The sequence below is a fragment of the Malaclemys terrapin genome, chromosome 2 (genome assembly GCF_027887155.1).
Source record: "Malaclemys terrapin pileata isolate rMalTer1 chromosome 2, rMalTer1.hap1, whole genome shotgun sequence".
Classification (NCBI taxonomy): Eukaryota; Metazoa; Chordata; order Testudines; family Emydidae; genus Malaclemys; species Malaclemys terrapin.
In genome coordinates, this window is record NC_071506.1 from 222,343,064 (window position 1) to 222,415,152 (window position 72,089).

Sequence of the window (72,089 nt, forward strand, 5' to 3'; positions counted from 1 at the left end):
CATATCCTGCAGCAGCAAAGAGAGAACAGCTTGTGGCACAGGCAGGTCAGGAGGATATGCTGGTATATGGGTTCTTCCTTTCTTGGAGCCTGCAAAAGGGCTTGGGGAAACTATTCCAGTTTGTGAGGGGAAGATTCCTCTCTCCAGCACAACTAGTCGTGCTAGGCACTGGGCACAGGATTTGCTCCTTAATTAGTAAAGCCTAGTGAGCAGTTTAGTGTACTGTGCTGCACACCTACCCATATACGGAAGGAGCATAGATGTGTAATCTATTGATTGTCTATGCATGATACCTTAATCCTTCATTAGAAATATGTGGGTGATTTCCTCATGTTCAGCCTTGTCTGGAAAGCTGTTATTCCATCTGTTCAGGGTTGAAAATAAGAAATGCCATACGTATAGATACACACAGACATTTTATTTTGGTTGATACAGAAGATTACCTTGTTAGAATAATTTAATATGTTTCCCTACAAAACACTCCTTGAGCCTTTTAAGTCCTTTTTGTTTGTTTTCCTGTTAATTTTTCAAGTCTGGGAGTTTCCTAGCTAAAGGACAATTCAAAGAAATCAGCAGTTGGAGAAAACATGAAGAACCTAGTCTGACTCAATGTTTTAAACTAACAGGCCCACTTTCATGATATTCTACATAACAGGATTTGATAGCGCTTTCTCAGCCAGAGAAATTCTGGCAGTACATTTGCCAAATGAAAGCTCTTACAAAGGGAGGATTTGATAGCATACTAGGTTACACCAAGCTTTTCATTCAGAGGCAATGACTGCCAGTCCCACACAGATTGCAGCAAGGCCACCCAAATGTAGAATTTCCACTTAGTAAGGCCAAATTCCCCATACTCTTTTGATTTTTTGCAACTGTGTCCTTGATTTCTTTCCATGCCAAATAAAGCGTCTGCACATTTTGTCTAGTTTGTTCTTCTACTATTTAGGCAGTTATATCAGGAGCACCTGCAAAAATAAAGTGTTCTGGAGAAAGGCTCAGGTTTGATGGATTAATCATCTCAAGGAACCATGAAATTATCATGCCAGAATTGTAAACAGGTTTCTAGATTGCATTGCAAAGGCAGTTTATTAAGATTAAACAGGCTGGGGCTATTCTGCTCTCTAGGCATGTAAAGTCCTCTGAGGAACAGTTGATATAAAGTACCTTATAAATGATGCTTTGGGCCAAGCTCTGCAGTTACATTTGTATAAATCCTTGATAACTAAATCTGGAGTAAGTCAAGCTACTTTTATTACATTACTCCAGATTTACACCCATGAAAATAAAAGCATCTTAGTCTGTATTTGAAACTGGCATAGTTTCACACCAAAAACGAATCCTAAAAACTGTAAAATTAGCTGATCCCTCATCATTGCTCTTAGATGTTTACAAACAGATGAACTACCCAAGATCAGAGAATAAAGGACATCAGCAGCAAATAGGGAGATTCTGAGCTCCATGCCTATAACAACTATTCCTAATCTGAATGCGAATTCCCATGTGTCAGCTGAAAGAGCAGGTTGGACATGTGGGATAGAAGGGCTCAGATTACGAGTCACTTTTGCAGAAAGAAGTCTGTGCTTTATAACACGACATTGTTCTGACTGATGTCTCATCTACATTTAGAGCTCTCCGAAGGCCCTCAGTATTATTGCTTAATAGTCAGTGCAATGAGTCATTATAGAGTGATACATCCCACAATTGTTGTGACTGACAATAACCTCCAAATGTCTCAGTTCTTTTGGCTAGAATCACCATTACTTGTAATAACTTGCCATAATGCATCAGACTTTTGGCCCCTTCTGATGCTTCAGAAGAAAGTGACAACTCCTACTCCACAAACACACCCCAATTCACCTGGCCAATTGTGCGATGCTATATGGAGAGGAAAATGTCGTATGGAGCATTGTAGGAAACACCTTTATGCCCTGAAGCATGATGTTGAAGGTTCCCTTTGTTAACTTGCTCTTGGAAATCCCACCATTTTTTCATTACCTAACAGTCCAATGCAAGCCAACCCAAAACTAAGAGAGCAGGGTTTCTTAGCTGCGGCAGAAATCTGTATTGCTCTTGGATATCAATTAATGAACAGTTCTGGGCTCCTCCACTCTTAGCTTTGTGGAACAGAAAAAGGAGCTCTAATAGGAGAGGTTCTCTAGCTCACTGAAACAAATCACTACATGCACATCCTGAAGATTGCAGAATGAAAATTGGTAGATGTGCAGGTGAACGAGCCCCTGATGGTATGGCTGATGTGATTAGGTCCTATGATGATGTCACTTGAATAGATATGTGGACAGAGTTGGCATCGGGGTTTGTTACCAATGTGATATATGCCATCATGTGCCAGCAGTGCCCCTCTGCCATGTACATTGGCCAAACCGGACAGTCTCTACACAAAAGAATTAATGGACACAAATCTGACATCAGGAATCAAAATACTCAAAAACCAGTGGGAGAACACTTTAACCTGTCTGGTCATTCAGTGACAGACCTGCGGGTGGCTATATTACAACAGAAAAACTTCAAAAACAGACTCCAACGAGAGACTGCTGAGCTAGAATTGATATGCAAACTAGACACAATCGACTCCGGTTTGAATAAGGACTGGGAATGGCTGAGCCATTACAAACATTGAATCTATCTCCCCTTGTAAGTATTCTCACACTTCTTATCAAACTGTCTGTACTGGGCTAGCTTGATTATCACTTCAAAAGTTTTTTTTCTCTTAATTAATTGGCCTCTCAGAGTTGGTAAGACAACTCCCACCTCTTTATGCTCTCTGTATGTGTGTATATATATCTCCTCAATATATGTTCCATTCTATATGCATCCGAAGAAGTGGGCTGTAGTCCACGAAAGCTTATGCTCTAATAAATTTGTTAGTCTCTAAGGTGCCACAAGTACTCCTGTTCTTCTTTTTGCGGATACAGACTAACACGGCTGCTACGTAGAAAGTCTATCTTCTCCTCTTTGTATTTATAGCAATAACTTATCTTTTGTGTAAACATCATGAGAGTAAACACCAAAGTCCATGCAGAGAAATATTGCAGCTGTTTAGAAAGAGATTCACTTATTCAGCCTTCATATTGCACTGTACACTACCCAGGCTCACTCCAGAATAGAACAGAATATCAATGCTGACCTCTCACATCTGTTCTGTATCATCAAAGTTCCTGATTACCTTTCTACCTCATCCAGAAGCCTGGCATAATACAGCTTTCTGGTGACTAATATAAATTATAGATCACTTTTTAAAAATGTTGGAGATTATATTTTTGAAAATATATATTGTTATGACGGGTCACTAGATGGTGCTGTTACATATCATCTTACAAGAACTTTTTCTTAATTTGTGAGGAAATTTTAAACTTGAAAGAAAATGCTAGCCAGGGGATGTTGGTTTTGGGGCCTGGATTTCTTTTGGGGAGATGTGGTAGGCAGCAAATGAGTTTTCTCTTGGCTTTAATCTCTAACTACAGTCCATTCTTGAGGCAGAGTTGTTTCCTGGAAACTGGGCATTGGTGTGTGGGCTGAGAACCCTGGAAGAGGGTATTGCCTGCAGGCTGTCTGTGAGAACCTCTGTTCCAGGACTGGTGTATGTTTGTGTACTCATACACCACACCTCTGATTTCTCCTCCAAAGGCAAGCTGACCTGCAAGGCCTGACATCTACTGCTTGGCAGAGAGGTAACAATATTATATGCAATATCTGTATCCACCTACTCCAGGGGTCGGCAACGTTCGGCACGCGGCTCGCCAGGGTAAGCACCCTGGCGGGCCGGGCCAGTTTTATTTACCTGCTGATGTGGCAGGTTTGGCCGATCGCGGCCCCCACTGGCCGCGGTTCGCCGTCCCGGGCCAATGGGGGCGGCGAGAAGCCGCAGCTAGCACATCGCTACTATAAGTGTCCAAGATGTGTGGTCATTCAGCAAGGTAAAAGTCCCTGAGGTGGCCTTTGAGGTGTTTCACAGGTTGTGGTCTCTAGAGGTTAGTTGCTGGAGAGGTGTCACAGACCTGTCAAACTCCACCTTGCTGGATATATGCTGCTGTATTTGGATCCATACCCTGAATCTGTGTGCTTTTAAGTTCTCCTGGGTCTGGATAGATTCCAGGCCTTTCTTTGGCCACTAGGCTCACTCCCTGGGCATAGACTCTGCCTGCTACCTCTTCTTATACATGGGACCCAACAGTCCAGCTGCCCTAGCCCCAAGACCAGTATCGAACCCATCCCAATACACTCCAGCAACTTAAGCATATCCTCCCCCAGAGCTCCACCCTCATGGGTACATTAATTATAGTTTAACCCTTGAGGAACACGTAATATTTGAAGCAAACAGACACAATCTTTGCAGATGGATTTCTAAAACAAAGCACACTTTACTCATAGACAGCACAAAAGATATACAGATTTAGGTAAAATAGTAAATCATCTGTAAACCATTCTAGGGGTGCTTTTTTTTTTACCACTTTTGAATGTTCCTTGGGAATTGGTCAGTGTCCTTTCAAAATTCCAAGTCCCATCTCCTGGACTTCACTCCTCCAGCCCAGGCTTCTCCTCCAGATCATGGAGTCTCCTCACTGACTCCTGCATCAACTTTGGCTGGTGTGCCAATCAAAAGGTTCCCTCGTGCCCAGAAAGCCAAGCCCCTTTCTCTCCACCCTTGATTTTCTCAGCCTCTGTGTTTTTGAAGGCCTGCCATAACACACAGATCTCCTTGTTCCCTTTGGGGAATTTTCCATTCTCTTGTCCTCCATAGATAATCTGGAGAGGACTGATTTTACCTAGGTTGCTGCGACACCATTGCTCTGCTTGGGCAAGGTCTGTTCGGTTGTCGATGGTCGCTAGTGACTATTACATTCAGAGGTAGTCGGCCAGGTCCCACTCCCTCTCTCAATAGCACAAGAAATGTGATGGAAGAATATGGAAAAGACCACCATACATGCCTAATGCAGTATTGCCAACGTTTGTGAGTTTTGTGCAAGTGACAGGATTTCAGAGATGTCTGGAGCTCATCTTGTAATGATGCAAGAAGCTCCAGTCCCCTCACAAAGCTCAGCCTCACCAGAAGCCAGCAGAGTCTCTCCTCTCCGCTTGCCGTGCTCACAGGGGAAGGAGGGAGCAAAGAGCTCCACAGCTCAGTGCAACCCTGCTTCCTCGTCCCCCCTCTCGTACTGTGAGAAAAATGGACAGGGCATCATTTCTGCTCCTCCTTCTCCCCTTGTAGCACCTGGCCCAGGACGGGACAGAAGGGGGTGAAGAGCCCCTGGAGCTTACCCCTCATAGCATGACAGGAACTGGGACCTGGCATGGGAGAGAGAGTGAAGAACCCCAGGAGGAGTAGAGCACACTGTGGGAGACTGAACATGAGGGATGAGGCGGAATTGATGGGGACTGGGTGGGGACAGAACTGATAAAATGGCTGGGGACAAGATTAACTGCTAGCCAGGGGATGACCAGATGTTGCGGTGAGAGCTCCTGACCAGAGGGTCCACATCACCTTACCTAATACATTTGGGATTGTGGGCAACACTAATTGTCGCACCCAGACTCAGAATGGGCCGGGGCAGTTCAATAGTCAAAAGGCACACTGAAAAAACACATCATCATCTTTTTTAAACATCTCATGATTTTTTGGGCCAATCTCAAGATTTTTTTGGAGTCTGAATCATGATTCTGGGTTTGAATCACTGAGGTTGGCAATGCTGATAACCATACACAGAGTTCATAATATCAAATAGCATTCATAAGCTGTACATAGATTGCCATATCATCACAGGTGCCTACTCAGACAAAACTCCTATTGACTTCAATGGAAGCTATGTTGAAGGACTATGGGATTTCACTGTGCACTGATATATTTCATTCAGGGCAGAATCTGAGGGCTGCAGACTTTCCAGATTTAATTTAAGAACACGAGCCAGTAAATTACCATTGCAAAACACACTGTTTGTTCTACTTTCCCATGTGACAATCTTGAACACATTTGTTATTTTAATCAAATTGGCAGAGATAAAATGGGGTATAAAGGACAGAGTGCAGAAACTAGTGCTGTGGCTCACACTACTTCATCCAGCTGTTATAAAATGCAAGCCATTCCTATTCTCCTTTTGGTTGGCTTAACCTATGTCTCCGCAGTCTTTGGTAAAAGAGAAATCAGCGCTAATGGCACTTTCTCAAACAGAAAGTATTACAGCTCAATAAATGTCAGTAATGGAGGACCTTGGGGCACTTGGACATGGATTGATTTGTGCCCAGAACATTTCTATGCTACGGGATATAGTGTAAAGGTAACTGAACCTGATTACTTTATCCATACCCTTGTCAGAGCAATAGGTTCCTATCCTGTTAATGATCTTACTGTATTTCTGTATATTTTAGATGGAGGAGTATGGAGGAGCTAGTGATGACACTGCACTAAATGGGATCCGTTTATTTTGCATAAAAAACAACAATACGAGTAGTGCTGTCTATACCGTTGAATCTGATTCTGGAAAGTAAGTTTAATGGTATTTCAACCTTTTATATTTTGTTTGATCTATAGTAAACCAGATGAGGAGGAACCTGAGAACTTGTAACACTGTCAACCAGAGAGCAGCCTGTTATTGCCTCCAGGTTGTTCTTTTTAAGTTTTTATGCTGGGAATATAATTGTTTACCACCACCGAGGAAGCGGCCAAGTTATCGTCTATGTAACACCAGTATAGCCCAATGAATTTGGCTCAATGTATTCATTATGCATGATTTGCAAAATTTAGAGAAAAAAGGCTACAATTTAAATAGCAGACATTGCTTGTATTGTGTTTGAATTTCTTACCTTTTGCCCCAGGCGCAGTTTGGATGGTCTTTAAAGTTAAAACTGTCACTTCATCCTCACTTGAATATTTGGCCTTTACGATTTTCTTATAACAACTTGTGTTATAGGGACACAGTCAATCTGGAATCTAGTCACTTTAAAAATAACAACTTAAAAGTAATTCCAGGTACTTTACCTGCTCCTGAGGCCAAAATGTTGGCAATCACATTTCCCTGATTTTATATATATATATTTTCCCCCCACTTTGTTGTGTAGAAGTTCTGCCCAGGCAAGGGAAACTAAGTAACTAAGCCCTGACACTGCAATCAGATCTACTAGTGTAGACCCTTCCACCCCATTGGGGCACTGCATAAGTGGAGGGGTCCAGCGAATAGATCTGATTACAGGATCAGGACCTGGCTGACTTCAGAGGGGAAACAGTGAATGTGACTATACACAGAGTTCTGCCAAATACACAAAGGAAAAGAAACAGGAAAAAAAAAAAAGAGAGAAAAATTTCCCCTTCATTTTTCAGTTACAATAGTCTTTGACATTACTTGTAAAGGTAATAGGGAAATGCTCAGACAGAAATGTGATTATTTTTAAGTTGATGATGTCCCCTTAAGGGCCAAGTTATCAGTTTCAACTTTGAATGCCTCAGTTTGTATCAATGTCTTTATGTAATGTAAAGAGTTTGTTTTTTAAATGTAATTTGTGTATGAAAGGATCTGTGGGTTACTGATACATAATGCTCAGCCATTTATTGGGTTTATATTACCTGATTTTAGGAACTGCCAAGGTCCATCTAGTGTGCAGTATCTTCTCCCGTACGGTGACCAGCACTAGGTGCTTCAGAAGACATGCAGTGATCCTTCAGTAGGCAGATGGGAGAATGCCCCCTGCATAGGTCTAATCCTGGTTTCTGACCATTAGAGATTGGCCTGAGTCTTGAAGCACAAGGTTTAATATCCCTTCCAAAATGTTTGTTGACATTAATTATGAACACTCTAGATATTCTTAATATTCATGTAAATATCAAAGTTTTAAAGTGTGGACATAACATAAATCCAGATTTTGAAGTATGGATATAATTTTTTTCCAGGCACACGCTTACAATTATTGCAGGCAACAAAGAGTAAACTCCAAGCTATTTTTAATGGATATTAAGAAACATATTCTCCTCTTACTTCCATTGATGTGAATGGATTTACTTTAAGGCTTTTTTCTGGTGTGCATATATCTACAGTGAATCTTGCTTTCTCAGGTTTTCTTGAGTTTGACACATACACTGTGAACAGGACATTCACATTTCTTCAGTTTTGTTCCAACTTTTTCCTGCCCTCAAACAGGAAAAGCTCCTTGCTGCTTTGTGATAAGTTCAACCTGCCGTCATTGTGCTGTCACTTTATTTTTGGAATGTAAGCTCTGGGTTGAAGGAATGGTATCCGCTGTGTATTCTGCAGAGTCCAAACACAGCTGGTGTTCAACACATAATAAATAATACATTCAAAATAATTCAGAAAAATCTGGCATACTTCCCATTTGAAAAATGGATCAGACTTGATTAAAATAACATTTCACTGGCTTTTATGCAACAAGTAGAGAAAAATTATATTTAAATTGTATTTCTCCCCGTAGGTTTGGGCAATGGTCAGGAATCACTTGGTGTCCAACAGGGTTCCTAACAGCCTTTCAGCTGAAAGTTGAAGTTCCACAAGGAATTTTAGACGATACAGCCGCTAACAGTATCAAATTCCGCTGTAGCAGTGGTGCTATCATAGAAGGAACAGGCGGTAGCTTTGGTGATTATGGTGGATGGAGTAATGCCTGCACAAGAGGTGGAATTTGTGGCATTGAAACCAAACAGGAACCATACCATAATGCTTTTATTGATGACACAGCGCTCAATGATGTTCGTTTCTTCTGTTGTGACTGATTTCTATTGTTGAATGTTATTTTCTGGGATTTCCCAAAGGCTGACACCTGGCTTGTTCTGAGCAGAACATTCTGTTATTTTCAGCCTTGTGCCAAGCCCCACTGCAAAGTCAATTTGCTCTAAATCTTAGTAAAAGTAACATTCTCCGTCTCTTTTTAAAAAGTCAGCAATAAATTAGGTTTCAATAGTGATGCGCTGCTCCCTTAATGACTGTATGAAAGCTGCGATTGATTGATATGGAAATGAATTGTGAGCCAATCTAAAGGAAAGCCAGGTAGTTAGGAAAAGGCTCCATCCTGCAATCACCTCTCTGTCTTGCCAAGCTTCTCCCCCTCCTATTTTGGAAGCACTTGAAGGTGTCAGCCCTATTTGATTTCATTCCTAATTTAAGGACTCCAGGTAAAGTGTTCATGCAAGTCAGACTGTCTGACACAGGCAGACTGACACTATATTCCTCATATTATAATAATTGCCGTTAACTTCAGTGGGAGACTTGAGGTCAGAAGGGATGCACGATCACGTTCCCAGTAAAAGAACCTTGATGAGTTACTTTTGAGGATCATCTACGAGACCCATGGTGAGTAAGGGGCTATAGGAATCCTCTGGTGTAGAGTCAACAGTGTCAACACTCTTATTCTTTAAAGTAGCTAGCAGCAGATGCAGGAAAAGGAAGCAGACACCAATATGCTCTTCTTACGTAGCTATAAAGTCTTGTGCAGCTGAAGTCCTTTCATTTTCTGCTTTCAAGTTTTACAACTTGAGTGATACTTTGCTTTAGTACATTAATTCATCTCAATGTTTTATTAGCCAAAATTGAATGCCTCCAATAAATTCCATGTCAAAATACATGTTGTTTGTGAGGTTTTTTTCCTCCTAAATCTTTTGTACTCTGCTCTTGTTGGGTGTGCTGAAGCCTACAATGGAAAGTTTGCTGACAAGGAGTTATTAAAACCCAAAGGAAACTAAAGCACGGACATTGTACATCTATCCATTTCTTTGGAGTCATTGTCCCATCCAATTTAGATTGTGGATTAAGGCAGAGAGAGACAATGGGCCAAAGACAGAGTCTGATTGTACTCCCATTGACATCAATGAGAATTTTTAACAAGAACAAGATGTAACCCAATTCTGTGCTAATTCACACACACTGTGCAATCTTACTGAGTGGGGTATTTGGCTCAGTATATTTGGAAAGGAATATATTAACTATTTCTTACAAAAGTAATTATGTTCTACTTTGATACATACAAAACCTACTTTGTTTTATATGGGTCAAGTGCACTGTACAGCTTGGCTAAACTCTCATCCTAACAAGGCGGACTTCCTTTGAGAGAGTTTCTAAAGTTTCACAAAGATTCATCTTGCTGTTTTCTTAGAAGTTTTAGAAGAGAGACCCTTTGGCAATTTGTCTTCCAAGTTTCCTTAAAAGGGCAAACTTCTTGTCTTCTGCAGCAGTAGAGCTGCAGAGTCATTACTGATACTCACAGTGCTTTTATTCTCTGGTTGAAGAGAACAAATAGTAATTTTTAGCTTGAGTTGGTTAAACCAGGAGCCTGCTGCAATTCCTTGAGCAAGACTTTCCAAGCAAGATCTTTCTATCTTCTCCTGAAGACCGTGGCAGACACACACAACTTTCTTCTGCATGCAGGAATCTGTGTGTCTTGAATCCCAAATGAAAGTGACCGTGAGGTTTGAAGACAGTCAGACCTGTCAGTCATCTCTCATCTAGCACATGCGAGTGATCAAATCGCCACAGCTGATTCTCATTCTTGTTACATACATGTAAGGACAAGTCCTTCTCAGCTTCACTCTTCACTGCCTCTAGACATTTACCAGAAAGGATGTGGACAATCATTCCACCCTACAAAAAGACAAAAAAGGGGCAGAAGGAATGGAGAAAAAGTAAAGGACTTTCAATAAAGATCAGAATGTGTATTTTAAACTTCTAACAAAGAAATGCGATCAGTAGGGATCGGTGATTGTTTATTTGGAGTAGTACTTTAAATTTAATGATTACTGTAAAAGCCTTAGGTTCGATCCTGAAAGGTGGTGAGTACCCATAATTCCTATTGAGCCAATGGGAGTTGTACATACTCAGCACCTATTAAGATTAGCCCCTCCCCCAGTGCCTTCTGCTTTTTAGAGGGTAAATGTTGTCCCCAGCATAAATTGCTGGGCTATGTCATGCCAAGATTAACCTAGTCCAATGCTGGGGAAAATGAATCCTCCCCTTGGAAAGTAGAGTGGTAGCAGGACTGCCCCATGACTGCAACTATAATAGACTCAGAGCTGTAGTACCCGTGTGACTGCCGTGCACCTGTTCTGTGTGTGGAATAACTGGAAGTTCATCGAGTCAGAGTTTAAGGCCAGGAGGGACCACCAGATTATCTAGTCTGACCTTGTATATATCCCAGGCCACCAACGTCACCCAGCATCTGCACTGTAAACCCAACAACTGAAATTAGATCAAAGTATTACAGTCCACAGAGGACTAGACTATGATGTGCCACTGGTAGGGTTACCATATTTAAAAAAAACAAAAAGAGGACACTCCACGGGGCCCTGCCCCCCAACACCGCCCCTTCCCTGCGTGCCAGCCCCACCCCAACTCCGCCCCTTCCCGGCCCAGCCCCACCCCAACTCTGCCTCTTCCCCAAAGTCCCCTCCCCTGAACGCTCCGCTCCCCTGCTCTTCCCCCTCCCCTGCTTCCCACGAGTCAAATGTGGGAAGCAGGGAGGGGCTGGGGCTGGGGGGGTGCGAGGAGGCACGGCCCAGTCCGGCCCCCCAGGCCGAGCGGCTCTGGCCCTGGCATCTCCGGCCCGGCTCGGCTCGGGCCCTGGGGCGCCAGCCTCAGTTCCAGCCAAGTGGCTCCGGCCCGCCCCAGCCCCGGCGGCTCTGGCCCCGGCGACTCCAGCTCGGCTTGGGCCCCGGAGCACCGGCCCAGGCCGAGCGGTGCCGGCCGGTGGCTAAGCACCCACAACCCCTGTCCGAGCGGCTCCGGCCCGGCTCGGCTTGGGCCTTGGTTCCGGCAAAGCGGCTCCGGGCTGGCCCCGGCCGAGCACCCCCAGCCCCGGGCCTAGCGGCTCCAGCCTGGCTCCGCTCAGGCCCCAGTTCTGGCCAAGTGGCTCCGTCCCGTCCCGGCCCCGTCCCCGGCCCTGGGCGAGCAGCGCCGGCCGAGCGCCCCTGGTCCCAGCGGCTCCGGCCCGGCTCCACTTGGGCCCCGGTTCCGGCCGAGCGGCTCCGGCCCAGCCTGGCCCTGGCCGAGCAGCGCCAGCCCGGATCCAAGCCCCACGACCCCTCCCTATTTTCCCGGACATGCCCGGCTTTTTGGAATTTCCTCCCGGACGGGGATTTGAGGACCAAACAGCTGGACATGTCTGGGAAAATCCGGACATATGGTAACCCTAGCCACTGGGAGAGAACAGGCGGGAACGACATGCACCAGTGCCCGAGGCTCCTCTAATGGTAGGGAAATGATTAGGTGATATACACCCAGATAATCCTGGTAAGTGACTCTCATCCACATGCTGCAGAAGAAGGTGAAAAACCCCCAAGGTCACCACCAATCTGATCTGGGGGGAAATTCCTTCCCAACTCCACACATGGTGATCAGTTAGACCTTGAGCACATGAGCAAGAAGCAGCCAGCCAAGCACCCGAGACAGAGAATGCTTGATGCCACCTCAGAGCCCTCTCCCATCCTGTCCAGTGTTCAATCTCCAGCCATGGGCATCTCTGATGTTTCACAGGAAGGAGACAAAAAAACAAAAACAGAATACATTGGCAGCGGTGGGGGAATCGCTTCCTGACCCCTGCAGGTAGCTGTCTGAAGCCTAGACGCATGAGCTTCTAAGAACATAAGACATAAACCAGTGAGTCCCAGGGCTGCTGAGCCCTGCCCCCTACCATGACAAGCAACCCATTTTACAATCCCACTCATAAATCTGTCCAGATCTCTTTTAACACTTTGTTCTATATATTGTCCTGGAACCTTACAATTTCCCATGCTGCAGATAATTTCCTACCTCGCTGGGTGAATTCCACTGAATAATATTGAATTCTTATAGAAGGAGATACTCCTATACAGCAGTAGAGGGGGAATTTTAAGGCCCCACCCTACTCCCAAAAGAGATCCAATTCAAGACAAGCAAGGGGCTAACCCCTTCTTCATGTGCTCCCAGAATCTGGGTCCTCTCGCACCTCTCCCAGCCTGCGTAGCAGGACTTGTACGTGTTCCTTTGCTGTAAGGGTCCTTTGTGCCTACAGAAGTGGGGTGGGGTTTGCCCTTAGGTTAATTTCATAATCACTGGTTCATATATTCCAGGATCCCCTATAAAATAAATAGATTAGTCTAGTACAGCAAAAATCTAGAGCATGAGGTTCTACAGAATGGTTGCTTTAACTCTTTTTCTTAACGAAATTTGTATAAGGAAGTTGGTGTGAATAAGACAAATAGCTTCACAATACCTTGGATGCAAACTGTGATGCAGTGAAACCACATTCTAAAACTTCTGGTAACCCCTTCCCAACAACTTTTGGACTGTTTTCAGTTAGCCTAGCTTCATGACAAAATCACTACACACCTCCTGGACATCCCATTGTTGCTGGTTATTTTCTGTCTCTTGTGTACAGTTTTGAAGGATAACCTTCTCATGTCTGACATCAAAGCAAAACTGCAGAGCGGAACCAAACCGGATTTCCTTCATACTGTTATATTCAAAATGCTAGAAAAGGAAGGGTTTGTTTGCATTAATAAAGTTGAAGAACATTCCAATTCATTTTTAGTTGCTAGTATCCAAAATCATTTCCTGTCTGTTAACATAAAACTCCAAGATGAATGAAGGAGACACAATAGGCCTGATTCTGCAAAGCTATCCTCTTACAAGTAGTCCTTGCACGACTACTTTCCTGGGACTATTTCCATGAGTAAAGGTTTTTAGGATTGGATAATATGTATAAAATAGATGCAGAATATAACATTTGTAGGCAATATTTTTTTTTAAATGTACTCTGGCAGATGGGACATTCCCAGACATCCGAATATGGGAAAAATCCATCTCAGTTATTCTAGAGTTGATAGATTTCTGCCCTAAACTTCCTAGTCTTCCATTCCATGCTACTGAAAATAATAAATAATCACTTTGTACTCATAGGCCCAATCCGCATGTGCTGGACAGTTTCAACTACCACTGAGTTCATTCTCAGCATTCAAAAAGAGAAATGAATTTAAAAGTTCAGGGGGAAAACATCTATCTTTGAGTCAATCAGGAAGTAGAACTTTTGCAAACCAATCAGGACGCAAATATTTGCATATACAATCTAAGGTCCTGGTCTTATATTTCTTGAGCTTCCAAAACTTCCCCTATCTTTAATGGGAGTTTTGGATGTACACCTCTACCCCGATATAACACGAATTCAGAGATAACGCGGTAAAGCAGCGCTCGGGGGAGGGAGGGCTGCGCACTCCGGCGGATCAAAGCAAGTTCGATATAATGCAATTTCACCTATAACGCGGTAAGATTTTTTGGCTCCCGAGGACAGAGTTCTATCGGGGTAGAGGTGTATAAGGATCAGAGCATAGAGTTCTAATTGTTTAATATTATTCCAGAACTCAGTGTTGTTGACTGACCTCTATGGAGATAAAAAGTAAAAACCTCATTTTTAGCTTGATGTAAACCAGGCTTTCGTTTTTGCATCCACAAATCTCTGGACTGAAACACTTTAGTTAATGTAGATGTCTGTGTGTGCCTGCAGATCAAATACTTAAATATCTAAATGACCTAAAAAGTACAAACAATTTCAGGTGAAAAACAGTAGCCAGCTTTAAATATCTGTCATGGAAAACGAACAGACATATCCTAGGTGTGTTGCTGGTTAAATTACACTTTGCATATTAGATGGTTGAAGGAGAAATCATTTTTAAAAGAGGGGCAGAATACAGTAAAGCTGTCACAATGCTGGTTGGATTTTCATTAGACAAAGACTGCTTACTGAGATTTCATTTGAATGAATGAATGTTTTTACTGTATTGTAAATCATTGCTTTAAATTATTGTACTGTCAAGCGGGGTGCTAAGTAACCATTCTATTATATTAACTAAAATATGATTTTTCCCTTTCTTAAGTTTCCAAAAAACTGATTGAAAAAATAACAGTCAAGATCATGAAAATCTTGACATTTGCAATAATTCAGTATACTGCAGTATTTGTTGTGTGTCAGCCCAGTCATATACATTTCTAATTTTTAGTATAGGGAATACTGAAAATATCATGGGGTAAATAGTGTGTTGAATCTCAATATTTTAATAGCGTCCAGTGCAGATGAACTAATTCCCAAATGGAAAAAAAATATATATTTTTTGGATGGGACAAAATCAGCAAGACATATTGTTGCAGTAATTTAGCTGCTCATCATTTAGCCTCTGATTCAAGAAAGTACATAAGCATGTGTTTAACTTGAAAGCACATGAGTACTCTTATTGAAGGCAATGCTTAAAGTTCGTTAGAGACCAGCTTAAATACCTTCCTGTATCTGGGCCTTAAATTTGATGCCAGTACACATAAGCTTGAAATATACAATACCTGGTTAATATTGTCACCACAAGGAGACAGCTCAATAAGACCTTCTGCAGCATCCCAGGCAGATCTGTAATTTGCACAGAAGCCAACACCAGTGTTGTACAGCTGCAAATAAATATTTATACTGAAATAAAGTACAATCCGTTAAAAAGGAAATGTTTTTTAATTAACTTTTAATGTTGCTTGGGTTGTATCCTTTTTATTGTACATGCTTTGGCTAATTATTCAGTAGGTAGAATCCTTTCACTCATAGGCAAGATCAAATGGACTCTCATATTGAGCGAAACTGAGCCTTGTCAGTAGAGTGACATGAGATCATGCTATTTGGCAAAGTTAAAGTTAAACCTTCAGTTTATAATTAGTTGAACTGGTTGAACCTTTCCCAACCATTTTTTATGGAAAATTGGGATTTTGAGAAAATGGAAATTTTTGCAGAAACTTTCTGTATTCTGTATTCCAAATGTTTGATGTTCTTGTCAGAAAAACTGAACACCCAAAACTCTCCAAATGTTTGGTTTTGAGTGTTCAGTTTTCAACAGAAGGTCACAATTTTCCACACAAAAACCTATTTTCTGATGAGCTCTAATAATTGCCCTGGTTGTGTATACGGTGCTGAATTTAATACAATAGTCACAAGAATGTTTTCAGTATAATGACCATTACTACATATGCTGGTATGTTATGACAACGTGGAATTATATATCATGCTATACAATATCAGGATAACTAGTAGTATATTACATTACAGTTTCTGAATCTATCAAGCGGAATGCTAGGGCTACGTCTACGCTCTGAGCTCAGGATGAGATCCCCTGCTCATGTACCATACTCGCTCTCACTCTCGTTGAGGTACAGCTAAGCCTTTTCACATTGGGTCAAATTCTGAGATCCTTACACAGTGCTTACTCTTTTCTTGGGCAAATTCTCCTTAATGTCAATAGGAACTTTCCTGAGAAAGAACTGAATAGAAACTAAGAGTCTCAGGATTTGGCTCATAAAACAGTTTTATTAAATGTGTGTTTTAATAAGTTATAATTATTAAATGTGAAATCCTATAATTTTTGGGGAGGCAGCATGAGCTAGGGAATAGGGCACTGGACTGGGAGTCAGGAGAAGTGGGTTCAGTTCCTGAGTTGGTACTTGTTGTGTGATATTGGGCAAGTCACTTTACTTCTCTGTGCCTTTGTTTTCCCTCCAATTCTTTATCTGCCTTGTCTATTTAGATTGTAAACTGTCCAGGGCAGGGACTGTCTCTTACTATATGTTTGTACAGCACCTAGCACAACGGGATTCTGATCTCGGTTGGGGGTCTATAGGTACTCCAGTAATACAAATAATAATAATTTCCCTCTTACCTTGCCAGAGAATCTTGGTTTGTACTCTGGTGGGTGGAGTTCGGGGTATACGTTTGATATAAACCAATGAAATTTTCTACAGCCCAGTCGCTTTTGCAGCTGAAGGCGCTCGTTGCAATCTGGCTTCTCAGCCTTATATGAGAAAGCATAGGGCAATTGAATGGATAGTAAACAAGTACTAATATATTTGTTTTTGAGAAGCTGGAAAAGAAATATACTGCCCAGGGAGGGCTCAGTTCTGCCACCCCTTATGTACAGCAAGTTACAATTAGTGTCGTGTCTCTTGTTTGCGTTACTACTAAAATAACATTTAGTCTGGGGCAGGAAGGGGATTGAGTGTCTCAAAGATGAGACATCGGGTGGGAATAAGGATTTTCATCATCCATAACAAGTGTCATTATCTTGCAAAATCAATAATTCTTTACCCTCTTTTTAACAAAAAAACAAATTCTGCACTAACTGCACTGAAACCAATGGGGCTGTAAGAATTTGTCTTATTGATTGCCATTTAATGCCCTGGCTTTAACAGACCAAAATCTGCTCTTATTTACATCCCCTTTGCAGTGCGGATAAATGAGCCTAGAAGTTGGTCTAACATATGCAGTAATGCTGATCAAATTATATATATAAACAATTGATTTGATTATTTTCCCCATCAATTGCTCATCATATTATGTGAATAATTTGTTTCTGCAGATGCTGTATGGGGCAGGAACCATCATTTTGTTTGTGTGTTTGTACAGGGCCCAGCACAATGGCGTCCTGGTCTAAATACTTTTCAAAGTCTGACGACCCCCCCCCCCCCGCAGTTCTTAGCAATCTATTGCACTCTTCTGGTCAGTGATTTACTTATTTCTTCAGATTTTTAAAATTCAGCTCTTGGCACCCACCTGTTGCTTTGAGTGCTTATGCCATACATTAAAATTGCAACATAAACAAAGGACTGCCCATAAATATATCCCCCTCAGGCCACCCACTCCTCAATTGCCTTCGGGAAGAGAGAAAGATACGGGCTTTGCAGCCTGTCCAGAAAGCTTTCAAGACTGGGTTCTGGCAGACCAAGTGAAGGAGTAAGTTCCAAAACCAAGGACCTCTCATGGAGAATATGCTGCTAGCAGCTCCCTGTCATTTATACTGAGGGAGCGCCAACCTGAATACCTCTGCTAATCCCATCTCTAGCAGTAAATTACAGGGGATTTGTCTCATTAATACCAGTCCAGCAACTCAAATCACTAACTCAAAAGTATCAGGGTCACTCAGATCCATCACTCAAGAGATGTCCAGTGAATCACAGAAATCAACGAGGAGTAAAATTTGTCTGTGGATTCCTTAAAATGGGACAGTACACATGAGAATTACTGGGGTCTAGGAAGCAGATGTCAGCTGGTGTCATTTTGTCATATTAATTACAGTTTAGATTTGGTGCTGGAGGCAGGACTCTGGAGAATATTGTGAAGCAGGTCAGTCTCTAGCCAAAACAATCTGAGATGAAATTGTGGTTATAAGTTTAACCTGGTTTAAAGAAACAAAATAAGCTAAAAAATTGAAAGTGAAAAGATTTATTCATCAATATTAATGTTCATGCCATAGATATCCTGGGCAGAATACAGTTCAGACCCAGAAAAAATAAATTCTGAATGGAAAAAAATGTATAAAGCAATCTAAATTGGGGTTACATTTTTTAAAAATTACCTAGTAGGAGTCAATGTTCAGCTAATATTGCCTGGATTTTTCGAGGGCCAGTAGATGGCCCTATTTACCATATCAATTCAACAAATCACTCAGGGACGAGACTATTATGATGATTGCAAGTAAATGCACTGCAAATTATTTCATTCATTGCCTGTATGGATTAAAACACCATGCTATACTGGCACAAAAATACTGTGTGTGGAAGAAGGTAATAGATTACCTTACAAGCTGTTAGGCTGAAAAATCTACCATTGTTCCTTATCCAGCCTCCCTTGCACCTTCATTGTCACTGTTACATATATTGAACTTGCACTTCTGTACTTTGGCACAAACATATCACCATGTTGCCCTCTGATTTTATTTCAGAGACCGTTTCTCAGGCCTTTTCCTCATCAATTCTCTCTCTCCCCTCCCCCCCATTTTAACTGGTTATTTATGTTAGCTGACCATGAATATCATTTGAGAGTATTTCATATTTGTGAGGTAATAACAGTAACCTGGACAAAATAAATGCTGAGGCCAAAGGCAAAGGTTTTGATAGCAAATAAACTTCAACACTGAAGGCTGAAGGGTTTACTAGCTCAGGATAAAGTTATTACCTAGTTAACAAGAAGCGCCTTCAGTTAATTATTAAATAAAATAAGAAACCAGTCATTGATCTCTGCCAGCCTGGGCTCACATTCTCCTCTCAGTTACACTGCTAGCTCATCGACTCAAAGAAACTGCAGGGATATAAATTAGATGCCAATTTGGCCAATGGGGTTCAAGTCCTGCAATTTAAGTAACAAGAGAAAAATCAGATGAAAAAAATTAGTTTGATACAGTCTCAAACTTGTCATAAAATTTAGCACAATTGGGCAACTCAGGACTGCAGCAACTGGGGTTTGGCAGGTCAGGATTGAAATGCAGTGCCAGAATTGTTTGAGGAAACCCATACAGTGCTAAGTGCCAACCCACGCACTGCCTAGCTGTAGCATTCTCATCAGTCTTCGGTTTTGTAAGCACAGCATTTTTAAATTAATGACATCTCTCCTTTACTGAGTCTACTTTTTCACCTGCTTGCTAAAACTGCTCAAACTTCTGACCTACCAGTGAGTGGGAGAGGTTGCTGGTATAATGAAATGTACCAAAGCCAAAGAAATAGGGCAAGCAGCAGCATTGTCAACAACTCTGCTGTTTAGATTTGAAGGCATATTTCAGTCACAGTGCTGAATCCAAACAGCCACCAGCTACGCTATGGTTGTGGAGCATGCTGAGTCACTCCAGGAGGATTTGTGAGTAGTGATGCTTTGCCATTCTGGTTCCACACCCTAACTACAAGACAGAATGGCAGCTGGTATCCAATCCTCTTTTCAACGCATCCTTATGACTCCTCAAATGAAAATCTAATTGGTGTATAGTGGTTGGGGTGTCTGTTGCTCTTAGAACTTTTCTATGTGCTTCACTCCAGTTTTGTGAGAATACAGCCAATTTCTTCTGGACAACCATGAGCTAAACAAGACGTCACCTTTTCAGTGGGTGTTATACCTTAATAAACACTTTCCTAAATCTAGTGCACTGGGTGTCTGTTTCTCTACAGACAAAATTATTTACTCTGGAAGTGGCTAAACAATAGGTGGGACGTTAACAGACAGCATTAATCAGCTACGAAAAGAAAAACTCTCTCTCCTCCCCTTCCCCAAATGGTAAGGATTTACTTTACTCCTTCCTGAGATGGACCATCACTTATGTCTTTACTTTACTAATTAGGAATGCTGCTGTGTCATGCTTGTAGAAAATCTCTTTAAAAGAATCCAGCCAGGTCTCTGCTATTCGGATTTTGTTCCTCACTGCAGCCTCTTCGTTGGGAAAAGTGTGCGGGATACGATTTCGATAAATGTGCCCCACCCGTGAGCATGGAAGGATTTCAACAGAACCACCACAGAGCCATGCCTGTAACACAGATGAAGACAAAAAGGGTTCTAACATGGTGTATCCGCTATGCAGGCAGTACATTGCTATCAACACCATTTAGCAAATGGTAAGTAACCTAGGTGTGCAAAACAAGGTGAAGTAGACACTGACACAAGTAAAAAATCTGTTCTGGACAGTAGCCTTGTGGGTTCATTTTATCTGATAGCAATACTGATGGGGTCAAATTATGGGTGCCCCAAGGAGGAGGCCATCAGAAGGAGGAGGAAGTCCATTCTCCCAGTACATCCATGAAGGAGGCTGCTTGTGTTCTGAGGCCTTATGTAGACTAGGATTTGGAAGGTGTTGGCTAACATGTATTAACTTCCTAGTGTAGACAAGGCAGCGTGTCTTTAACATGTGTTTAACTTGTTGATTTACTCAAGCCTTTAACATTAAACGTTAAATGTGTTAAAGACACACTGCTTTGTCCATTCCGGTTGTTAAGATTCTGCAACTAACACTTTCCAAATACTACATATATGATAGGGTTCATTTGCAAAATGCAGCTTTCAGAAGATGCTAAAAATATTATCCTTTCATGAGGTGAGGGTCAGCCGGTGAGACTTTGTTTTGATGACATACTGCTTCTAACTTAGTGGTTCTGTGTGTTGTCACTTGACATCTTGCTGGAGAACTCTAGGAGTAGATTTCTGTGAGAAAACAGAAATTTCTCTCCACCTGATGCAGTTTTATACTCAGTTTTTATTTTCTAAGTTGCCTCTGGGCTCTTAAATATTGTTCTCTTCAACACACAATAGTTACTTGACGTTTCTATTCAGATTCTTACCCTTATGGATAATTCTAGGTTTTCTGCCCCCCATAGAGTCATGTCGGAATCATAAGCGCCAATATTTTGGAAGTAATGTCGGTCCACTGCCACTACTCCACCAGGCACCACAGGACTTCTAGACAAAGCACAGTTTAAAAGTGAATCTTGCTGCAGTTTAGGATGGAGAGTTAAACAGAGAATGAGATTTACTCTGATCATGGAGAGGTCTCTATAAAACAATGTATGATCCTGTGGTGGGCCTTACGATCACTGAGAGGGTGGCAGGGGAATTTTAAAGTGTGAACTGTGTTTCTAGTTTAAAAGGTGTGTGTGTGTGTTGCTTTCCACTTGATTTTGGGACTTTGCAGTGAGCCACTTTGCTGTTGGGAGAGAGATGGGGCTCAGGCTATTTCTCAGTGTAATTTATTTATTTTACAAATGTACACAACTGCTGTTTACTTTAAATGGAGATGGCCAAAACTACACTTGCAGACAAGACACTATTGTGTAAAGCTCTGCAGACAAGAAGCTGCTTCCTTCCCTCTGACCCTCTTGCTCTTAGCACCCTCTCTGTTTTTGAGTCCTGCCCTCAGTCTTCCCACCAAGGATACCCTTTACCCTAGATTTTAGGGCTTACCTACAATTTTCCCATGTTTGAACATGGTTATGAAGACCTGAGTTAGCTGACCTGATGTTGGCTATAAGTTTGCGGTCAGCGTGGACCGGCCAAGTGATGTGCCTGGCATCGAGTCAACCAAACTGTGGAATCACTACAGGCTGCTGCTCCTTTGATCTCTCAATAGCTGAGTTCTGTCTCTCATGTTATCTCTTCCAACATTCCCCAGCCCTCTGTGACCTCCAGTCCATTCATGTCCATGACTGCTCTTCTACACTCATTCCCTCCCCCTCACCATTCTCCCTGCTCACTCCTCTTTCTCCACTGACTCTGTTGCTGAATCCCTTCTCTCCTCCACCGTTGACTCTTTTCTCCTTCTTGACCCCTATTGTAAACCTTTGTCCTACTAACCCCCAACCCTGGCTCACCTCAACCTCCAATTTGTCTGGTCTTGATCCGTGCCACTGAATGCCCCAGGAATCATTCTCATTGTTGCACAGACTTCTTCCACTACATATTTGTTCTCTCTCCCTTCATTTTGCCATTTTTCTTGCCAAACCAGCACTACACTGCCACCTTCACTGCATGACTCTGTCCTCCCCCAATTCTCTGTCACTACTGAACAGACCACCATCCTCCCTGTCACTCAATAAACTAGGTCTGAACTTCAACTCCTCCCAGTTCGGACACTTCTAGGTGATATCCAAATCTTGCAGCCTTTTTTCTCCTGCACAATATTTCCAGGTTCTAATCTTTTTTCTCTGTTCACCCAGCTAAAACCTCCCCCAGATTCTCATCTCAATTACTTCAGACATTCTCATCACCTACTCCAGGCCATAAAAATAGAACAGATAAGATGACCCTCCCATGTTGATCTGATCACATCTCCCCATTTGAAGCCCTCCTCTGGCTCCCCATTGTCTACCTCCATTAAGCTCAAACTTTTTGTGGACGCCTTTACGGCTCTGCATAACTCTGCCACACTTTATTTCTCCCTGCCTGTCCCCCCTGCTCCACCTCAGTCATCTGCTTCTCTTACCGCAATTTCCACACTTTCTTCTACTCCATATGAAATCCTTTTGCTTTCAATTTGGAGTTAAGTGTCTAAGTATCCTTGAGGATCTGGGCCTAATTGAGGCCATCAACTATTAATCTATTTCATTTATCGCATGACTGACTTGTTCATCTCTATGGAGGGAGGGAAATAAGGAACTGAAGCTGGAAATTGGTACAGGAGAAAGAGGCAAGAGAGGAATTGTTGAGTGAGGGTCAAGGGATGGGGAAATTAGCATATTTTTAACTTATACACACAAACACAAAACATATCAACATGTAATTAATAAGCCATGTGACTATCATTATCCTAATAACTTTGTATGTGGCATCTTCCCCCCCCCCCTTTCTTTTCAGTTTGCATAGGTGCTAGAACTGGGGGTGCTGCCACACCCCCTGGCTTACAGTGATTTCTGTTAGATACAGGGTTTACAATTTGGTTCAATGGTTCTCAGCACCCCCACTCTACAAATAGTTCCAACATCCCAGTCAGATTGTACATTATTTGGATCTGTGTCTGTGTCTGGAAAGCACATGCAATAACGTAGGCTCTATTGTAGTCTAATAATATTATTAACAAATTAAAACCTACCGGATATGTAAACTTACTGTAAACCAATGACCCTCTCCTCTCAAAAATTATGAGCCAAAAAAAAACCATGAATGTAATCCTGTCTCTTCTCAATTAGCTGGAGGGTGTGTTAGATTTTGTGATTGTGATTTGATTCTGCGGACATGAGAGTAAGCATATTGGCTGATGAACTGTTACCTGATGGGGCTGATGGCAGACTGGCGTACCTTCTCTTCATGCTCTGGCAGCGGCTCCCAATGGAAATCTAATTTCCAATCAAAACCACCTCGTTGCAGATCCACAGAGTGATAATACTGAAAAGTCTTCCAGTCAATGACATCTAGGACAGGGGAGACGATTCGATTTCTGAAAAGAATTTATTTTCTTTTGAAAGCCAAGTTGGGGAATAAGTTGACAGTGTGTTAGTAAACCATTTGTTCTAGGATTTGACCCTGAAAGGTGCTGAGCACTCCTGTGAGGTACTGATTGCCCTCAACTCCTCTGCTGATGGGAGCTGAGTGTGCTCTGCCTATTGGAAGATTGAACCTATAGTGAGTAAAGTAGGGGACACTAATTTATTAAGAATGTATAAATCACAGTCATTTCACTGTTAATTTGGGTCTTATTTTGGTTGCACTATAAAAATGTACAAACACAGAACCAAGAGATGTCCTTGCCCCACAAAGCACTTGCACTGGGTCTTTTACACAGCTGGACACATTCTGCCCACTGTTCTGCCTTCTGATATCTCAATTGCATAGACAAAGGGTCAAATTCTGCCCTCGCAACCTCCCTGGTTTCAACAGGGTTTCATGGGTATGACTAAGGGCAGAACTATTCCTGAATAGTGGAATTTAGGAGGTGTATTTTGCTTATAATTTTCCATGGACTGGTCATTGGAAGAGATCTATTTTTCATCTGGTAAGGTCAAATTGAAAACACAAGTGTTCAATATATAGTATATTTATCCTTTTTCTGTACTATATTATAATGGTTGCTTTGTAACAATCTGTGTAGTTAACGTATCCATTTTAACTCCCTCTTAGCATATACTTGTAATTTTCTCGCCACTGTACTGTTCCCATATATCGTCTGTCTGTTATAGCCAGAATAGAGCCCTGACCCCATGGGCATATATCCTTTAATTAGTTTCTAACTTCAATTAAATCGGGATTTATCTGAATATTCTGTATTTTTCCATGTCAGACATCTCATGATGCTTAACAATGTGCCTCATGACATCCTGAAATTATCAGTAATTCAGAAAAGAACAAATTCCGTGGTATCAAAACCTTCTGTTTCCTAATCAATGGTGCATGACATTTGGAAACCATCTTAATAGTTCAACTGCTACAGCATTACAGATCTGAGAGCTGCAGCAAAGAAAGCTGTTTGGAAGAGCAAAGTAACCCATTTCTGCTCTATTACTCAGGAGCTACTCCCATTGACTTCAGTATAATGGCTTATCTGCACAGGGAAGCTATTCCAGAATAAGGTAGGGTATGCGTATAAAGTGGGACCAGCTGTTGTGGATTAAAGTAAACCAGAAAAAGACACTGTTATTCTGCAATAAGGCTAGGTCAACACTACCCGCCTGAATCGGCAGGTAGAAATCGATCTCTCGGGGATCGAATTATCACATCTCGTCGGGACGCAACAATCGATCCCCGAATCGACGCTCTTACTCCACCAGCGGAGGTGGGATTTTGCCGCTGTCCTCACAGCGGGGTAAGTCGGCTCCGATAGGTCAAATTCAGCTACGCTATTCGCGTAGCTGAATTTGCGTATCTTAAATTGACCCCCCCCTGTAGTGAAGACCTGCCCTAAGAGTGTCCAGCTAATCCAAAATAACTCAGCGTGTAGACAAGCCCTATGAAAAATCTGGCCCTCTCTGTGTAGAAAGCAGCATGTTTTGCCAAAGAGACACCAAGGGCATTCTCTTTAAAAGTTTTAGCTCTGCTGGTCTGAGATCATTCTTGAGAGAAGCTGAGTTTAAATACACTCCAGCCAATAGGGAAGGATCAACACCATAGTCTTCAGTATCCTGTTATCTGTTCACTGTTTGCCATGGCAATGAAAGAGAAACTGATGCCAGTTTTGGGAGCTGGCAACTCTGCGTGATGTTTGTATGACCTTGGCATATTTTTGCTGTATTTATAATCACTATAGTGATGGTTTTCAGTGAAAGTAGGGAGGGACTCAATCCTTTTTTCTATTACTGTTGTCATTTCACTAGTGAGGGTTTTAGAAACGTGTGGAGAAAAACTGTCCATGGGTCTTCAATGGCTAGAGGGGAGTTCAAGTATTATGTAGAGTATAGTTAAAACTGCTCAGTCTCTCCTTTGTTCCATAGTAAGAAAACAGGGAGTGTCACCTGATGAGTTAAAAGCAGGTAGATTTAAAACAAATTAGAGAAGATACTTGTTCATAAAGGAGTATACCAGCCTGTGGAATTCACAATCATAGGGGCTCAAAGAGACAAGCACTGGATTTATAAACTAGATTAGATAATTTTATGACCAATTATAACATTTGTAATCATACAGGTTAAGACCAAATAACTCATTGTCATGCTTCAGGGCATAAGCCAATTGCAGTAGGGGTCAGGAAGGAATCTCTCTATGACAATGTTGCGCAATCAGCCAGGAATATTCTGGGGTGGTGGGCTTCATTTTCTTTTGAAGCATTATTATACTGTATAGGCAGGCTATATGTTTGTACAACACCTAACATAATAGAGTCCAATCCTGACTGCAGTTTTATGGTATTACCATAATACAAATAATAAAGATCAAATTCTCATTGAATCCCTTGATGATATCCTGAGAGATTTCCCTGTATTCAGGATGACACCATTCCATTCAAATGAAAGCCAATAGAAGTCTTTCCAAAGAAAGCTGGTATCAATCCTTGTTCTCCAACTGAGAAAACCAGGGAAAAGGAAAGAGGCGGAATGAAAGTCACCACCTTCTTCTGGGATGTGCTAAAATTGAACACAGTTTACAGCTGGATTTACTTAATTGGTTCAGGCATGCATTTTTTTGTTTGTTTTTGTTTTACTAAGGAATAGCCAGATGAAGCTAAAAAATATAATACATCTTGCATGACTACATTTCAAAACATCATATAACTCCAATACAAGTCAATAAAAGTACAATTTCAATGGCAAGCAATAGCAAAGTATGCACCATTTAGAGTAAAAATTACTACTGAGGTCCTCCTCCAGCACAAACACCTCAAAGCCTCTTACAGCTGCCTGGGTGGAAATGGGATTGATGATTATAATTGGAACTAGACACTCCCGCTTCACTTTGCTGCTACTAGATGAACACACTCTAGTCTAACAGATTTATTTGGGCATAAGCTTTCGTGAGTAAAAACCTCACTTCTTCGGATCTGAAGAAGTGAGGTTTTTACTCACGAAAGCTTATGCCCAAATAAATCTGTTAGTCTTTAAGGTGCCACCAGACTCCTTGTTTTTTTTGTAGATACAGACTAACACGGCTACCCCCTGATACTTGACACTCTAGTCTATTGCTTCTAGTCTAAATATTCTTACATAGCTAGAACTGATAAACTAATTGTAACATAGTTTATTTTAGAATAAGATTTCATTTTTGAGTGAGAGAGATTAGGAAGGGAAGTATGAATGGGGAATTATTTAGAATAAAAAATTCAAAGATGCTTGACTAAGAAGGCCAGATTTTTATCTAATGTATAGTTGTGTAAATCTAGAACTGTGAGTTTTCAATGTTTATTCATTTTGAATGGAGGTGCGGACCCCTTTGGAAATTCAACCTGTGGTCTCTGGATCCCTACCATAGAAGTCTTAGACTGAAAACTGACTGAACAGAATTCAACTATAAATGATGAATATGCTCAGCACAGCATTTGACACAGCAGGAGACAAGGCGCTAAACAGTGGGCTTCTCTAGTAATGACAATACTTCCAGGTTTTGACTTGTAGGTGGGGGTATTCACATACCCAATGATTGATCAGAAAAATGGAATGCCTTTTGGGGGATCTGAAATTTTATTTTCATGGTCACCTTTCCTGACCTCTTAGACATAGTCTGTGGACCACCAGGGGTCTGCATACCACAGGTTAAATACTGATCTAGAAAAACTGAACTGAAGTAAATATTGTCACTCTGGATTTACACTGGTATAACTGAGATAAAATTCTGGATCTAAGCGTCTGATATTGGCATAATTCTTCTACTATTATATTTTCCATTCATTTACATCCTTTCTGGATCTAGTTCTAGTTGCCAATATCAGAGCCCAATCCTCCAATAACACTTTTGACTTCAATGTGATTGTTTGTGACAATAAGCACTAAAACCAGTAGTGTTTTCAGGAGAGGGTTCTTTTTTTTTTTTTAACTATATGTTGTTGTTTGTTTTTAAATGTTGGACCCAGACCTTCAGTGCTATGCAAACAAAACTTCTGCACCACCTGGAATGGGCTCAGCCAATCAGAAAACCAGAATCAAACCAATCTCAACCACCAAGCCAGGTAAAAATGTGCTTCCAAAACAACCTAGTATTCTGAACATTTTGCACAATTTAGCCTACTCTCTTAATCTGTCAGAAGCAGAGTAACTGAGGCTGTTTAAAATTTGTTCAGCAATGGAAAGATTGATATAAAACTAAAACAAGCAAGTTTTTTAAAAAGGGACTTTTGGATAAGCATTAAATAAAAAGTTTGCATGTGGAAAATTATGGAACTTAAGACAATTGATGATAACTCATTGGATATGCCATATTGCACCTTGCCTCAAATTCTTCAGTAAAAGAACCAGTAATCTTTTTCCAAATGAATTATATGCACTACAAACTGATATCTGTGTTTTAAAAGTATTACTCTATAAATGATAACACACCTTCAGAATTCCATGCTTTACAGGGTTTTAAGATACCATTTAGAAATTTAAGAGTCGGATCCTTAGATGGTATAAATAAGTATAGCTCTATTGAAACTAGTGCTGCACTGATTTACAAGCAGCTTAAACTTCAAATTGTTAGAAGTTCTGATCATAAATAAGGAATCTAGCAGCTTTAATTTTAGTAAAACTAATCAACAGCCAATTCTTATTTTAATCAAGTGTTGCCTTATCTTTCTTGTGATATTAAAGTATCCTTTCTAAAACATCTGTTTTCTGCATGTTCAGTGGTGGATTTAGTGTTTGCATGGCTAGAAATGCACATTTTCAGCCAAAGGTAATTGAAAGTTGGAAGATGTTGCTTGTAATTTGTTTTGTTCTTAATACAGTAGCTGGCAGACAGTCAGCACCTTCTCGGAACTTTGAAATGAAATGTTCACACTGGCAGACAACTGCTAATTTTATTCCATGGAATCTGAAGAAGCAGGGGTGGAGGGGGGAGGAAGGAAACTCAAAAAGAACTGGCAACAATGCTTTGTCCAATGTGAGTGGGGCATTATTAATTTGTGACTATTTCAAATGCCTGGAGCACATGAGACCTACAAAAAAGCAAACAAATATAACTTCCTGTTCGGGGATTTCTAAACCAAATACAATTGCAAATGAAATGTTTTCCCATTACCCTTTACATAAGCTGTGGACATTGTGTTCTTTTCTTGTAAAAAATATGAATAATAAGAGAAAAATAAGAATTAATTAACCAATCTGCTTAAAGTTTCATATACTGTAGACTGCTTTTAGAAGGGCTTTGTATTGATTTGTACCATGCTTTGCTGGGAAAGGAATAGATTGTTAAAATGAGCACAGGTAACGAAAACAACTGTAAAAATCTTCCTATTGTCCTCAATTCACTCTCGAGTGGATCTTTTCCTACAAAAATAAGATGGCTTGGGAATCCAAGCTACATGTAGACTCTCTTGCTCAGGCCCAAATTTGGGGCAAGCATCTGCCTTTGGGCACTGTCTGGGCACCTGCATTTCCACTGAAATCACCTTGCAGGATAAGCTCCCAAGAAAAATAATATTGCAGAAAGTTTTAAATGAGGTGGAGCTAATAGGATTAAAAGGAAGCTTCCGCAAGCAGAAATGGCTAAGGCCATGGTTTAGCAAGCACTTCAGCATGGGCTTAGCTTCAAACACATGAAAAGTCCCTTTGAAGTCAATGGTTCTACTCACATACTTAAAGTTAAACATGTGCTTAAATGCTTTGCTAGACCAGGTCCTAAATCAATATTTGTTTTTAAAAATTCCAGAAAATCTATTCCCGCTGTGGCCTACAAGTCTCTTAGATCAACATTTTCAGGTTTGGGTACTAGATATCAAAATCCATATTAATCATTGCCTAAATCAGTGGCCTGATTTTCAGAGGTGCTGAGGTCAGTTGGAAGCTGTTTGGGTGCTCTGTACTTTTGAGAATCAGACCTCTTTTTCATGAATCGTGCCTAACTTTAGCCACTCATATTTGAAAATCTTAGCTTTCGACCTTAACTTCTCTGCTTCAATTTCCCCACCATTTCTAAAATGGGAGAAATACTTATCCACCTTTGTAAAGGGCTGTGAGATCTTCAGATGAACATAGTATATAAGTGCAAAACATATTAGTGAGTATTATTCTAGACAAGTGGAGGGCATGAAAAGAAGAGCAGGAAGAGAGACAAAGTCTGTGATGTCAGCTACATAGTTGCAGGGGACTAAGTATGTGCAAGGTTTTAAAAGTAAGGTCAGTGTTGAACAGGATACCAAAATGAATGTCGAGCTAGTGGCATTGTGTGAGAATGGGAGTGATGAATTCGTGCTTCTTTGTGCATGTGAGAAGGCAGGCAGCAGTTTTCTGTGAATTTTGGAATCTGGAAAGCTGGGATTTGCAGGCCCTACAGAAGGGAATTGCAGTAGTTGTGCTGAGAAGAGATGAAGACATTGTTTGATTTTTGTAGAAAATATTTACATTCTTCATGCTAAATCAGCATAAAACTAACACATGCACAGAAATCTTTTAAACAATAGAACCATTTTTGCCTGATCCTGCACACCTGGCAAAACTCTGATTTCTAACAGCAGCAAACAGTCAATGTGGCAATTTTCAGTGGCTGTAGTAATTCTTGATTATATTTAACAACAATTTTATAAATAATTGGTGATCTACATTGTAGAACTAAAGAAGGAATCATGGAAGCTGTTCCATACCCCTAATGTATATTTTCCAGGTCTAATATATCTTTTTTTAGATGAGGTGACCAGAATGACACACAGCATTCAAGGTGTGGGCATACCAGGAATTTATATAATGGCAATATGATATTTTCCGTCTTCTTATTTATCTCTTTCTTAATGGTTCTTAACATTCTGTTAGCTTTTTTGACTGTTGCTCCACTCTGGATGTTTTCAGAGAACTATCCACAATGACTCCAAGATCTCTTTCTTGAGTGGCAACAGCTTAATTTAGACCCCATCATTTTGTATGTATACATAATTTGGGATTATGCTTTTCAATGTGCATTACTTTGCATTTATCAACATTAAATTTAATCTGCCATTTTGTTGCCCAGTCACCTAGTTTTGTTAGCTTTGGACTTAACTATCTTGAGTAATTTTGTATCATCTGCAAACTTTGCCACCTCACTGTTTATCCCTTTTTCCAGATCATTTATGAATATGTTGAATAGCACTTGTTCCAGCACAGATCCTTGGTGGACCCCACTATTTACTTCTCTCAATGATGAAAACTCACCATATTCTCATTATTCTAACTCTTTGTCTCCTATCTTTTCACTGCTGCACCGTTTCACAGTAAATCTATATTTATGGTTCAAATAATTCATCCTAAACAAGTCTTACTTGAGGGTGTGTGCACATGGTAATTATTTTAGGAAGATTTTGTAGTTTCTGGGAAAAGAATTTTGATAAGGTTATCAACTAAAGCCCGAAAACCAAAAAATAACACAAAGTAGTCAAGTACCCCTGCTAAGTGAATTCAGTAATCCAATAAGGTGTATAGTGATCCTTTTTCAATAAGGATGGAAAGATTCTATAATAATCTTTCCTTTCTCTAGCGCCTTTTATCACAAGGTATTCCAAAGGACTACATAACCTTAGGCAGGATGTTCTTCCCAGTAAGCCATAGGCTGGTGACTCAGGAGCTCTGGGTTCCATTCCTAGCTCTGCCACAGGCTTCCTTAGAAAAATTCACTTCACTTCCCTACTTCCTCATCTGCAAAATGGGAATAACAGTGTTTATCTGCCTCAAATGGGCATTTGTAAAATCCTTGAAATCCTTGGGGAGAAGAACTATGTAATCAGCAAATAATATTTTACATTCATAGACGGAGCTGGCAGTCACACCTATAGTTTAGCTTGCCTAACATTCTCCTATTGAAACTGACCTATAAGGAGCACTTTGATGATCCCCTGAAATGTAGCTCCCTCTGGGATGGAATTCAGTGGCACACAGTAACACTACCCAACATCTGAGGACAGGAACTGGAAAATGACACACCTAGCTAAATCTTTAGGGGAATGTAGGTAGGCACTAGACAGCATGATGTTGGCATTAGTGTGGGGTAGCAGAGTTACCAGCATGATACCTGAGGGCACTGTATTGTAGAAATTAGTTTATCTTGGATGAAACAAATATACTTGTCTTAGTTAAAGATCCCATGGCATTTCCCCCAAGAAATAAGGTTAACGTTGATATCCTGCATAATTCTATTAATTACATACTGCCTACAAGTCAGTGGGAACTGCAGGTGCACAGCAGGTCTGAAAATCAGGCCCTGGGTGTCCAAGGTGAGGCATCCTAAAGTTAGCGGGCACTTTTGAAAACAATTGGCCTGATTCATCAGCTCCACTTCCTGGAGCACCTAAGTATTTCTTAGGGGTCTGCCATCCATTCTCATGGAGTCTTGGAGAATGGGAACCTTTCTATAGATAGACCCTATCAATATTCTCTATTTTAATGGTTAAAAAGTCTACAGAAAAGGTTTTAATTCCATTTGGCTTTTTTTAGAATAATTTCTATACAAACTTACTGGTTTCATCCCTGTTGAATTGTACAGGTCTTTTCCATAAGAGACCGAAGCCTTGTCTTACTCTGAGGTTTTATGAACTGGTGTAGATACACCAATATAGCTACACTAATACAAGCTCTCAGTGTAGAAGTATTGCACCGGCATAAACTGTGATTTGCACCTGATTTGAAACTTGTTCAGTTCCACCAGAGCAGCTAGAACAGCATAGTCACACTGGTATCTAAAACCCCAGTGCAGAAAGTGAGCTGGTTTGGGATTACCATGTAATTAGTCAGTATTTTATATGACAAGGAATCTGTGCTTGCTTGCATTAGGTAATCTGTGCATTACCTGCACTATTTTCACCAGCTCCTACTGCGTTAAGATAATAAATGCAACTCGGGAATCCTGCATTCATAGTAAAGTTTCGAAGCTGTATTAAGTCAATGTTCAGTTGTAAACTTTTGAAAGAACAACTATAATGTTTTGTTCAGTTATGAACAACTTCCATTCCCGAGGTGTTCGTAACTCTGAGGTTCTACCGTAAGTGCAAAGTATTATTAAACCATCTTTCTGCTGCTTATTCTTCAAACTTGCTTTTGCAACATTATTGATTCACGAATGTATTTTGAATCTGGGGACTGCATGATTTTCACAAACATCTGAAATTGTTTGCTTATGACTATTTCATTGATATCCGAAATAGAAGACCAAAAGTATGATGCTGTTGCCTGAAGCCTGTATTTTGTATTTCAAAAGGAATAACTTAACTAGAGTTGAAACTGTCTGTGTAGATAAAATACCTGATTCTGCCTTCATGTTGTATATGACATTAATACCACATTTGTCTCCCTGTAGTAAATTAGTCTGAATATATAAAAATAAAATTTGTTTTGTTCTTTCTTTCCCTTTTTAACATTAGATCTGGGAGAGCATTGGATTGTTATTGGTTGGAACTCATGCAAAGGTTCAGACATCAGAAAGGCTGTATATAACCTGGGCAGTTGCTGAGTCACTTTCTGTAGCTGATGAAGTGCCCTCCTACGCTAAAGCACTTTCTTTTACAGCTAAAGTGAGTGAGTGACAACTTAATTAGTGCACGAGGAAGAGAGGTGGGTGTTTTGTGAGTCAGTAAAACTTTGTTTTCTGCTTCACTATTGTATAAGGGGTTGAATATGGATTCAATTTCCCAGTTCCTCACCTACTTAATTAATTCAAGTTTATTATACTAATGCCTTGCACTTCCATAGCATCTTCCATCCAAGCACCTCAAAGACTTTATGAAAAATAATGATGCAACTCCCTCCTCCCCTTCACCATCACCATCAGATAGATGGCATTAGCATCATTTTACAGGTAGGAAAAGTGAGACATAGTGAGGTTAATAATTTGCCAAATGTGTTAGCAAGTCAATGCAGAACCAAGACTAGAACCCAGCTCTCTTGATTGACAGCCCTGTGTCTTAACTACTACACAATGCTCCCTTGCTTGGAGTAGGAACACTTCTGCTATGGTATTTAGAAAGGGACGATTTGGGCCTCCACTGTTTTCCAAATCAGGCTACATTTCTATTCATGGGCCAGAAATCCTGAAGCCTTTACTCAGGACTAAATCCTGGCTCCCTGTGCAAAACAGGAGTAAACAATCAGCACATTGGCTCTGCACAAGGGTTGTTGGTGTGTGCTGCAGGGGTCAGAAGCCTTTCCCATGGGTCACAAGGCACCAGTGAAGCTGCTACATGACCACTATGGAACCCTCAGGATGACAGTAGCATTGGTAGCTTCCTCACTCTCTTGCCATGGTGAATTTTAGCCAGTGAATCAGTATGGCATGAATTTGCGCCATTGGATCCATGGGCCATGCCTCCTCTCCTGCTCTTGTAATTCCCCTGTGAAGGGGCATGTAAAAAGCTTCCATGGAGCAGTGCGTCACTGTGACTTTCCTTTAAGGCTTTCTGTATCTCTTTTTGGGTACGTCTACATTGCAATCAGGAGATAGGATTGCAGCAAGTGCCGACATTGGATACTAGATCAAAGCCAGCTTGAGTCACAACAGCAATAAAGCTTCAGCAGCATGGGCCACAAATAATCCAGAAGACAAAGCAATCTGCTTTCACTGGGAAACCCTTTTAGAAAAGGGCAGACATGGAATCCTAGAACAGTATTGTATTCCACATACTTGCAGCATCTTTCATTTTGCATTTGAACCATGCAATCATCTCTGGAAGTGAACATGAATGAATTTAAAAGCAGCCATTGTCAGCAGTAAAAGCAGCTCATTTCATTGCCTGGGAACAGCGTTGTTTACAGCTTCTTACTATGGTTACTTACTGAGCTAGTAAGTGTTTTAAAGGAGGCATTATACTTTTCTTTTCAAAATACACCCTCACCCCCTCAGCAATTCATTGTATTACAAACAGCCTTAGTTTACTGTTAATGTTACAGAATTTAATGTTCAAACATTTACTTGTCGGTGGCTTCAGAATTCTTTCTTTATTAAAGAGTATGTACTTACTGCATATGATTCTTGAAACACTGCCGTACCCTAACCTCTTTGTGATGCTTGGTGATTGCTGAATGCTGAGCACAGCCATGCATTATCTCTATTTGTCTTTGTGAGCTTAATGTGGGTGAAATAGCTAGGATTTAGGCAGCCCGAAAAGTCTTCTATTTTTCCATGGAACAGCCGCAGGTACAATGTGGGAGAAAGCAGTGCAGCCCTTCCCACCCTGCCCTGTCAATGTTCATCAGCTGTGTCCTGATAGGAGCAGCTCACAGGAGAAGAAGGTAATCCAGCGTCTGGGCCTATTCAATCCTTGGCCTCACTACTGGGATTGCCAACAAGTGCGGCAAATAATGCCAACTGTTGTAGTGGGTTCTCTGATGGATGCTTGTCGTCTGTTGCTTGCTATCTGGGATTGCCAACTCATTTCATGTTGGCCACCATATGCTCCAATGCTAATGCATTTCAGACACAAGCTGTATTCCCTTGAGGCAGCTCTAGAGAGAAAGGGTTTGGTAGTGTGTCTTATTAAATGCCTGATCTGTCTGGTTCCCTAAATTTCAGGTTAATGCACATGGAGTAAAAGTAAAATAACACAGTATGGATAAAGGGATGAAGAGACCATGAAAACCCAAGGTAAAAACGAATTTTAAGAGATCACGAGTGTTGTCCTGTTACCAGGAATTAGTATAAACTTGTGCATTATGAACAATATAAATAGTTCAAGGATCATAGTTCTTCATGGTGACCCCCCACTCCCTTCTAACAAGCATCTAAACATTTTGTACACTAAGCCCAAAGGGATATTTACCTCTCAGTGGCTAGTCTGCCCAACAGGGGTTCTAACCAGCCTGTGTGACACTCACAGTGGGAGTCCATGAAGACCAGCACATCCCCAGTTGCCCGTGCAGCTCCCAACATACGACCCCTGATGACCCCGAGCCTCTTGTTGCTCCTGATCAATTTCACACCATCCAGCTTGGAGATGTATTCACTCAGGGTTGACTTCAGATGCCCTGCAATAAATATAATAATCATTCAGATGTTAGCGCTGATTCAATCTGCCACTCAAAAAAAACCAAAAAACAAAACCCTGTTTGTGGCAAAAATGGTACTCCCCAGCTAGAAAAATGATTTCTGGGCTAGCTTTGCATTTGTCCTTCTCAGCCATGCAGGGAGTAAAGGGGAGCAAAGCCTCATCTCCAACTCCTATTTAGCTATGTCAGACCTTTCTAGCTTGCAGTTCTGGGCATGGGGGCTGTGCTGTGCCACCCCTTCCCTTCCCCCCCCCCTCGCTGCTGTGAGGAAATTGGGTAGGGAACAATGGAACCATGGTTTTGCCTCCCCAAAAGTCAGCCCGGGGAACTGGCTGGGCGTACTGGAAGGCGTGTGCAGGCCCCTGGAAAGGAGTGCAGTACACGTGACATCATTGTGAAAGGGGAGAGTGGGAAGGAATGGTGACTTTCTCAGTCACAGTTCTTCTTGAGGCTACTCCTTGGGCAGTGAATCTTAACCACCAACTTATACGCTAAGGGCACAGTCTAGCACTTTATTTTTAATGTGGTGTTGGTTTAAAAACAGAAGCAAAATGAAGTTAATTTAGAACTTGTAATAGATGTTGGCCTAACACAGTTGTGGAGACTGAAGTCCTCTGTTTTCAATAGGGACAAGCCAGGAGTAATGTGACCTTCCCTTACATTTCCCTACTTATGGGTCCTTCAGCTATAGACTGGAAGAGCAAACTCTGAGGTGAGAGTATAATGTGCTAGCAGTGAAGAATCCATGTTGCCCCAGAAGCAATCTATGGAAGAAGACCTCCATGCACGCAGAAGGGTGCTGCCCAGTGTTATCAGAAACGATGCGTGGAGGGGGGGGGAGAAACACGGGTCACATGCCCCCCAGATTTGTTACTTGGCTTGTACTGAGCATGTTCACATGGACTGAGCTTGCTCGGTAACATTTGCTAAAGCCACTGCTCTCCCTCTGCCCGCCCCACTGTCAGCAAGTACAGGTCATCTCTGAGTGTTCATAGAATCATAGACTTTAAGGTCAGAAGGGACCATTATGATCACCTAGTCTGACCTCCTGCACAATGCAGGCCACAGAATCTCACCCACCCACTCCTGTATCAAACCTGTGTCTGAGACAATGAAGTCCTCAAATCATGGTTTAAAGACTTCAAGGTGCAGAGAATCCTCCAGCAAGTGACACGTGCCCAGTGCTGCAGAGGAAGGCGAAAACCCCCCAGGGCCTCTGCCAATCTGGCCTGGAGGAAAATCCCTTCCCGACCCCAAATATGGCAATCAGTTAAATCGTGAGCATGTGGGCAAGACTCACCAGCCACACACCCAGGAAAGAATTCTCTGTAGTAACTCAGATCCCACCTTATCTAGTGTCCCATCACAGGCCATTGGGCATATTTACCCCTAATAGTCAAAGATCAATTAATTGCCAAAATTAGGCTATCCCATCATACCATCCCTTCCATTAACTTATCAAGCTTAGTCTTGAAGCCAGATATGTCTTTTGCCTCCACTGCTTCCCTTGGAAAGCTATTCCAGAACTTCACTCCTCTGATGGTTAGAAACCTTCATCTAATTTCAAGTCTAAACTTCCTGATGGCCAGTTTATATCTATTTGTTCTTGTGTCCACATTGGTACTGAGCTTAAATAATTCCTCTCCCTCCCTGGTATTTATTCCTCTGATATATTTATAGAGAGCAATCATATCTCCCATCAGCCCTCTTTCGGTTACCACCAGCTTTCCCAAATTATCACAAGTCTAATGACATTTGCTTTTTTTCTTAAAGTTGCAGCTCCTGGAATTCTGTAAGAATCTCAGCTTTCATTGGGAAAAAATTGTTCTGCATTTGGAAAGAAGCTGGATGATGCACTTTGTGTCACATGAGGATGAGGCAGTACTTTCCACTCCATTGGTAACGAAGGAGTCTTTAAGCAGCATCTACTAGGGATAAACATCTTTAAATCAGCAGGCCCAGATTACTTGCACCCCAGGGATTTTAAAAAAGCTGGTTGAGGAGATCTTTGGGCCACTAATATTAGTTTTTAATAAATCTTGGATTAATGGGAATATTCCAAAAGACTGGAAGAATGCTACGGTTGTGCCAATATTCAGAAATGGCAAATAAGATGACTTAGTTAACTATAGGACTGTTAGCCTGATATCAGTCCTAGGAAAAATAATGGAAAAGCTGATTGTCATTAATCATATTCCCATCCCTTATTAATCAACATGGTTTTATGGAAAATAGGTCCTGTCAAACTAACTTGATTTCATTCTTTGAGATTATAAATTAGGTTGATAATGGTAACTGCATGGATGTAATATACTTAGACTTTTGTAAAGTGTTTGACTTAGTACCACATGCCATTTTCATTTAAAAAATTAGCACTATCCAATATTTAAAAAGCACACATTAAATGGATTGAGAACTAGCTAACTGAGGCATTTCAAAAAGTAGTTTTAAATGGGGAATCATCATCAAATTGGGGTGATTTCAGTGGAGATATTAGTTTGAGGTCCACCATTATTCAGCACCTTTATCACTGATCTGAAAGTAAATATAAAATCACCGGTGATTAAAATGTGTGGTTGACACAAAGATTGGTGGAGTGGGACGTAATGACTAGGACAGGGCAGTCATGCAGAGCAATCTGTTTGGTGAACTGTGTTTAAAAATAAAGACTTTAAAACTACTGGAAATGACAGGAAAAAAATAAACACTTTCAAACTTAGGTTGAAGCTGAATTTTAGGGGAGGAAAAGTAAAATTTGGCAACCAGTTTTCTCTATATTTAGCTTGATTTTGGAGGGTCCTTGTAGTTCCATTCTCCCCAGCCCTGCCATGCAGTATTACAACTTCCTTCCAAGAGCTTGAAAATAGAATTTAGGGAGAGCAAAAGGGAGCTACCTTGTTGACTGAGGTCATCGACAAGGATAATTTCCTTCAGAGAGGCCCTTGGGGCTGTGTCCATAACACTGTGCACAGTTCTCAAGAGAGTAGACCAGGCTTCATCGTGGAAACAGATGATGACACTAGCAGTAGGCAGGTTGGGGTCATAGTCCTGTTGCAGACAGCTGTATATGATAGAATGAGAGCGGCACAATATGGAAGGTTGCAACACTTTTTTTTTTGTTTACTTATTATTATGAACACATCCATTTCTCTGAGGTTGAAAGTCACAATCTATCCTTACTTCATTGCACACAGCTCAAAATCTTTGCTCAGGGTGAAGTGATGGTTAAAAAGGCAAACAAAATGTTAGGATGTCTAATGAATGGGATAGAGAATAACAGTGAAAATATTATAATGGCATTATAGAAAACAATAGTTTGCCCTCACCTGGAACATTGTGCTTGGTTCTGGTCATCCTACTTTGAAAAAGACAGAGCTGAAATAGAAAGGGTCCAGACAGACAAAAAGGATTGGAAGCATGGAAAGACTTTAAAGATTTAAAGATGTGGCAAATAAGGACTAAGATAGAAATTAATTAATTAATGCTATAGAGGAGATCAGTCTGGTGCAAGAACAAGGAACAGCCAAAGAAATTGAAAAGCAAGAACTTTTAAATGGATACTACTAACTTACACAATGCATAATAAGCCTGTGTAACTCATTGCCACATGATATTATTGAAACTTAGTATGATCAAAGAAAGATCAAAGAAAGATCAGATGTTTAGATGTATAATGAAAACATTTATAGTTACATTACATAGTTTTAATATATATTATTTTCTAAAAAGGGTATAAATTCCAAAAGGGCTATGCTTCAGGGCATAAGCTATCCATTGATGGATGGGGGTTAAGCAGAAACTCCCTGAGTGGGCAGGTTTCCATAATTGTCTACTTCAAGATTTCTTGCTCCTTCCTTTCAGGTTTTTGGTACTGGCCAGTTTCGGAGACAGGATTTCTGACCTAGGCTCATTGTTCTGATCTGGTGTGGCATTCCCACATGGGGTTACATGGGATATATTCCTGATGCCATTGAAGTTAATGGGAGTTTTGCCATTGATTTCAATGAGGCCAGAATTTCACTCATGGAAGTCACACATCTAGCATTATAGTTAGTGGGAATTAGGTGGCTACATCCTCACACAATGCTGAGTATTTAGGGACCATAAACATTTTAATGGACGCTTATGAGGCATTGGACACATTTCCAAGAATGGATGCAACGTGTGGATGGACAAAAGTACTCATGCATCCATTGCAGACACAAGCTGATTTTGTCTCATAGAAAGTGGATGATTACACACACTAACTGGTAGCAACATAGTTATCCAACATGGGTTCACAAATACATATTTTACAGATAGTGTGTGTCTGCATACATTTTGCATGTGCACTTGTTTTACCTAAGTGTGAAAAATTGGCCTAAAATATTCAGTTTTCCATGTAGACTCCCTTTAATCTGTCTAGCTAATTTAATCTCTAATAGAAAGAAATCCTCAGTGGAAGCACCACAGCATTACATAAATATGATATGGAAATTATATAGTTCTATTGCTCTGCAAACTACTCAAGGCCAATTGTTGGGCCAAATTAATCTATGGTGTAACTTCATTAAAGGAAATTGGATCAATCTAGCCCAGGGTTTTTTTTTAAATATCTTTGTGTTGTCACTTAAGACAGGAGAAAAGGGATAAACCCAGTGTCTTGAAGGGGGAAATTTGTGTTTCCAAGCAGAAGTATCTGATTTAACAATTGTATCCAGAGACAGGGAAGGGAAAGCAAGAAACTGATGCAGCCTCTGAACCACGAGCAACAAATACTGCCATAACCAACTGTGGATTTTTGCCACAATCCCATAATGCTTTGCAACTGTAGTGTTGTCATGGCAAGAAAGTTGATACTATTTTGGGGGGTGTTGATTGGAAAAGGATTGAAAGTGACTGCTCTAGACTATGAAGCCTAGCTGATGCGGCATTCAGTTGCCATGGTGATTGGCAAGGAATAAAAATACAGATAATTAGTCTTCAGTTAAATGAGAGGGGCTGTTGGCACATGAAACTCCTTTTCTATACTTTGGGGCAGCTGCACAGACTATCAAGAAGAGGCCCATGACTGGCTGATCATTTCAAACAAGTAAAGGTCATGACTGATAAGGGACAGAGGGGTCTAATCTTACCGGTGAACAATACTGAATTGTGGTCAACACTACATGAATTCAGACAAGGCAAAGGCACTGCCAAAGGAGACTCCTGCTCGGCTCCAGAAAAATGTTTTCTTGAGATTCAATTCCCAGCAGCACTTCAATGGGAGCTGTAGTTTTGTGACACCTTAGAGACTAACAAATTAAGGTGCCACAAGTACTCCTGTTCTTCTTTTTGCGGATACAGATTAACACGGCTGTTACTCTGAAACCTGTAGTTTTGTGAGGCAATTTAAAACCTTTTAGACATTTTGCATGTTTGCATTTGTCTGGGTACATAATATTTGACATTTAATCCCAAGAGAGAAGAACCGTGGTTTGTGGACAAGGCCTTGTCATAAAGTAAAGGTGACAGGCTTGACTCACCCCCACTGTCCAGCGGGATGCTAACTGCACCTGGGCAAGCTGAAAGCAGGTGTTCTCAAAGGTGGCAAATACACCCCTGGGGGATGATAATGGAAGGGTGTTGAGCATTTGTACCTTCAGGATCCTGGTAAACGAGAATAGCATTAAAGTACAATTGGCCCCATTAGTGGAGGATTCCCAGGGTTTAGGCGTGGTCACCTGGCCATGTTCTCTCCCCAGCCAGAAAAGTAAATGGGATTACATGAGGTATGATTTTGTTCTATTAATAAATTTTAGTGAGAGGGTGGAGCTCATGTTGGCAGAGATCCAGGACTTCTATTCATACATGTTTTGAAAAGTACCACCTGCTTACCCACATCCACCAGGGATAAGCAGGAAAGACAGTTGTAGGGAGCAATGCTTGATGTGTAAGGTTGTGGGGTGTGGCTGCAGAGGTCAAAGGGGCCACTCTCCACATTGGATGGTCGGGTCCAGGACTTTATGGACATGCACATGAGTGGCACATTTACATGCACATGAGTGGCAGGCTGCAGTGAACAGCAGGCACTGATTTCTGTTGTGTGTGAGCTATGTAATCTTTAAATAAAAAGAATTTAGTTGTTCCAGTGCACTGTTTTAATGCAAAGGACAATGCTATGGTTTGCTGTCAGCTCTAAGAGACAGCACTTCTAAGAGTATGTTCTATGACAAACTCCATATATCTTAATGCTGACTTATTAGTAGATGAAATATATAGAAGTGGGGGTTCATCATTATTATTTTGCAGCATGCCGGTATGTGTTCGGTGCCTCACAATAACTAGGTATGGTCCCTACCACAACAGTTTACCACCTAACTTCAGACAGGCTGCAAGAAAGGGGGATGTTATAGAAATAACTCTCTGGAATACTTCTAGCTGGTTTTGGTTGGGTAATTATAGAGGGCCTGATTCACCCCTGCATTGCTCTAGTTTTCCTCTAGTGTAACTCAGCTGAAATAAAAACAAATTAAAGATAATGTATATCAAACACTGTTAGCAAATATGGAAAACATCCCCCAAGTCTTGAAGTTTGTCTCTTCAAACATGGACCCCCATTTGTCTCTAGCCATGAGAAAATGACCACTGCAAAAGATGTTATGTGAAACCTGTTGCTTGCGTAGGGCCAGATCATGTCTTTTTGGCACGCTGCACTACTCAAAGGGGATGCATCAGAGACAGTCTGCCTCAGAAAGGCAGGATCCCTCTCAGAGCTTCCCCCATTGCTCCGGGGAGCATGGAAGCTGCTATATCCCTCTAGGACTTGCTACATAACCCATCTCACGTGGCTAGCCAGATCAGAGGGGGGCAGACCCATGGCTCTACCTGCTTTCTCTCCCTTCCCCCACCACATTCCGGAGTCTCACCCCCCAGATGATAATGCGAGTAGGAGTGAGTTCCGGAGCTGCTATTCTGCCTTAAGGAATCCATGCAGGAAGGGGGCTTGATGCTTTCTCTGTCCTCCACTACCTACTTGGCTAGGTACCAGGTAGAACTTCACTCATCAAGACCAACTGATGCACAGACTAACCACCAGTGAACTTTTCACTAGATCTTCTTAGCAGGCCATAGCCCTGTAATTTACCCGGTGCCTCAGTTCCCCCATGTGTAAAATGGGAATAGTCCTTCCCTACCTCTCAGGGGTTTTGTGAGATAGAATTAATTAATGACTGGAAGGTATTCAGATACTATGTGGATGAGGGTTATATGAACACCACAACATAAGGAGGAGAGTTTACAATCTAAACAAACAAGACGAAGTGTAGGAGGCCCAGAGATTTTCTGTTATTCTCTGCCCTTTCCCCAATGTTAGTGGTATCATCAGCTCCTGCAGGGAATACACAAAACCATCCACTTAAGAATACAGACTATAATAGAAAATAATGTTATTGCTTTACTAACTGAGTGGCAATGGACACCCAACAGATCAACACTTTTATACCCCTTTGGACATGCATCAAATGCCCTGGCAAGTTCACATCAAGTGCACTACAAAATATTCAGCAGTCAGGGAGCTAAGTCATTTTAGACCAAGATTCTGCCCATGGTGACACCCAAGCAAGCCCACAATAACTATACACAGGGGTAACTCAGTGCTGAATTTGGCCCAAGTTGTTTTGCTTATTTCAGTCCCAAGCAGTCAGTGGTCTCGCACAAGTGAAACTCAGAACAGAATCTGGGCCATTGCCTACATATGAAGCATTCTGAGAACAAAGGACGACATCAGCTGAATAAAAACAACAAGGAGTCTGGTGGCACCTTAAAGACTAACAGATTTATTTGGGCATAAGCTTTCGTGAGTAAAAACCTCACTTCTTCGGATGCATAGAGTGAAAGTTACAGATGCAGGCATTATATACAGACACATGGAGAGCAGGGAGTTACTTCACAAGTGGAGAACCAGTGTTGACAGGGCCAATTCAATCAGGGTGGATGTAGTCCACTCCCAATAATAGATGAGGAGGTGTCAATTCCAGGAGAGGAAAAGCTGCTTCTGTAGTGAGCCAGCCACTCCCAGTCCCTATTCAAGCCCAGATTAATGGTGTTGAATTTGCAAATGAATTTTAGTTCTGCTGTTTCTCTTTGAAGTCTGTTTCTGAAGTTTTTTTGTTCAATGATAGTGACTTTTAAATCTGTAATAGAATGACCAGGGAGATTGAAGTGTTCACTTACTGGCTTATGTATGTTACCATTCCTGATGTCCGATTTGTGTCCATTTATTCTTTTGCGGAGGGACTGTCCCGTTTGGCCAATGTACATGGCAGAGGGGCATTGCTGGCACATGATGGCATATATGACATTAGAGGATGTGCAGGTGAATGAGCCCCTGATGGTGTGGCATCAGCAAAAGAATAAATGGACACAAATCGGACATCAGGAATGGTAACATACATAAGCCAGTAAGTGAACACTTCAATCTCCCTGGTCATTCTATCACAGATTTAAAAGTCACTGTCATTGAACAAAAAAACTTCAGAAACAGACTTCAAAGAGAAACAGCAGAACTAAAATTCATTTGCAAATTCAACACCATTAATCTGGGCTTGAATAGGGATTGGGAGTGGCTGGCTCACTACAGAAGCAGCTTTTCCTCTCCTGGAATTGACACCTCCTCATCTATTATTGGGAGTGGACTACATCCACCCTGATTGAATTGGCCCTGTCAACACTGGTTCTCCACTTGTGAAGTAACTCCCTGCTCTCCATGTGTCTGTATATAATGCCTGCATCTGTAACTTTCACTCTATGCATCCGAAGAAGTGAGGTTTTTACTCACGAAAGCTTATGCCCAAATAAATCTGTTAGTCTTTAAGGTGCCACCAGACTCCTTGTTGTTTTTGTAGATACAGACTAACACGGCTACCCCCTGATACTTGATCAGCTGAATAGAATACAATAAATAAATAAGTTTAAGTATATGTGATTATTTAACAAAAGACACCTAAACAAGCATAAATAAGGCCCTTATATTGGCATCTTATGGCTAGCATAATTCATCTGTGTGGCTTGCCTTCACAACAGACCAATTAGCCCCGTAGTTCTCACACTCCAACAGATGGCTAAATAGTACTGACTGGCCCTGGTACCTGTTAAATAAAGCAGACAACTGCAACATTTTTCCATTCTGATACGTGCCAGCAGAGGCCGCCATACTCCTCATTAAATGAGCAGGCTAATAAATAAGTGTGCTCTCAGGTTGAAAAGTCAGAACTTGTTGGCTACCTGGGTGAAGTAGGACGATTGCCTCTGCCAGTGAAAGTGAAAGGGCAGGAGCGGTACATAAACAAGGCGCAAAAGAGTTTTACAATAACGTAGCCTTGTACACTAATTCATTGTACACTTGTTCGTCCCCCTCTGCTGGGACTGGAACACCCAGAATGACTGGTACATTAGTCCAATACAAGATATTATCTCACCCACCTTGTCTCTCTGATACATTCTTCTTTCCATCCCCTCACCCCCCACTAGTTTCTATAACTCCCTATAGTTCTTTTACCGGACACACAATTCTCAAGCCCCCCCCCCCCCCCCCCCCCCCCAAGTCACTTGGTGTTTTCGACTTTAGTCTGAGAGTATTGTTTTAAGAAAACAATTATAGTATTTAAGAAAGGTAGAAAATGGGACAAGTGTCTCTCATGGCTCCTATTATAGCATTTGCTGTGCTCTCAATATCCCCAGGGGATGATATAATGGAATGAAAGCTCTAAGTTATTTAAGGAGATGGAAGAGGAGTGTGCTTTGTCTAACTAGGATGAGTCTTGCTAGTTTAAGCTCCAATTTCTGATCCACGTTTCAGGGTCCCAGCTTGTAGCATGGAGTTTGGGAAAGGGACATGGATTTGGGGGAACAGATACATTTCCTTTTGGGGAGGAGGGCTGGTTGCTACAATTGAGGGAGATGATGTGAAAGAAAGGGGACAGGTTTCTCAGGGGTCAAGGGAAAGGTTTTTTAGAGGGACAATTGGGAGGGGTCAGGTTTCTCACAGGAAATAATTAGGATGTTTTACTTACAAAGGATGCCGCACCTCAGGCAGCTCCCTGCGCAGAGAAATCCGCTCACTGAGCGCTTCATTAAAGCCATGAGTTTCCAGGCCAAGGATTGCCAATTGCTCACCCCCAGCAGCCTCTTCTGCATCCTGCAGGGGAAAGGACATGAGCTGGGACTCTTGGTTTCCCCTTGGCTTGACATCAGTCTTTTCTTCCTGCCTTTTGCTCTGCTGCTTCACCATTCGGTATCCTTTTCTAGCCTTGCTGTGGTTTCTCCTGGCTGTGGGTGACACAATGGCCACAAGCAGCTCGTCCTCCCGGAGGGAAATGAAAGGGGATAACCCCACCATGGGGTAGTACTGCTGGCTCTCCTCCTGAGTCTCCAACATTTCTTGGGTTTCCGGAAAGTCCAGCTGATACCCTTCTCTGGGACTGAACTTTAATGGCTGGGATGTCCCCTCTTTGCTCAGGTCCCGGAATGGTGGATTCAGGATTGTAACCATCAGTAACAAAAAACCCAGCATCAGCAACAACAAGAGAAACTGAAGCTTACGTGATCCATATCTGCACCTCTTCTTCACGAGCATACTGTTGATGACAAAACAATACAGATGGTCATGCTAAATATCACTTGGATATTTCTTACAGCCCAGCTCTCTGGTATCTTTGCAGCAAAAAACTGGTCATTGCTGTCTGCTGAGAGGTTCCCCCCCTCCCCCTCACATTTCACTGATGTTGTTTCATGCTTTCCCGTATATTTGTAGACAAAATCAAAAATACCTACTTATAAGAGATAACATAGATCCAATTAGATAAAGGAGATCCTTTGTTATACAGAATCCCAGATTGTCTATGAACTAATGTATTTAGTTGACCAAAAAGCTCATTAAAAGGTGGTTGAAGTTTTGATTTTCGTTTTTAATTCTGAGAAAAAGTAAAAATAAATTCCATTTTTTATAGTTTCCTTCCAGAATATTTCCTGCCACTGCAAAGTTTCCAATTGCTGTCTGGGCTGGATGATATTATCTTTGCAAGCAGATCTGACAGCTTCCCCTGTTTTGACGCTTCAAGTTAACTGTGATCAACAGATGAGAACTAGTCAGTCCCTGACTTTCTTTCACACATAACTATAGCACTCAGTCAAGGAACCCTTTGCCAGACATAATACAAAGCAATGTGTGTGTCTTTCTCTTGGTCCTAATGCCCTCACTGTTCTTGTCCTATCAAATCAAAACTTTGCATGGAACTGTTAGAGGTGCACTAGAAGGAGGCAAATGCTGTTTTGGAAAACAAATCAAGAAGCACACATGATTCTAGTTTAGAATATCCTTATTAAGCGGGGAATATCCTGTATAATAAAATGAATTAAACAAAGGGTTGAATGCACATGATATATTGAATGCTAAATGTGTTTGCATAATAACATCTTGACTCTGGAATATATAGGTATTTTTATTTGTAATAAATATTTTTGTCTTTAGTCATTTTAGTGCTGGCAAAATGTACTGAATTATCAAACCTGGAGACTGGAGTCCATAAATCAGATATTGCCTGGGCAGCAATAGTGCAAGCTTTTCCACCAGTGGGTACTAATGTGCTGCAACCCTGGTCTGGAAGGACCATCTATGGGGCTGAAAGGGTAGCTGAGTCTCTGGGGCCTCTTTGCTGATACTACTAACAAGGGTGCTAGTTGGTGCTGACTAGGGCATTTGTTTTTGTGAGATGAGAATAGGAAATGGGCTGAGACTATCAACTGCACATCCCGTGGAATTGTGTGCCTTTCTACCTGGCAAGGCCCAAATATGGGACAAAATCACAATTTTATAATCAGCGTGTGATATTTGGTAATTTTCTTAAAGCCTCAGCTCCTGGAGGCAAGTGATTATATGAGAATCTCTGCTTCAATTTTTTAAAATGTATATTTCTAGCCCTTATAGTTTTAGAAAAAAGCCTGAAAACGTACACTGAGTGTACCTTAAAGGTTCAGGAACCAGACAGCAAATAAAAAGAATCCAAAATATATTATTTTCACAGTCTCATGACTTTTAAGCCAATCTTATGATTTTTGGGGCCTGACTAATGATGTGTTAACACTTGGGGTTTGCAATACTGACTGATCCTAAATGAGGGACACAAAAAAGTATTCCTGCAGGACATTTAAAATGCTACCGGATTATTCCTTTCATCTAAATAACCCCTTTGTTATAAGTTACAACTGTTTCATGAGTCTTTGTTTCTGATGTAAATAATTTTCAACAATAAAAATGAGGGGACACCAAATTAGTATGGAATGTAGATAGCTGCGGGACTAAAATGAGTGATGTCCCATTAAACAAGAAGATATGATGTAGCATCCTCTAGTGGCTGGAGGCTGGCTCTTTGTATACTATCTGCCACTTCAGAATGCACTCCCATAGCACCGTTACACACTAGTATGCGGTATCTTGGCTCCTTCCCTATCTCAGTTGTGCTTTAAAAGCTGTGTTATAGCCCAAAGCATATCTTGGGGAGAATTAGTATGTAGCCAATGTTTTGGATGCATCACCATTGTGTGCACCTTTTCCACTTTTACCCACAGAACCAGTAACAACCCTAGCCACCGTTAGTTCAGAGATTGTCTAATGAGAAAATATGGCTCTTTTTACTGGATTTCAAAGAAAACATTATGATGTCTTCAATTCAGCTGGGAAGCATTACCAATTTGCATGAAAAAAATCGGAGTTAAAAAGCCTTCATTGAAATAACAATGCATGTCAGCTACCGAAAAGTAAAATGAACTGTAAATGAAGAGACCTGTCCTAGGCAATTTGCAAAGAGCTGGCACCAGCAACTTGCAGACTGTTCAATTTCATAGGAAGGGAGAAGCAAGGATTAATGAAGAGAGGAGTAGGTGAAGTATTGTTGATTTTTTTCCCATTTGATCTAACAAAATGCATTTATTTTATTTGTAATATATTTTTTAGCAGGTAAACTGTTATAACGTGCTGCTGTAATATCTCTGGTCAAGATAATTCTGTGCTGGTGGTGGAAATTGGAGTTATAACATGACTCTGTTCTTTACTGAAATGTTGTGTAGTGCTGAACAGCTGCTGCTCATCTGTCTCTCTAGGGATAGCTGCATTTCAGTGGTAGATAAAGTAGTCCAGTTTGCAAACACACAAATATCTTTTCTACTTTTAAATTAAAGGTTACCAGTTAAAATTAAAGTGGAAACACGGATTCTAACAGGTAAGTAAACCTAGCCATTTAGAACCCTGGAACTGAACAATTGAGGAAGTTATTTGTACATAGATATTTCAAAATGCTCATACAGTTCACACAGTCTAGTAAATAAAATGTACATGGGTAAAATACCATATTGCACAGTCCAAAAAACCTTAATTCCTTGCCTAGCATCAGTCTCTAATCTCAGAACTTTCTTACATACCACCACACCATAGTATACATTTCTAATATAAGCAACAAGCCCCCATAAAATGTCTACCATCCACAGACCATTTCCTAGGTCACCTCTCAAGTATGGGTCAGAAATATGAGCATTGTGCTTCCTGTCTTCTCTATACAACCACTGCCATGTCATTCCATGTGTCAATTTTTACTCTGGTAAAGAAACTACTCCTATCTCATCTTATTTTCCATATACAGTCAAGAGATAGCACTATTCTCTCATCTGCTATTCCACTTGGAGGCAGAAAAGCCAGTCTTCCCAATCCCCCCGTCCTGTCCAGATGGAAAATTCAATATATACCTTCTTTGTGTACCCTGCCAATGTGAGACAGAGGCTCCGCCTTGACATACAGACCATACAGAATCTAGAGATGAGGTCAGCTAAAAATCATGTTCAAACAACAGGAGAGATGTTTCAGGTCTGGGAGAGGAAGAACCCAGGAGCTGTGCAATATGAGGTATGTCACTTTCTGAAAGTTGTGTTCCCAGAAGAGTGTGGAGGGATTAATAAGATAAAATACTTGCTATGATCTGCAAGATGGCAGCTGCCAGAAGAAAAAGAAGAACTTTCTTTTGATGTTAGTTTAAAAAAAGAAAATCCATGCCATTAAAAAAAGAAAATCTATTATTTTAGATTGTAAGTTCTTTGGGGCAGAGATTGTCCCAGCCTAGCACAATAGGTTGTCCCAGTGCCTAGCACAATAGGTTGTGGCCTTTCGGCACTATCACCATATAAATGTTAAATAATGATTATGTTGCTACAAGCTGAGATGAAAAAAGCAGAGCTTTCCTTTAAACTTCTCAAATTCATTTACAGTGTTATAATATTTGGTGCTGAAGCCCTGACTCCTGGAACCACGTAAATACATGAGAATCTCAGCTTTCATTTATAAAAAGGTAAGTTTCTAGCCTTGCGATTGCAGAGAAAAAATTGAAAAAAAATGACCCAAGTGTATCCTTAAAGTTAAAAAAACAGAAGGCAAATAAAAAAATTTCCAGATTGATAATTTAAAGAAATCATGATTTTTAAGCGAGTTTCATGACTTTTGGAATGGTTGGGATGGGAAATATTACATTTAAACATTTTAGAAAGAACCACACAGTTAATCTTGGGGCTTTAAGAAGCTTGCAGCCAGTTGCTGTGGACAGCTGAAACAAATTTCATTGTGTTCTTAACAAGCAAACAAATAACGATAAAATAATAGGTTGTTCCTAGTTGAATGGCAAGGGCATTCACGTTTTTACAATGTCTGCAGGTACTGGGATCCTACAAGTTTCAAATGGCTGTAAAATTTCACAAGTCTGGTGTGACCAAATTATATTGGTAACGCAGGCGGAGCATTGGACAAGTCTTTCATGTGTTTATATGAATGTAAAAGATGAGATGTTTGCATTGCTTCCTCAAAGTGGGAAGGGGAAATAGAGAATAGTCTCTTCTTGTGTAGCTGGTACATATATAGTGGGTTAGTGATGTGTATATTAGTACCTGAAATACTGGACAGTATGGTATTTACTATTCAGTACTGATTATCTGAGCCATACTCAATCCCATGCTGCTGTGTGGGTATAAGTTTTGTTTTATGTTTGTGCATTAGTAGGGGCAGAGTTACGCTTATTCTGGGGGGCTTCCTCAATTCTGCACTTTCAAACATTTGGGTTTTTCAGAGTTTTAGAATTTCCAGGCTTTTAACAATTTGCTGTTCATAAAATTGCAACATTTCATAAGGTTTTCTTTCTTTAAGTGATGGTACATATTTACAGAGTTAATACAGCTTAATGATGTTTTCTGTCCAGGATTTATTCTTCTAGTGTGAAAACAAAGTTTTATGTGCTTCCTGTGCTCTTGCAGCTTCCCATGTAAATTTGAGTTGATCATTAATCTACTCTGATTCTTAGGGCCTCTAGTGTCCGGATAGCCATCAGCACCAAGCCCCTTCAGCTATCTCTGCCTGAAGGCAAAGAGAGAAGGCATTCACTGTCACCCATTGCTGAGCAATCTGCTTGCTAGTCTTTAAGAGATAGAACATATCAAATGTAGGATTTATTATTCATTTGAATATAGTGGATTTATCCAGAGCAATAAACCTTTCAGTCACCATGTTACAGTCACTCATGCTTATTCTCCCCATCTCTCTCATTTTGGGCATGTATTTTAGTCCCAAACATTCCCTTTCAGTTACACGTTAAATATTAAGTGGCATGTTATGTTATCCACACACAAAGAGCCAACATATCCTTTCAACCTGCATAGTTTTTATTTCATATTCAGGAAAATCACTAAAAGGAAAGAATGAACACAAGTCTACATGGGAGAGAGACTGTATATGCATAGGTTGCTACTTCAACTTGATTTATACCCCTGCACCAGGAGCAGATAATTAGGAAGATGCCTCACATTTAAAGCCCTGCATATAACTTAACACCTCCCTCAATTTGCATAGCTACATACACCACATAGTGCAATTCTTTTCTGTATCCTAACATCAGCCTTATTTGCATGCATGTGAAGAAAATAAGTATATAAAACATGGAAGTAATTACATGTTATGCAAGGATTCTTGGCAGTTTTATAATTTAATTATTTTCCTCATTCTTCTCAGGGTAGGATAATCAATATTAATTTCAGAGTAGCAGCCGTGTTAGTCTGTATCCGCAAAAAGAAGAACAGGAGTACTTGTGCCACAAGTACTCCTGTTCTTCTTTTTGCCAATATTAATTTGTTTGCTGCAGTAGCAGATTTTTTGTATACTTGGCATCATACGGAATATCGCTACTTCAAAGGCATTTTCTAATGGCATGTTAATAATAAATTAGAACAAAATTGTTTGGACCTTGGAGTCTCAGGTTATCAAAGCTCAGTGTTCAAATCCACTGATTACTGGCATAGATTTCAGGACTGAAGATATGATTAAAGGGATGTTTGTAGTATTCATGGTGAGGGGAGAGTTTGAATTAAATATTACGGGAATTTCATTTTCATAGAATGATAGAAACGTAGGCCTGGAAGGGAGTTGAGAGGAAAGATAGGAATTATAGCAAGAGACCACCCTGGCTTAACTAGGAGATCTTCAATTATCGGAAACTCAAAAAAGAGTCCTACAAAAAGTAGAAACTAGGTCAAATTTCAAAGGATGAATATAAACAAATAACACAAGTATGTAGGGACAAAATTAGAAAGGCCAAGGCATAAAACAAGATTAAACTAGCTAGAGACATAAAGGGTACCAAGAAAACATTCTATAAATACATTAGAAGCAAGAGGAAGACCAAGGACAGGGTAGGCCCATTACTCAATGGGGGGGGGGGGGGAAACAATAACAGAAAATGTGGAAATGGCAGAAGTATTAAATGACTTTTTTGTTTCAGTTTTCAGCAAAAAGGTTAGTAGTGATTGGATGTCTAACAGAGTGAATGCCAATGAAAATGAGGTAAGATCAGAGGCTAAAATAGGGAAAGAACAAGTTAAAAATCACTTAGATAAGTTAGATGTCTTCAAATCACCAGGGTCTTATGAAATACATCCTCGAATACTCAAGAAGCTGACTGAGGAGGGTAACTTGCCATTATCAATTATCTTTGAAAAGTCATGGAAGATGGAAGAGATTCCAGAGGACTGGAAAAGGGCAAATATAATGCCCATGTATAAAAAGGGAAATAAGGACAACCAAAGGAATTACAGTCAGCTCAACTTTAGTACCCGGAAAGATAATGGAGCAAAAAATTAAGCAATCAATTTGGGAACATCTAGAAGATAATAAGGCGATAAGTAACAGTCAGCATGGATTTGTCAAGAATAAATCGTGTCAAACCAACCTAATAGCTTTCTTTGACAGGGTCATTCTTTTAACACGGTTTCTGCTAATAAATCATATGGGCAATGTAAAATGAGGTCTGAAAACAGTGCAATAGTCCTGGACAAACTAATTCCTAGAGCTGAACTCTCAACTACATTGTGCAAGCCATATTGTGGACATGAAAGCCATTAGTGCCTAGTGGGAGGTGGGCAGAGCGTAGCACCTAGGTGGCTGCTGCCAGATGCGCTGTACCCCAGCCCCAGATACCAGCGGAACATACTCAGAAGAACTACTATACCCTTTTAAATAGTTATGTACACTCCACTAGAGCACCCTGTGACTGTTCCTACTCACCATGGTAGTGCCTCGTTGAGTCAGGACATGGTGTTGCACTTATCTGCACCTCTAACACCCCTTTTGACTGCTCCCTCTGCACTGCACAGGCTTGTCCTTTATCTTTATCCAATCACCCACAGGTATGGAACATGTCTCTAATTGGGCTTTTTCCTTCTGTAGAAGGTGACTGGGGGGAATCCCATCACATACACACAAGCACTCTCTCAAGAAAGTACCCCAGAGGGTACTCCTCAAAGTTACTGTGTTAGTCCATGTCATCATTTTTTCTGGGTTTTACCCTTGCTTACAGGTTCATGACTGTCTTAGATTCGTAACCAGAATAACCATTAAGAGTTCAGTCTTTCCTTCATACAGCTTGGGCCTTTGATCTTGGCCTCATGTAACAGGTGATCAGCAGACAAAGGCCCACTCTTCAGGGCATAGTTTCAAAAGGCTGCTGGTTTGTATAACCTGAGGTGGAGAATTTGCATTCATCTCCCCCTAGATATTTCTCAGGAAAAACACTTAACATATATTGTCCCAAAAGTCTGTGTCTGACACATTGTTCAATATTGTCCATTGATCATCCAAGCTTTACATCACATTTCCCACGAGAGAAGTTACATATAATCCCAACCCACAATAATACATAAACTTTGCATTCAGTACAATGGACCCCAAAGATACTTAAACTTAACAGAATAAGGTTTTTCAAGGATATTGCAGGAAATTGCCATATCTGTTACAGACACCTCTCTCCAGCCAAGACAGAGGTGCCTAACTCCCTGAGAGAGATGGGCCTTTGGTCACACCCCTCTTTGCCATTTCCTATTGGCTAGCTTAGGCAGCTCCTCACTCATCATCCTGATTTATGTAGATCCCATTCTTAGGCACCTGGGCCCAGATTCACATAGAGACTTAGGCATTGCAATGCTGAGGATAGTGGCGCCCAACTTTTAAACATCTAGAAAAGCACAAAAACAACACTGCTATCCACAAAGTCTCAATTCGTGGCCTAGACTCTTATACAATGAATGGGGAGAGATAGGCGCCTTACAATGCAATCCATAAAGCCAGCATGCTAGGCATAGAGCCACCTAAGCTAGCCAATGGAAGATGCCAAAGAGAAGGGTATGTACTAAGCCCCACCCTAAATCCAGGTTGCAAGGATGTACCTATCTCTGCTTGCAATCCACAAACCAGGGGAAGATAGGCCACCTATGTTCATGAGGGGCCTGAAACAAAACAGCTGGGAGACAGGGAAGAGGAGCAACTGCTCCCTTATCAGGGCCGGCTCCAGGCACCAGCTGAGCAAGCTGGTGCTTGGGCGGCAGACTGTTTGAGGCGGCATTCCGCCCAATCCTAGGGTAGCACGGCTGCTTTTTTGTTGTTGTTGTTCCGCTCCGGCCGCCCTGTAGGGGGTGGCAGCACGGAGAACCAGAGCGCCTTGCAGGGCAGTCCTCTTCCTTCCCTCTCCGCCAACCGGAGCAGAGCCCTCGCAGCAGGAGGCGGCGCAGCGGGAGGGGCCACGTGGCAGCACCCCTGCTGTAGCCCTGGCCACCCCCTTCTCTCTCTCTCCTGCCCGCTCCTTCCCCCTCCAACTCCCCCAGCCGGTCTCCCTGCACCTGCGCTCCGGCTGTTTTTTTTTGCTTTGCCGTTCTGGCCGCCCCGTTTTTTTTTTTTTTTTTGCTTGGGGCGGCCAAAAAGCCAGAGCTGGCCCTGTCCTTTATAACTTTTAGCCTTGAGGAAAGGGTACTCACTTAAGCTATAGGAGACCCCTGGTTCAGGTCCCTCTCCCTGAGGGGAGAAGGAATGTGAACAGGACTCTGTCACCTCTCAGGTGAGTGCCCTAACTCCTATGCAGGGGAATATTCTGATGTGGAGCGCCCACAATCTCTCTCGTAGTTCCACTGTAATTAAATACTTGAATTATTAAATATTAGGCTGGTGAAAGAGTGAGAAAGACTTTATAGCCTAGTGGTTAGGGCACTCATCTGAGAGGTAGCAGAGTCCTATTCAAATCCCTTCTCCCTCTCAGAAGAAGGGGGGGCTTGAACTGGGGCTCTCTCACTATCTGGGTGATACCCCATTCACTAGGCTAAAGGTTTTAAGGGAAGTGCTCCTCCCCTCTCACTGTTTTGTCTGAACACACCTCAGGGGCCCAATCTGGTAGGCAGCCTCTGAATTTACTGGATCAGGCCCCCGCACACAATTTAGGTGGCCAAATGTCTATCTTCCCCAGTTTGTGAATCACTTTGGGGATTAGGCAGGACATAGGCGCTCAGGCACCTACAGTGGGGCAGCAGTGCACATGCTCAGAAGCCAAAACATAGGCATCTAGAAAATGTTTACTGCAAAATTTTACGTGAAAGTGAATCTAAGCATCTACAGGCAGCAGCAGAGTGGGAGTTTTGTGGCTCACCAGGGGTGCCTAAAAATGGGACTTAGATGCCTAATACATTTGCGGACCACACCCCTAACCTTTCTCCTGCATTGTATAGGGAGCCTTGTCTCTTAAGTCGGGACTCTCGATTCCACTGGGTGACAGGAAGCCTAAAAGTTCCATGGTGGATCTAGCCCTGTGTTACACTGGTATGGATCACATGAATAATCAAATACTGTTTGGAATATGGTGTTTAAGAAAAAGAGAAAATTCTTTCAATTGATATTTCCCATCATTCTGATACACAAAAATAACACGTACTATATGCAATAGTACAGCAAAAGCATAATCTGTCCTCAAGCTCTGGAACAACCCACTTGGCTATGTATTCCTGCCACCTGAACTGGGATTATCATTGACTGTCTCCTTGTCTGTGTTCAGTATATTCAGTATTTGATAACCAGGAACCTGCTGAGGTATCAGACTTTTGAGGTTTATCAGAGAATTTTGGCAGTAAGGATAATATTAGAAAAACTCCTGATGACAAGACAGTTGTCAATGAGAGCGTGACAAGCAAACAATTGATGTGTTATGGGGGAGTGGGGGGGGGGGTTAAAAGCTATAGGGTCTGAGTTTAAAGTTGCTGCAGGTGTGCAGCTTAATGAGGTGCAATTGGGTAGCAGGTGGGCATAAACAGGACCCAAGATGGTATATATTGGACTTTTGTGGTGGCAGAACCAGTATATGTATACAGAACTGAGTTCTGTAATAAGCATAAATTGCATACTATTTTTCAGTGCTACAGTCTTTGTTATGAAGGAGATACAGTGAAAATGAGAGTGTCTGGTCCCAAGAATGATATGACAGGCTTGTGGTTTGACCCCATGTATTACTGTGAATTGTGATTTCCCCTAATGTTGTCCGGACAAAAACTACATTATTTAACTGAACATTTGATAACAGGTACATGGAAAAATAACAATTACTCCTGGTTATCATTATTTGTCCTTGTGACGGGGTGACTATCTCACACTCGCACTGAAAAGTTCAGTACAGGCCAGATGGGCCAATTAACCCATTAGGCAGCTGATTAAGGAGGCTCAGCTGGGCAGGAGTAGGTGGGGCCTATAAAGCCCGAGAGTTGACAGGAGAAGGGACTGCTGGGAAAAGTCAGATACTCTCAGGAGACAGGGAGGAGTGAATAGAGACTGCAGTACCTCCCTGGGAAGAGGGAGGAAGCTTTAGGAACTGGTAGGCCCGGGAAGAAAATGGGAACCAGTGGTAGGAAGAAGCCCAGGGATAGAGCCATGAGGCCAGAGAGAGAAGGCCCAGACTGCTGTGCTAAGGGCAAGCCTGGGTTACTGACCAGCCACTTAGTGAGTGGTACTGAGGCAGTGAGCGAGAAAACTACTACAATTTTGAGGTGTTCAACTCCCCCAGAAGGGGGGAATACAGTGACACAGCTGGAGGACTGAGCCACCAAGAGGATGCTGTGATTCCTGAGGCTGTGGGAGGAGCTGTAGGCAGATGAAGTGACAGTGTGCAAACTGCAGCCATGGAGAGTGTTGGCCTACTCCTAATCTTCAGAGTATCAAGTGAAAATGCCAGTCTGGGGATGAGTGGTGTGCCCTGTGCTAGTTCTTATGCTAAATATGCTTTTTAGAGACAAAATAATGTTACATTTATTTAGCACCTCTCCTTGTGATGAATTCCAAAGTACTTTACAGCTGGGCATATAGAGCCAAATCCTGAGGTCCTCACTTAGTTAAATTCCTTTGACATCAGTGGGACTTTGTCAGAATAAAGACCTATATTTTTATCCAATATACTAGCATCAAAATGCAGCCACACTTAGGTGTGAATGGTGGCAATTAACTGGTACAAAATACATTGTACAATAGTGGATGGTTTGGAAAAGCTTGGTCAAGAACACCGGGGCAAAACCTCCAGCCTTCTGAAAAGTGCCTGGAAATCTTCAATGTCCACACAGAGCAGAAATGACTTAACTGCTAGGCTTCTCCAAAAGCTCAGTATGGAAATAATTTGGGGCCAATCTAAAACACACATTAATATCCTCAAACATAAAGGGCCAACTTCTGCCTAAAGATATAGGCATGCAATCCTTACTGACAACAATGGGAGTTGTGCATGGCCTGCATATTTAAGAGAAGAATTTAGGTTGAAAGAGAATAACAGAAACCCTTGACCGCATTTGGCTCAATGAGTTTATACAGGGAGTTAATCAGCACGGAAGATGACAAAAGCATAGCACTGAAAACTGGGTTGGTGAAAAACTCATAATTTCTATACATTAGTTTTCCATGCTGCTATCCTATTTTTGTCTTTAAAGGACTACGGGACAGATTTCTGTATAACTGCATAAAACTGTCTGATTTTATGAGTTAGTATAAGTCTTAATTTATTAAAATGCATTTTAAATTTGAAGTTTGTTTACTTTTTTGGGAGAGAAATGGCATTTATATTTTGGGATGTGTCACAGTTGCTCAGTAACAAGATTCAATTTAAAACCATGTTTCCTGGAAAACTAGCCTTTGTTTGTGAGAAGACACTGCTTTTTTATGAATTTGTTTGCTTTTTTTAAATTGTTTGAAATTTTTATGTGGAAACACTTTTACCCAATAGTTAGTTGCAGACTTAGCTCTGAGTATTGCATACTTGTGAATTAATGTTCAAGCTGTCTGACTGGTCACATGGTATTATTCATGTTCCATGACTGGATAGCCTATCCTTTATAAATTGCTACCTCCCAAAATGACTTCAGTTAGTCACCAAGATCCAGATTCTGCAAACTTGTATGAGTAGCTTCATGTGCATGAACAGTTCCAGAAAAATCAATGAGTACTCACAGATGTAAAATTACTCACATGTGCCAGGGTTCGTAAGATTAGGGTTTAAATTGATGTAATTTACTGATTAAACAAGTTTGTTTAAAGACTTGAAGTTTTGCTTTTCCATGAACATTCATAAACAAAACTTCACTAGGAGAGTTCTATCAAAGTTCTTACTGAGAATGTTGACAACATGGGAGCTCCCCTAAACTTTGCTGAAAAGAAGTTCTAACAGCATAAATAAACAAAAATGAAAATGTTTGCTAGCAATGGAGACCTGAGAAACTAGGAGAGTGGTTGCATGTCCATAAGGTCATGACAGACCATAACAAAGAGGAATTTGGAGCAATTGGAAGCATCACAGAACTAGGAAGGCAAATGATGACTGCAAAATCAGACCTAGGCAAACATTTGAACTGGATTTGTATAATAAAATATGCTTCAGAATCTTGACAAATTGAGTCAAATTCTGCTGCTAGTTACACCCACGCAACCCCAGTGGAAATCACTTGCTTTATCCCATTAACTTCAATGGGTGTCTCATAGAGTGGAATTTAGTCCGAAAATCATATTCCAAACCACAGTCTAACATGGCATTGCTCATAAAGGCTGGATTAAGTGCTGATGTGTTGTTGTTGGGTTTTGTTTTGTTTTTTTTTCTGCTGCCTGACATTGCACAAAACGAGGGCAACTAGCTAACAGCTGTGAAGAGGGATTTCTTATAAAGCCCACTGGAGATAGCAGTTTGTATCCACCAAATTGTGCTGATGTTCGTTATTCACAATTTATCTTTTGGGGATGTTTAGAATTATGGCAACAAAGAAGGAGGCTTCAGACACTCGCGACATTGGTTTTTATCTGGCAGTTTTTCTCTGATCTTCACATCAATGAACTTAATCTCTGGAATATCGTATCTTGAAAGACTCAAAGATATTTAATTGGCACCAGTGGGTTAGACTCTACAGGTAAGTTACTGGTCCAAGTGTATTAGTCAGTGGTAAAAATCATTGTATTAATTACTAAAGGAGAAGCTTGCTGTCTTTACTCCAACATGTGCCAAAAAGTCTAAAGGATTTTGACTTTAATTTCTTCCTGTCATTACACTTGTTCTTTAGCAGAATATATCTTTTATTGTATGTAACTTCATGGAGGTAGGTTGACCCCTGGTTTATCTTGTCATAAACTGGGATGTAGGATCATGGTTGCATCGAGTCTGGCAGGGACCCGAGGCCCCAACCTCCTTTTTACCAGACATCTACATACCAGCATAACTAAAAAGAAGGCGCTGTTGTGGCTGAGGAGCCCAATGACTGGGCTATGTATTGATTCAGCATGTCCCTATAACAATCTCTACCACCTGGGGTCCGTAAGCAAACTACAGCTGTCCTTTCCAAACACAGTCTATCAAAAGGAGAGTGGTGGAAATGGCCCCTGCTTTTCTCTAAGAGTAAATACTTTTCTGGGGTACTGTGGGCATTGATTTAAGTCAAAATGTCTAACTAAACAAAAAAATCCTGTAATACAAAAAAAGTCGAAGCTTGGGATGCTTCCAGGGCCACTCAGGGATTTTACAATGGGAAGGGTGTAGTCTAACTATGTAGGCATACGCAGCAAAGAAGGTTATAATGAGGTCGCTTCAGTCTTTGGCCTTTACGTATTTTATAGTTTAAAGGAGTGTTTACACCATTTCCTTTCCCGCATCCTATCCTTAACTGAAAGTCTTGGGCAGTAATGGGGATTTCAGAAACTAATTTATGGTGTAATTGTTATTGCCAAAACAATAGTTCATATTTCTAAAACTTGTGACTTCTTGGCACTGTAATCAAGCAGGAGCAGTTGTAGATAGGGATCATTACAGACTGCCAGACACCAAGGGCTAAGCTTAAAGAAACTAAAAGAGAAGTGATCAGTTCAGTCTCTTGTCTGCTCCCGTTGCAAACTAGATCACTAATAGCTGTAACTAAGCTTTTAAAAAACATTTCTATAAATGCCCTTTGGATTCTAAACTCTTTGAGGCAGGGATCTTGTCTGTCAAGCAACAGGCCATGTAATAGTATGTGGCATTGACTATGTGAGAATGAGTCTTCTGACTAGGGTTCTACTCCGTTCTCTTAACACTCTGATTGTAATAAGATGAGCTCTTTTTCCCATATTTAATCAAGGGCAGTGTGTAAAGCATTTCATTATAAATATATGCAATATAATCCAGATACCTTTCAATGACCAGCCTACTCCTGGCATTACCTCTTGGTGCTCTGTATAGAAGGAGCATGAGTAGGAAGTAACATGGATTATAATTAATTTAAAGTCCCTTCAGCATGGGAAGCCTATGGTAGGATGCTTGCTTGTGAAGGTAGAAGGTTAACCCACTAGTAGAGCATTAGTCCCAGAAGCCTTTCAGCCATGTGTTTCTGACAATGTTCAGAGAAGATGAAGTAAACTTTCTAGTTGCTGAATGCGGTGAGGAAGGATGGAGGAAAGGGTTCCCAAGACAAGCTTTGTTAACAGGAGAATGAGTAAAGCCATTTTTTGATCATTCTACCAAGTCCTACTGAAAAGTCCTACTGCTGGCACTGGCACACAGAGTTGAAAAATACCAAGTGGATAAATTGTTAGCAAAAGAATACTGTATTTCTAAAGGTGCACCTTGGAGAATGATTATCACTGTGTTTTGAGCACCAATGGGCTACAGAGGTACATTGTGGTACTCACATACATTAATAAGTATTAGTTAACTGGCTACTCTCCAGCCATAGGCGTTGGAACTAGCAGTGCAGGGGGTGCTGCAGCACCCCCAGGGTTTATGCAGGGCTAGGGTGACCAGACAGCAAATGTGAAAAATCGGGATAGCGGGTGGGGGGTAATAGGAGTCTATATAAGAAAGACCCAAAAATCGGGACTGTCCCATCTGGTCACTCTATGCAGGGCTCTGCTCCTGGGGCTCCACTTCTGGCCCTCCCACATGGGGTCCTGGCCCAGCACCCGAGGGTCCCAGCTGCCAGCCCCAGCCTCTGCCTTCTTACCCCTGTCCACGTCCCTCCCCTCCTGGAGACACTGCCCTGCTCCTGACCCCAGCTCAGGGGCGGGGGGGAGGTGGACAGGGGTCAGGGGATTGGCTTTCAGCACCCCCACTATTAAAAATGTTCCAGTGCCACTGTCTCCAGCTGCTAGCAGTAGTTTTGCCAATTATAGCAACCATCAATGAATCTTAACGCCACAGTTTTAAAAAGTCTTGAATGAGAATCTCAAATGTGAGCCCATTCCTAAATTTTGGAGCTTCTACTCGGTGACTCTGCATCAAAATGAGAGAGGGCATATTTTCTGAATCCAGTTCATGCATGGCCAGTTAATGTTACAAGATTTCTGCCACTTCCTGAAATGGTGATCTATCAAAGGTAGGTAACCCTGTTAGACATTCTGCTTGGGGCCAAAATCTCATCAGGCTAGGTAGTAAGATATCAGTACTGTCATATCTGCACTTCAACCCAAAATCCTAGCCCTGGTTCAGCTTTGAAACTGACAAGATCAGCATCTGGATCTGAACACTATCTCCTTGGACCTTCTCCAATTATTAAAAAGCCTGTTTCATTCCTGTGTTTACTTTGTAGTCTGCAATAGCCCTAGTTTACAGGAGAGCATGTGGTAAATCTGGATTAGAGATATGGATGTGTTGTGGCTTTGCAGGATCTCAGTATATCAACAGCTGGGGGAGAAAGTGGTTTAGAATTTTGAGGACGTTCTTTATGCCAAAAAGTAAACTCTGTTTATATTCAGGATACTGTCTGGCATCTGGAAAGTATCACTGTGCAGGTACATAACAAAATAGTGAGACTTTATAGTTAATTTAATAAAGTGCACATTATTCCACTTCTCACCTTCCAAGAAGGAAACCAATTTAGCTTCAGGGTAATTCATTTGAAACCAATGAAGTTACATTGGGGGTGCCATTTCCCTTTTTACTAATTAGGGCCATGATTTTATAGGGCTATTATTTTGTATCTAAGTATTACAGAACTGGGGAAGATGGGCTGTAATATAAACGAAGCATCTGAGCCGCAAAAGGAGAACCAAATCCTGTGACTGCAGGGTTATGGTAGTCATTAAGTACACTATATATCCACAGCTGCAGTACACTTGCTTTGCTAAGTTTCTGGAAAGAATAGTTAAGTAACTGACTCCAGGGATGTAAAATGTATATTCTGTGTCACTGTCTATTTTTATTCCTACTGCATGTGACATACAAGTTAAATTAGTTTTGGTAGTAAACTGCACTTTATTCTCTTTTGCCCTTTCTTGTAGCATCACTTTTAATTCATTACAATAAAGAGACTGTCAAGATACAAGTTAAGGTGTAGGGTGACACACTGCAAGTACAAGGGCTGGGTGAAAAGAGAAGTGCAGCTGCTACCAGAATTAAGGCTTCCGGGAAACTGGATCTGAGCAGCCTCATAGCACTATGCCATGTGCACTTCCCCATGGTAGGCCCGGTCTACTGGGCAGTTTGGAGTGCGGACAGTGCCCCTGGGGGGGTGTCTAGCTGTTCGTGTTTGATTCCCACAGGAGTGCAATGACTACGAGTGTGCCTGGCTCCTGCACAGGAGTGCAACCTGGTAAAAGACTCATTGTGCCTAACCTTGTATAGACCAGGGGATGAAGATGGTACAATCCAGTTGTGAATATTTTGCTTTCCTAATGGAGGTTCATATAGAATTCTATGGAGATAATTAGGGATTGGCAACCTATAATGGGCTGGAATTTCTCAGATGTTATCATTTCCCCTGCATGTTACACTCCTAACATTATAAAAACATTAGCAGGAAAAAGGAAACTTGAGGAGAAGAAATTAATATTGTGCATTTAAATTAAATTCATAAAGCTAAGACAATACTAAGTTGATGTGAAATTTGCATCCTTAAGTGTGCATGCACAGACACTCTCCCATCCTCCACCGTTGCAGTATTTCAGACAAAACTCAAGCCTGAGATCTGGAGCGGAATCATACAAATGCAGGCTGGAAGGGACCTCGAAGTCGTCTAGTTCCCTTCCCCTTATACTGAGGCAGGACTAAGTATACCCAGACCATCCCTAAGTAACATGCGCTTTCAATGGTGGTTAGACTTATGCATATTTCACAATATTTTTTACTATAGAATCTCATGTGTAAATTATCAGTTACATGTCATAACTTGTGTGAAATTTTTGGTGAAATGGCTATTGCACATTAAAAACATGAGTTGATTAGTTTGGGATGTGTTGCCACAATTGGGACAGATTTCAGCCTTAACTCTAAATTACTATACTTGGGATTTTTGAGGCTCTTTGTAGTGTTAAATTTACAAAAACCTGTATTCAAGATACGTATGCAAGTTATCTAACTGGTGTTTGTATGAACAGTTACCTGTTTGGGTCCTATGCACATATTTTGTATATACTTTTTAATATCCAGTACCACTCCAGTGGAGAGAATAAGGGTAGAAGCTGTTGTGTTTAGTTTTGAGAATTTGGCCTATAATGTAAACACAATGCAAGACATTTTATCTTGGGACGAACTGTAGTTGCTGCTTGAGTTCTGTTATCTTTGTTTTCATTCAAATGATCATCCATTCTCAGCATTCATGAAAATAAGTCACAAACGGGAGTTGGCAGGAAATGCACTTGAGTATTATGTGATAACTGTGCTGTAAGTATATAATTCTTATTAGAAGTTGCACAGTAACTACATTGTGACCAGTGGTAATGGTAAATAACTCTAGAGCATAAACTCTGTGGGTACTGAAGGAACTAACAAATGGGTAGACCAGAACCTAAGAGATACAGATAGTGGCTGTAGTGCATTTGTGAAATTTCATGAATGTGGATACAAAGAGCTTGATTCAGGTTTGCACTAGAGTAATTTCAGTGACTTGAGATGCTGCATGTTCCTGGGAGTAGGGCAGTGGCTGGGATTCAGCAGACCTGAGTTCTACTCCTGGCTCTAGTACTGACCTACTGGTCACTTTGCCTACTTTGTCCCAACCCCTCAGAGTTTATATTAATCTGTCTTGTACTCTGTGTTTGTACAGCACCTAGCACAACCAGGCCCTGATCTCAACACTACTGTAGGGTACATAATGATGAAATTACTATTGATTGTACTTGTGTGAGTGGAATATCAACCCCAAAGTATTTAATAACAAGTGATATGTGGGAAGGTATGATGTGGAAGAATATATTTTCTTCAGACTGGGGAACTAAGAGGGTTTTTTTGTTTTTAGGAAGTGTTAAAGTTTTTTAAATTGCAACATCAACCACCCTTGAGCAGAGCTTCTCAAATGGGGGGAAGGGGCATGCGAAGCTTTAAGGGGGGGAAACTTACTGCACACATTTTTACCCACAGCAATGAATAACTAGCAAAGCCGATTCCTCCAGACATATCAGGTCCTCAGATGGCACTGTGCATTTTGATGGACTTCTGTGAAGCTTGCATAGCATTATACAAAGTTGTTGCCATCTGCACATTAATCCATCTGCTAGGATGCGGTGTGCACACTTAATTTTAAGCATTGACCACAGTCACAGTTTTGCTTTTGCTCTTATTGCAATGGATTGTCTCTGTTTGAATTAATGCCTTATTGTTTTTAATATTTAGTGAGTTTTTCTTATCCCCACATATGTACTTGGGGGAGGGAAGACTTCGGACACAAAGCAGGGTGGCATGAGCAAATAAGTTGGAGAGCTACTGCCCTAGAGCAATCAACTGAGTACTAAGGACCTGCATTGAAGTGTCTTCTACCTAGGGTTGGGAGCAGAGGTGCCAAACTTGTCTTTTATTTATTGAAAGGTAAGGCTACTCAGCCCATAACTTTTTTAATTGCCCTATAAGGAGTCATTTGCTAGGTTTAAACTTTGTCTGGTGCAATACACTATGTTCTTGTTAGTTTACTTCAATATAGCTGTAACTAGCTAAAGACAGTGAAATTCCCAATAGTGTTAAAAATTTACCTTGTTGGGGTCTAACAATTCTCTTGACTGACAGAAATGGGCTCGGAGGGGCTGTGTCTACATTAGAAAACTTCGTAGCTTTTTATATTTGGGCAGGCTTAGCTGAAATGGTGGGTTTTAAAAAAAAATGTGGTACTCTGACTACACTACAGCTTCCACCATTGCTCTCCCAGGTGGAGCTGCACTGGATGTGAAATAAGGCTACAATTATCTGGTGTAAACAAGACTTAGGCATTTCATGAAAAGTTGCATATAAATTATATGCTTCCACCCTACTCTGTATCTTTAGAGAGACAGACTCTTGGGTATTTTTTTCTGGCCTTTACTAGAGAGATGATATGGATGTTCTATTGCTCAATCATTTATTTAGAGCCAAGGGAGGATTAAGGCAGGAGCTTTGTTGGGGCCCTGAAGTCGGAGGAAGATGGATACAAGAGTGAGTCAGAAGCAGAGAAGTAAGCAGCAATAAAGTTTGTTTGGGTAGACTTGGGTTACCTCAGTTGGCAGAAAAAGTCTGTCTAGTGACAGGAGGAGGCAGCTAAGTTTTAAAAGCAGGAGAAACAGTCTGTCAGAGGCTCCAGACAGATCCAGGAGAGGAAATGTGCTCAATTTGTTAGAGAAAGTGACTCTAGACAAATAACTCAATGTCTTGTTTCTGTGAATGGAAGTGGATAAGGTATTTGGAACTTAAATGCCACAATTTCAGGGGGGTCTACCCTTAAATGTGTTTGTTCTCTGCCTTGCAGACAGTTCCACTGGAACAGGTAAGAGAATCTCAATTATCCAATCTCCCCCACCCTCACCATATTCCTTAGACCCTAACTTGCTATATCTAGGCAGCTACATTCTGAGAAACACTTTATTCCTCTTGCTAAACTCTTTGGGAACGATTCTCCCCTCTGCTTCAGCCTTTGTATGCTATTGTGGCAGTTGTATAGAGGACACAAACACACAATAGTCCGCTCAGGGAGAATTTCCCCCAAGGCAGATGCTGCAAAGGGAAAGCAGGTTTATAGCTTGGAGTGCTAGCAAGATTCTGAGGCAGGAGCAGCCCATTGGCAGCGTGGGCAGAGCAGCTCTGTGGGTTGCCCAGGTTATATCAGAGATCATTGTAAGCTCTAGAGCAGCCCAGAGAAGGCTTAAAGCCACCTTTGCTTTCCATTCCCTTGGGTGCGCTTGTGTGTGCTGCACTTCCAGGAGGCACAGCATAGAATCTTGCCCTGTGTGTAAGAGATTTTGAAGAGGGGAATTGTTTAACAGTGGTAGGATTTAAACCTCCCTGACAGATGGAGAAAATACAAGAATGTAGCCCTTCCACCTTACAGCTTCAGAAGCAACAGCAACACTTTGCCAAGATTTTTGGTGGGTTTCAAGCTACAATTTATAAGTTCTTTCTGAATTGCATTTGTAAGTTATTTTCTGAGAAATTAGAGCCTTTGCACATTTTCTTTTTTTTTTTTAGTTTTAAAAGCACCAGAGCTAATACATCCCTTCCTGGGAGCGACCATTAGTACTTCTAAAAGCACAGAAATGCCTTTCTTCCACACACAGCCCCCAATAAGTTGCAGCCAACCTACAAACCTGCTTTATCTGTTGGAAGCACACAGACATTCAGACAAACTCTGTTTGACATATTGGTTCTCATGAAATTATTCAATCAGTGTCACTTTGTATGGAAGTTAATTAAAAAACCTCCCCATACACATGGACAAATGACTAGCCAGGTGAGCACTCTAGACTTCCAGGTACATGTTGTACTCATCTAGGGGAGTATTGAAGTGCCTTCATTAAAGAGCTTGTGTCAGCATCTAGATGCAAATAAAAATGTTGAACCACTCCAAATTAAGGCAGTGTGGAATGGTGGGGGTGGGGGGAGGAATCTTAGCATGGCAATTGTTCTACCTTTTCAGAGGGCTCTTCAATAGAACTGTTCATTTTATAAAAATATGAAAATCCCTAAAAAGAGTCAGTCCATCACTGTTTGTTTCAGGCTGGGTTCTGATTACAGGCCCATTCCAACGCCCACTGAAACTTAAATCAATAACTGGAAGTCATTCCATTGATTTCAATTGAAGTTGGGTAAGGCCCCTAAGAGGGAACTGTAAAATAGGGAGGAAGTTGGCAAATCTAATTTATCCAACAAATTCTAAATAATAGTATCTGTGCCACTGCTGGCTAATCTGCTAGGTACACCAAGAAAATACACCACCACCTTCCTTCCACGAACATCAAGTCTACCACGGTATTGTACTGTGTGGGGTGGGGAGGAGGAGTTGTTCGTTTTTTCTTTTTCTTTCTTTCTTTTTTTTTAATGGAACATAAAATTGCCCCAGCACAGTTGCTGGACTGGAAGACCAGCAGCATATAAAATATTAAAGCACCTGTCTGCCACTTTTTTGGAATTTTGAGGCTGACTTTTTAAGATATGAACTGAACTGAATTAAGGGATTAATTCCTATCCTGCTCTTGGTGTCACCATTCTGTCATGCACCATTGTCAGAAGTAAATGCCTGAGTGCTAGTCCATGGACTGTACAAGGCGACAATGGTCAGTTACATTAGCATGAAGACAGAAGAAGCTAGATCACCTGTCGGAGGAAGCAGAGTGAACCTGCTAGTGACTGAGTATACAGCCCCATATATCTGAATATCAGCAGGCAAGGAATTAACTTTCTGGTTACCTCTCCCACAGGCATCCCAGGTGGAGTGATGGAGCATGTCTGAGAACTGAAAGCCCAAGCAGATGCTGAGGAAAGACCGCGTGCTCTAAGTGTGGTGATACCATAACTATGGGTGTGTTAAAGTCCACAGACCTGTTATAATGAGTCTCTAGAGAGCTACTTGGACTTTGCTGCCAGTGATTGATTCTGCCCCTGAGAAATGCCCCTGCCTCTGGCAGTGCCCTCCATTTAGTTATTTATTTATTTTTGTTCTGCATCCACAGCAGCTGCTGGCTCAGCCCGACCTCCCTGCTGCAGAGCTTATCTGAAGGAAATTCAAAGCTTTTAGTTCAGAATTTTAGAACAGTTCAGCTTGATGTGCCCTTAGGGCATCAACCTTATTGCAATCACAAGGTCATAAATTATAACCTTTGAGCCTCATTCTGTTCCCTACAGCACTACCCAGATTGAACCCCTGCAAGAGGTGTCATTATACTTCTTATCCATTAGAGTAGACACCCTCCCCCAATAGTTACTATCTTTGATCAGATGAGGGGTTTTTAATTTGAATTTGGGTGCTTTCTCTAACAAGACCCAGTATTGTACTTTTAATCCAGACTGGAAGTCCTCACAACTGTATTAGTATTCATTAACTAAGTCAGTTCAAGATATATTCCACCTTTTGGCTAAGCATCAAAGCCCAGTCTGTAGGAGCACTGACAATCTCAGGGCAGAGTAATCTTAGTCCTTGTACTGAGATCCATTAGATTGTCATTTCTCCAAATTCTTCATATTGGTCACTCAGTGATAGTCAATGCCATTTCCTCTCTTTTGGCAGAATTCTCCTCCATGGCTTAGTATCCAAAGGAAAACAGAGGAGATATTTATATATACTCTACCTTGTTTTGGATGTGAATATTTAAAGGATGATCCTGTTTCCCACTTGGGGGAGACACTACTGTGAAAATCCCATTCTTAATTTATCTGTGGATCTCAGCATAGAGAACTGGAAAATGCATTCACACTTACCTGAAAATATCCTTTCTTTGAATGATAAGGTCCACAGATCTAGCTCACCCTGGTGATAAATGATCATCCACTACAGAGATGGAAATAACATCCCAGGGTTTGGATTTGTCATTAGGTAGAATTCACCATGCTCTGCAGTAGGAGAAATTGTTGCATTTATGTCTTCAAAGTATATTTAATGCAGTCTGTAATTTAGGAAAGTAGATTTGAATTATCCTGGCTGTGGAAGTTCTCAACTGGCAGGAACTCTAGAAGATGGGGCATTCTCCTGCTGCCAGTGATTAACAGGTCTGGTTCTGCCCCCACGCTGCAAGCAGGCTGAGACACCATTGTAATGGATCTGTAGACCATATTACTTGAAGGAAATTTTCAGATATTTCTGGTTGAAGGAGTAAAACTTCATAATTTGCTGTTAATGGGCTGGGATGTAGCCTGATCAGATTATTTTCTGTTTATACAAAAGACCTTTGGTTGGACATGGCTTAATCTTTTGGTTGTTGCTGGACCAAGTGGCCCAGTCAACCAGCTTACATCACCCCAAAGACCTGCTATTTTTGAAACATAATAGGTCAAATCCTGTAGTGTTTACCCAGGCAAAATTTCCCTTGAAATAAGGAATGCCAGGCTTTGGCCCACTAACTATAAACCAGCTTCAGTTACATTTCTATATTTAGAAAGCTCTAAAATCCTGACAGCACCACTAAAAGGTTTACGACTCTAAGTGTTATCTGAGATGCATGTTCCATCCCCTTATACATACACTAAATTGTTCTAGCTTAAAAGGCTGGATAGAATTCCTTCTGTAGCAATCAATGTCACTCTTTAAAGTGTGATTCTACTCTGCAAAGTGACGGTATAAAAATGTCATTGTCTTGCTCAATAGATCTGCTCCCTGTGTGTCATAAGTTTGTATTGAAGTCACCAGTTATTTTAGTCTTTTTTTTTCCACTGCTAGCCCTGCAAAAGTCAACCCAGTTCAGAGAGAGTGAGCTGGATTCTACTTCTCACATGTCTCATCTACTGAATTATTTATTAAGTTCCAATCATCTACACCTGTGCAAATGCACTCACTTCAATGGGTTTTCAAGGTGTCCCTGAGGGCATAATATGACAACTGTGGGGTTGCATGGTTATCATGGGTAAGGTGATATAATGTGGTGTGCAGAAGGTATCCTTTCACACCTGAAGTAGTTAGGAAAAAACATTCATTCTTATAGATGAAACACACTTGATATGGTAATGACAAATTTGCCTTAGGTTATATGTACAGAGTTACTTCACATAGTACAGCCATGCATTGACTGGAAAGGCACACTGTGGATGTAATGGGTGTGTTATGGGGTATACAAAACCCACACTGGGAAGGTAAGGAGCAGCTCTGGGCCCAGAAAGCTGGGCCCAGCTACCCCTGCTAGGCTCACAGTGGAAATCCCTACACACACACACCCCCGCCACCAACTCTCTCCTCTGGGCAACATGGCCCTTGACTCCTGCTATTAGGCAATGGAGCCCAGAGTATAGCCACTAGGTAGTACTGCTGGGCTTGAACACCACACCCAGACACCCCCAACATGGCACTACAGACTGAGTTTATCTGGATTCAGCATACTGGGGAATGGCAAATGACCCAGGTCTGCCAGATAGTAGTGCAGCATGATGTCACTAAGTGAACCACACTTCCTCTCCTGGATCTGTCTGGAGCCTCTGACAGACTTTCTCCTGCTTTTAAAACTTAGCTGCTTCCTCCTGTCACTAGACAGACTTTTTCTGCCAACTGAGGTAACCCAAGTCTACCCAAACAAACTTTATTGCTGCTTACTTCTCTGCTTCTGACTCATTCTTGTATCCATCTTCCTCCGACTTCAAGGCCCCTATGCGCAGTATTAGTTTAACCGCTCTCCAGAGAACCCACCTACCAGGGCCTCTTCTGTGCTTCATCACTCACTGCATTTGGGGTTTGTGTATGGTCTATAGACCCTCTGTATATGTGGTGCTCTCTGACCTTCTCAAAAGGCTTTATGAGCTTCTCAGTATTTCACAGTACATTTCCATAGCTCCTTTAGAGTATCTAGCCATCATATCCTCTTGAGAAATTTCTGATTAGCAAAACTTGCATTCAACTTTAGCTAAGTTCCTCTTCCTCCATGAAACCGTCTGTATGCAGCATCTCTCTATCTCATTCAGGTTGTCTCCATGGCAGTTAAAGACAAGGAGTATTGCAGATTTTAAATATTACCTGATCAGTTATTGCACAAAGCTAACAGTGCCATAAATTGTGTGGCAACAAGGGAAATTCTAGTATTTCCACAATGGGCAAACCTTTGAAGAACCAGTTCAAAGAACACTTTTCAGTAGGGTGACCATATTTCCCTATACTGAATACGGGACACTTGGTAAAATTACTTGTATTTAAGCAAGTTCAATGGCAATTAGTTATACAAATTAACAACAAGTTGACCAAGACCCTGTTAAAAAGAAACATGGTGTAGTTGGAGTCTTTTTATTTACCTTCTTATTTTTAGGGTTCATGGTGTGTGTGTGTGTGTGTGTGTGTGTGTGTGTGTGTGTGTCACACCTCTCCACACTCCCATACACCTATCTTACAGAGGGAGGATGAGCAACCAACCTGACCCTCCCCTGGGATGGACCCACCTCTCCTGGTACCTGGCACCATGTCTTCCCAAGGCAACACATGGGCAGGGGGCACACATTGTCACATGTCCACCCTCCCATGATTTCTGCCAGGGTTCAAACCAGAGTGTGGCCAGCAGCAGCTTTTATGCCCTGTGTGGGAGGGAAG

General features: G+C 41.3%; 2 protein-coding genes across 3 annotated transcripts; one reads left to right on the forward strand and one right to left on the reverse strand.

Annotated features, from left to right (window-relative positions):
• The first annotated feature begins 4,451 nt into the window (after window positions 1-4,451).
• On the forward strand, window positions 4,452-9,577 carry LOC128832544 (vitelline membrane outer layer protein 1 homolog). Its single transcript, XM_054020024.1, has 3 exons — window positions 4,452-6,290; window positions 6,382-6,497; window positions 8,434-9,577. Exons 1-3 carry the CDS (start codon window positions 6,018-6,020, stop codon window positions 8,729-8,731), a joined length of 687 nt encoding a protein of 228 aa, XP_053875999.1. The 5' UTR covers window positions 4,452-6,017; the 3' UTR covers window positions 8,732-9,577.
• Window positions 9,460-46,901, reverse strand: GALNT15 (polypeptide N-acetylgalactosaminyltransferase 15). Of its 2 annotated transcripts, XM_054020023.1 has the most exons (11): window positions 46,596-46,901; window positions 45,836-46,399; window positions 38,699-38,865; window positions 35,579-35,783; window positions 23,516-23,683; window positions 21,096-21,213; window positions 20,093-20,287; window positions 16,664-16,795; window positions 15,312-15,413; window positions 13,314-13,454; window positions 9,460-10,592 (listed from the first exon to the last, which is right to left on the reverse strand). In XM_054020023.1, exons 2-11 carry the CDS (start codon window positions 46,396-46,398, stop codon window positions 10,446-10,448), a joined length of 1,938 nt encoding a protein of 645 aa, XP_053875998.1. In that variant the 5' UTR covers window position 46,399; window positions 46,596-46,901; the 3' UTR covers window positions 9,460-10,445. The 2 variants fall into 2 exon arrangements, with proteins under 2 accessions (XP_053875998.1, XP_053875997.1); XM_054020022.1 differs by having other exon boundaries at window positions 45,836-46,901.
• Between the last annotated feature and the right edge of the window lie 25,188 nt (window positions 46,902-72,089).

Coding starts and splice junctions, on each gene's coding strand:
- LOC128832544 (XM_054020024.1), top strand. CDS start 6,018: ATGGGGTATAAAGGACAGAGTGCAGAAACTAGTGCTGTGGCTCACACT. Junction 6,291..6,381: donor CTACGGGATATAGTGTAAAG/GTAACTGAACCT, acceptor TGTATATTTTAG/ATGGAGGAGTATGGAGGAGC. Junction 6,498..8,433: donor GTTGAATCTGATTCTGGAAA/GTAAGTTTAATG, acceptor TTCTCCCCGTAG/GTTTGGGCAATGGTCAGGAA.
- GALNT15 (XM_054020023.1), bottom strand. CDS start 46,398: ATGCTCGTGAAGAAGAGGTGCAGATATGGATCACGTAAGCTTCAGTTT. Junction 13,455..15,311: donor GTGGTGACAATATTAACCAG/GTATTGTATATT, acceptor TTCCTTTTCTAG/CATTTTGAATATAACAGTAT. Junction 10,593..13,313: donor AACAATGGGATGTCCAGGAG/GTGTGTAGTGAT, acceptor GTCTTTTTGTAG/GGTGGAATGATTGTCCACAT.